Source organism: Microtus oregoni, unplaced genomic scaffold (genome assembly GCF_018167655.1).
Source record: "Microtus oregoni isolate MIOR12 unplaced genomic scaffold, Mior012 000044F_ref0000062, whole genome shotgun sequence".
Taxonomy (NCBI): domain Eukaryota; kingdom Metazoa; phylum Chordata; class Mammalia; order Rodentia; family Cricetidae; genus Microtus; species Microtus oregoni.
In genome coordinates, this window is record NW_024543218.1 from 8,424,988 (window position 1) to 8,485,935 (window position 60,948).

At 40.3% G+C, this 60,948-nt stretch overlaps 1 pseudogene; it reads left to right on the forward strand.

The window, feature by feature from the left end:
- Positions 1 to 39,210: 39,210 nt before the first annotated feature.
- LOC121434700 lies at positions 39,211 to 40,260 on the forward strand (annotated as a pseudogene).
- The last annotated feature ends 20,688 nt before the right edge of the window (positions 40,261 to 60,948 follow it).

Genomic DNA, 60,948 nt, shown 5'->3' on the forward strand with positions numbered 1-60,948 from the left:
GATTTGGGATTGACTGCCCCCTAGTTGGATGATGGCTATGGGATTGGCTATGATGTAAGGAGGCTTTCCATACTTGAGGGGAATTCCAAGCCTCTAGGGGCTCAGTGATTGGTCAGTTTTCTGTGCTCAGGGATTGGTTGGTTTTATGTCAGGGGCAGAGACTGGCTCTAATTCTGGGGCAAAACTATAATTCTTTTTTGGTTCTTTCTATCATTTTTTAAGCCTAATTTTGGGACCAGGGTGAATATCTTTTGGTAGGGGCTTAGTATATTCTTTTAGTCCTGATTTCAGGGTTCAAGGACTTTTCTCCAGCATTAAGTTTGAGGACAACGTGTCTCTTCCCCTGGCTTTGGTTCCATTTTCAGGGTGTATTTCTTTCACTGGGTTGGGGCTTGGAGTCAAATCATTCAGGGTCTGTGTAGCAACTACGGATCAGAGATTTTCTGGGACCTGGGTCTCTCAACAGAACTTAAAGGAATCTGCTAAATTGGAACTTGGTATGTATCCTATCCTCAGTCTTTGGAGCTGCCAATGCAGTCAATTTTTTATATATTTCTTTTATTGAAAAATTTTCCACCTCCTCCTATTTCCCTCCCCCTCCCCTCACTCCTCTTTCCCTCCCCCACTCCTCTCCCCCACCATCCAGGTCTAGGAAGGTGAACATCCAAACAGGCTAGGCTCCCACAAAGCCAGTACATGCAGTAGGATCAAAACCCAGTGCCATTTTCCCTTCGCAGTCCTGACTTCCTTGCTCATGTTCTCCCTCCTTCTGCTCCTCATTTGGATTTTGGGAGCTCAGTCCAGTGCTCCAATGTGGGTCTCTGTCTCTATCTCCATCCGTCGCCAGATGAAGGTTCTATGGGGATATGCAAGATATTCATCAGTATGGCTATAGGATAGGGCCATTTCAGGTTCCCTCTCCTCAGCTGCCCAAGGAACTAACTGGGGACATCTCCCTGGGCACCTGGGAGCCCCTCTAGAGTCCAGTCTCTTGCCAACCCTAAGATGGCTCCCTTAATTAAGATATATACTTCCCTGCTCACATATCCACCCTTCCTTTATCCCAACCATCCCATTCCCCCAAGCTCCCCCCATCCTCCCCTTCTCACTTTTCTTTCCCCATTTCCCCTTACCCCCATCCCACCCCACCTCAAGTTCCCAATTTTTGCCCAGCAATCTTGTCTACTTCCAATATCCAGGAGGATAACTATATGTTTTTCTTTGGGTTCACCTTCTTATTTTCACCTTCTTATTTAGCTTCTCTAGGACCACGGTCAGAAACAATAGAAAACGGAGCCAGGTTATTGCACTGGAGTTAGTCTCTAAGCTAAGAACATGTTTAGACAATAGAATGAGGAAGTGTGTGCCCGCTTATATTTCTGCAATATCCACAGGCAAGTTATTCCCATTATTCCCCCTTTTAAATTTATGTGGGTGGTTTTGTTTGTCAGTTGGTTAGTTTATTTTTGGTATTTTTTTTTGTTTTCTTTTGTTTTGCTTTTCAGTTATCCTGTTAGATTTTCATTGTAGCTGTGTGTGGAATAAAAATAAATGTGTATCCTCTTTATTGCACAGGTTTCTACATCAAGAAGCCACAATCAAGGACCTGGTGTAAGGAATTTCATTCTTATCTATATAATTGATTCAGACAACAGAATTCTGGTTCTCAGGCATGAATCCACATGGATATATGACTTCTCTGGAAGCCCTGTGGATACAATTCTTGCTTGAGTCAACACACAAGTACACATAGGAAAGAGAGAGGGGGAAGGAGGAGAAGGAGGAAAAGGAGGAGGAGAATTTATGTTCATATGGGAAAGATATGAGCTATCTATAAAAGCCAGGGACTAGATTATAGTGGGATGTAAGTCAAAAGGTTCCCAAACTCCCTCTAACTCTTGTATTATATATGCATCATTTCATTGTGACTTTGTTGCAACATGCTTCCAAATATGGGAATTTCCTACCTATGAATCTGGGCAGACCTCAATGACACATTTTTCCCAGATAGTAAGTTTCCCAGCTGATGCAGTAAGCTGAATCAAGCCAACTCCCCAGGCAAGTTCACTGGCCCTGGAGACCATGACCAGAGGAGGCACACCATGAGCCAAGGCAGGGTGGTTTTATAGACCTTAGGCAAGAACTGATGATGTGCCATCCAGCAGCAAGCACTGTGCCCAAGTATGGTCAAAAGCTAAGCCCATGGGCAGGCACTCGGGTGCTATTCCTTTGTACAGAGTTTTCTCACTGTGAGTAAGGATAGGGTTTTCCAACTTGTACAGCAGTGAGCTGGAAGCTCCAACCGAAGACCCAAGACTTAAGAGATCTAAATCAGGGACCACAAGAAGTTTTGCATTTGCGATCTTGGACTATTGACAAAAGACCTCCACAAAGAAACCATTACTGTCCATTGAAGAATAAAGGGCCACATGAGGCAGGGATGACACTTACCAATTCAGACCCTCCAGACACCAGCCAACAGCCAGAATCAACTTTCACACATACCCTCTAGGCCATCCTTCACTAACCAACCCTTTAGGTCTAGAGAGCCTACTGTGTGGGTGAAGTCTGGAGAGGTTGGCAGAACTATCCAGTGGAGTTCAGCACACCTTTTACCCCTGGAATGAGAGAACTATTGTTGCCTGTGGTTCCTTCTTCATTAATAAATAACTGGTAAAGAAGCAAGCACATCCTGATTTTCCAACATAATCAAGTTTTTACATCATCAGTCTGATTAGTGTTAAGAAAATCCGTGAATGCTATTTTTAATTGGAAATACAATCCTACCAGGAAGTAAAGACTAAAATGTGTTCAGTAGTGATGGCTGACCTGAAAGAATACCACCTGCCTTGTAGAATATATAGAGCTGAAATCTTTTAAAGCTTGAACACATCTAGATTTTTTCCTACAAGTACAAATCAAGATTGAGGGAAAATAATAATCAAATTCAACTGCCTTATATCTGCAGAGATATTACAGACACTACTCAGAAACATTTAAGTCTAATAAATTTCTTGAACATTCTTCCCCAGGGGTCACTGCCTCCTGGCCACTCCTGCTGCCACAGCCATCCATGGAAAAACACAGATACACAAAAGATAAAATGAGAAGAGGAGTAAGAAGCTTCAGATGAAAGGGCAAAGATGAATAGCTGTTATAATGACACCCTGAACAATCACATTTCTATAATATATTTTTGCTTGAATTGCTTCCCAGCCAGACCTCTCCTATGGGAGATGCTGTGTAATTTCTCTGGTTATGTGATAGAACCGAGATGAAAGATAACTCACAAGCTCCTGTGGCTTAAAATATAATGGTTGAAAATTGGTGGGTTATTTTTAAGGGTTTTTTTTCCCCTTGTTTGACAAGAAAAAGCAGAACTATGCTTGGCACCCCCACCCCGTCCTTCAGAAAGAACTAAAGGTCAAATTGCTTCTTCTCTGTCTTTAAAGACATGGCTTTAGAAAATGAGGCCAATATTTGATGGATGTTAATACAGTGCCCTAAATAACACTTTCCTCCACTCCTTCCCAACAATGAAAATCAACAGATCAAAACTTCTTAATACTAAGCATATTCAGATAGAGAAGGGAAATGCATCAAAAACCATTCATAGTTAAATATCTATAACGGCCAAGCTGCCACTGTAAAATTATATACTGTATAGAACAGTCAGACAGATGTTGTGATCGCTTATTTTAACTCCCACTACTGTTGAAAGATATAAAATTCACAAATTTGTATATCTAGAACCTCATCTCTGTGGAGAGTTAATCAGAATGAGAATGTATTTAAGTATTGATCATAAACTAAAATTAAGGTATTTCAACCCTTCTGGACTAATTTAGTACTAAATTCCAATATACATAATACTCAAACTAATGTTTGAGAAGTATGTAGATTTTTAATGAAAAGATAAGACCAAAGTATCTTGGCACTTTTTTTTTCTTGTATATAAAAAAACCGAAAGTCCAAGAGCTGGAATTCTATGTCTGTGTAGCAGAGCAACCTAAGGGAATGTGCTGATGTGAGAACTGCCCTTCCTAGACTCTCTGACTTGTGTTCGCTCCACTTCACGTGTCCCAGAACTGGTGCTCACTAGGGATGGGAGGTCCCAATCCCCAAACCCTGATGCAGGAGTTACCATAACGGAGTGGAAAATTTCTACAGCCTTTCAGTCATGAGCCTATCTCCAACTTCCTTATTCAGATTCACGAGAGATGACTGAGGAACTGTGTCCAAAAGCACTCCTAGAAGAGTCTAACACTGCTTGAGATTGGATCTACTGAAATCCGTCTAAGGGACCAGCGCTAGGAATTACTGCCTTGCATCACAGAGTTATGACTCTCTTTGGTCCTATACAGGAACCGAATCCTAAAATCTTGCCCCCTTGAAAAGGGAAAAACGGAAAAGGCTAGACAGAGAACAACTGAAATAGATGGTCTTATGGGTGTGCCATGTCAATGCTACAGACATGAGATTAGCAAAGGGAGAAGTAGAAAGAAAAGTTGACTCCTCTCTTTAACAGTGTACATCTGTGTCAGTTGCTAAACAACCTTGTAATCGTACATGAGCTGTATATGGGTTTGTTCCACTATATCACTAAAACTGCAAATGCTATGGTTATCTGTTCAGAGGTTATTGCGCTACAGGCAACATGGCTGACATTTGTAGACATTGTCCTAGTTTTCTTTCATTACTGAGATAAAATGCTGACCAACAGCAACTTGGCTACATTTCCACATCAGTCAACCATTGAGGAGGCCAAGGCGGGAACTGAAACAGAAGCCAATGGGATAATGCTACCCACTGGCTTGTTCAGCTTGCTTTCATATACAGGATAACCTGTCCAGAGAGATCACCCATAATGGGCTGACCCTTAAACATTAATCATTACTCAGGAAAATACCCCCTTGGCTTGCCTACAAGCCAATTTAATGGAGACATTTTCATAGTTGAGATACCCTCTTCCCACTCAACTCTTAATCATGTCTGACTGACAACTATCAAGCTCAGACGTTATGATGCTGGGGAAAAACATAAGTAAAATTTCATACACCAAATCTAAATCAAGTCAGAATCCCCTGTAGCCACATCACAACAAAAGTGTTTACAATCCACATAAAGTTATTTTTAAGCTCATTTTCTTCTGTTTCACCTGCGTTGGGATGTTCAAGTCTTGCTGTTGTAGAACCACTAGCTTCTGGTGCTGCCATATTGTTCTTATGTTGTTCAATGTATTCTTACACTGCTGTCTACTGAAGCATGATTAAATGAAGCATGATTAATAAAAACTCAAGGTCAGAAATTGGGGTTCAACCTGAAGACCCAAAAAGCAAAACAGCTAGCCACTGGCTCTACCTCAGTCTGAAATGGTGATCCGGCTCCCAGGAATCTCAGAATGAGACTGTGTGAGAGCTGTCTCCCCACCTCTCCCCCTCCCAACCCCATTTTATATTCCCTTCTAGGGCTGGGATTAAAAGCATACACCGCTGGGATTAAAGGCACACACCACCCAATTTCTGTGGAAACTAGGGTGGCTACTGGGATTAAAGGTGTGTGTTACCATAACCTAGTCTCTAAGGCTGACCAGTGGGGCTGTTTGACTCTGAGATCTTCAGGTAGTCTTTATTTGTTAAAATACAATTGAAATCCCACTACAGCCTACCCAGAAGCTAAAAGGTATCAATCGACTCTCAATTCTACCTACTTTTTCAAGGAGTTATAAAATTTAGTCTAGGTTTATTCAAACCTCAGAGATAAGTAAGGAAGATAGCATTTTTCAGTTGGCATAAAGGAGTAAACAAAGATGGGTCAGGTAACTCTCTCAACTTCAGCACCAAGGTTGCAAAACTGATCCTGAACTGAGTCATAGGGAACTTTAGGGAAGTGAGCCATAAGGAACTTTAGGGAACTGAGCCATAGGGAACTTCAGGGAACTGAGCCATAGGGAACTTCAGTGAACTGAGCCATAGGGAACTTTAGGGAACTGAGCCATAGGAAACTTTAGGGAACTGAGCCATAGGGAACTTTAGGGAACTGAGCCATAGGAAACTTTAGGGAACTGAGCCATAGGGAACTTTAGGGAACTGAGCCATCAAAGTTCCCAGGTATAGCAGTGCATGCAGCAGGAAGACAAAGGTGCTCACACTGCCTTCTTGCAAGACCGAAATTTCTTGGGTCAAATGTTAATTTAGATCATATTTTGTGCCAAATGTTAAATGTTTGGCCTATGTGTTCTAACTCTGGGCTACATGTTAAACAAAGAGAAGGACCCTGAAGCCACCAAATTCAGTTCCATGTGAAGAGCTAAAATGCCTCATTCTCCAGAAACAAGGATTAGGCAGGCCTCAGACGGAGCTTGGAAGGAAGAAAACAAAAGCGTATCTGGTTTTATTCTGATGTTTTAGCTTGAGGCGTCTTTTATAGAATTGATCGCTTTGTTTTCCTGCCTTTGCCACCAATTCTTCTCTCCTACATTAAACCCCACACATGGCAAACACGAGTTAATTAAGCATTATATTACATCGTATTAATATAAATGTTTCAGATGCTCCTCCTTAAACCATGATGGCATAATTACTGTTTCCCTGAAGGAGAAATTAATTTACATTGTTAACGGAAGTACTTAGAAACAAACACATTTAAATATTTAACCATCAGTTTGAAAGGAGCCGATTAAAAGAAGTGAGATTTTAATCAAAACATTAACATTTAGATGGTCCAGCAAGGTAATGTGGAGAGGCGAGCATGTGCTTTTGCCATTTTAATCATTCTGAAAGGGCCTTCCAAATAACCTCATTCACTTTCGCTCGAAGAACAGAACCAGGACTGCTGTCAATATCCCACTTCGCCCCCTTGCAGTCTGATCATGAATATCATCAAGAAAGCATTTCTTCCAGCTCATCAATCTCTCTTCCTTCAATAAATTAAAACTTCACAAGCATCAACAAGCAGCTCCGATGTGAAATAATAGCAGGGCTAATGCCACGGGGCTGCGAGGAGCTTTCGGCAATTACACGGTGCCTCTGCACACCCGACCGTGCCCACAAACCATGGTTCTCAGCTTTCACTGCGCATCGAGAAGCTTTAAAATTCTAGTGCCCCAGAAATTCTAAAACTTGCAGAAATTCTAATTTAATTGATCCTCGAGCGACAGCCTGAGCATCAGGGTTTTGCTATAATCTCTTGGGGTGAACTCAATCTGCAACTCAGTGCCAGAACCCATCAGACACGACTACAAAAAAAGCTGCAGTCACGTAAAGCTAGGCTCACTCACCTGATAAAGTGAGGGAGACACCGGGAGAACTTGGAGCTTCTCAGTAAGAAGGAAGATAGTGGATGGTTTGGTGGAAGGAGTAGGGAAACAGAACTGTTTGGAAATGAAGGGCGTCAAGAAATAGTAGAGAACTAGTGATGGGGTACCCGGATTTTCTTCCTCGGAAGACAAAGACCAAGAAGTGCTGACAGAGGTCACTTAGAGGACATTGTTCTCTCCTAAGCATATTTGTGCTCTGGTAAACCACACGCTCTTGTGTCAGAAAGGCCAGCTTTCACTTTCAGAATTGATTTAATACAGGCATTTCTAATATCTTTGCAGGGTTGAGAAACACTGACTTAAGCAAACTGAAAATCCTCCCTGGATATAGGTACTACCCAGCTATGTGCCTGTCACCGACAGGTTGAATCTGACTGACTAGGTAAATGCTGGATTTCTCCAGGAGAGAAAACTTCCCAAATCAGGGCCTTCTCAGATAAAAGTGTGCACCCGTTTTCCCATAATAGATTGTCCTGATTTGATTTCTGTTGATGTGATTAATACCATGGCCAAAAGCAACTTGGGGAGGAAAAGGTTTGTTTTGCTTACAGCATTGAGGGAAACCAGGGCAGGAACTCAACGAAGGACCTGGAAGCAGGAGCTAACGCAGAGGCCACGGAGGAGTGCAGCTGGCTTGCTCTACTTAGCTTGATCAGCTATTTCTGCAGAGCCCAGGCCTACTTACTCAGAGATGCCCTTCCCCACAGTGGCCTGTGCCCTCTTGCATCAATTGACAATCAAGAAAAGACCTCACAGAGAAGGTCCAGGCCTATCTGATTTAGGAAGTTGCTCAGTTGAGATATCCTCTTCCTCGGAATGTCTGCATTTATCAAACAGACAAAAACTATGGCCTACATTATCAAGTTATGACTACACAATTCAAGTATAAGTAAATACATACTACAAAGACTGGCCAAACCTAGAATTTTAAAAGAAAACTGATGTAAAATAGCTCACTTTGCTGCCATTTATTTTAAAACATTCATCACTCTGCCTTAAAACGCATACTCCACTGATTCTTTTCCTGTACTGGACCCACATTTCCCTCCTCATTTTGTCTTTTATGGACCTAGAATTTTCATGGCTGCCTGAGGCAGAAAATTATCATAAGATAGTGACCCAAGGAGAAATAATTTTATTGACTTAAATGTTTCCAAGTCGAATCAGCAATACCTTCAAGAAACCATTGTTAATTTCATGATTACTAGCTCACAGTTGCCATAGCATAACATTGCACATAAGAAGTGTGTGACTTCTCATTAGAGAAATGCTTTTGACAATATGTTGAAGACTTCCATAAAACTTTCACAAGAAATAAGAAAGGATAGCAATGATTTAGACCAAAATGAAGGATAATAGTTGTTTGCAAGGGAAGTTGAATGCTTAACTCTTCTTTGGTAATCAGGAACACCTGCTTGCTTTCTGAAGAAGCCTGCATGGTAATCAGTTGTACTTTATGTCTCCCTAAAAATCAGGCTCCCCTATCACTTTGAAAGTCAGAAAATATATCATCTTTGATGTCTAATGTTAGGGTCCTAGAGAGGTCCCACAAAAGACCACTCTCCATGTAGGCAATCAGCAAAACAGTTTATTATTTCAGCGCGGCCATCTTACAGGAAGGCAAGATGGAGGCAACTCGGAGAGGCATTCACAGTCTCCTGTTAAGCACAGCAAAGGGGAGGTCCTAAGGCAATTAGCTCATCTCAGATATGATTGGCTTAAGCAAGTAGCAATCATGTTGGTACGTTTTAATTGGCTAGCACTAATTAGGGGCTGGTCAGGGCTACAGTTTTCTGTTTGAGGGCTAGTCTGAACAAGTCTCAGGCTTTGTCCTTACTTGGTTAATCACCTTGAGCTTACTGATTGTGGAGGCTGGTTCAGGCTGGCCAGGCCTAGCACTGCCCGTTCCAGGCCTCCTCCTGGCTGTCGGGGTTGAGGGAGATTGATTGTCTTTTGTCTGTGCTTGCTCAGTCTCAGGAAACTGAAATGGAGGCCTGATCTCTGAGAGAAGGTTGAGCAGCCTGTTAAAGTATCTGCTCAGTCCTTTCACTATCAAAGGTACTAGAAACAACCCTACTGGAGCCTTCCCATTTCATCCGTATCCCTACCTCTCTGGTTTGTTCAGACAGAGAATACCAGTTTTCCTAGCCTAGATTTTGTTCATCCACTGTGGTTGATGAGAGCCCAGAATTATCTTGATTCTGAAACCACCTAGGAAAACTAAAGATTTAAGAGAGAAAGATGTTTAAAACCAGAAGACTATGAACTCAAGGTGCATTTAACAGATAAGTGAGAAGAAAGACAAGACTGAATAAATAAATAGTCTAAACAGAACTGACTGACCTGGCCAAAGCTCTGGAATAGAGCAATGTCCATCAATCATTGAAATGGCTGGACCTTTTCGGTCACTCTAGTCCTGTCACCAGATGTAGACTGCTCTGGACAGGGCACAGCGTTGAGCAAAACCATCCTTCTCTTTTCAGCCAAAGCTGGCCCTAAAGGAGCATGCAGCTGAAGACACTCTGCCGGCCACCCTCTTCTCAACTGGACAGCATATCCTTTCCTGACAGACTCTGACGTCATGTCTACTGGAGCAGTTCTGAGAATATGGATAAGGTGGACCGTGCCTATAGACTTTCCAATATGACACCCAACACGAAATTTCCCACCTAGAGAAGGGTAGATCTATGTAACTGCAGATCTCCTACAGAATCATCTCCTGGAATTTTCCAGCATAGAGATGCAGACCCAGAAGATGTAGCTCCCATACACCACTGCATCTTAAGAATAAATCAGAAAGAGATGAAGTACAAATGCCAAACTTGTACTCTCATCTCATCAAGAAGATGGTTCTGTCTGTAAGGAAGTGTGGAATGGAAATAAGCCAGGAATGCCACAGGAGATGATGACTCTCCCTCTGCATGGGGGGCACTCACAGGACTGAGAGGTAAAGGGTGCCCCTACCCTATACCAAATGAACCACAGAACTTAACAGTTAATACAGTGAGCCTTATTATCATTTCTAAGTCTCTAGTCATAATTCAAAATTCTCATAAGTATAATGGCATTTTTCTACATACTTGCTTAAAAATAAATATTCCATTTGAAAGTTCATTTGCTAGAGAGATGGTTGCTTTGGTTGGATGTTAGGAAATTGGAAGTTGAAGTGTACTCTTACTATAGCCTCATAGAAAAGAACAGATTTATTTATGAAGTCAGGAGTAACAGTAACACTTGTTAGATTCTCTGTGCTGTGCTCTCTTATACAAAAGTCACAAAGGAGGTTTTAGTAACTGTAACAAAGTGACCTGTGCCCCAAGTTCTGCAGCCACACTATTCATCCTCATTTCTCTTTCAGTCGGCCATATGCTTCTTGACCCCAATAGTCCTGCCTACACAGCCGCTCCGGATGGGAAGTGCTTTTAAACCCAGGGAGCAGGAAACGGAGTAGCCATGGAGATGCCCACTTCTCAGTGAAGTGTCAAAGAGAAGTCTCAGGGTCACCAAAAAGTACAAAACACAGCTCAAAGGAAGAGCATCAAATATGTCAAGAGCTTGTGAGTCTTATTCTCAGGCAGCCAAACGCACCCTCTTGTGAGTAGCCGGCCAGTCCTTCTGCTGCATTAGTGCAGGATAAGGCAGTTTTCATTTTCAGACTTGATCCACGGATACGTAATTACGACAAGAGAAAGATCACAAACCGTTAACGTGTAGAAACACTGCAACTGAGACTAGACAGTCTTTAGAAATCATTCTAGATTGACGAGCTAAAGACCACCAAAGAGATTTTTCTAGAACATGCTTTCCACAAGCCCTTCCTGAAACAGGTAGGACACCGTGGGAATGTTCTGGGGGGTCTACCACCCAGCTCCCAAATAAATACACAAAAACTTATTCTTATTTTTTGAATGCCCAGCCTAAGCTTGGTTTGTTTCTAGCTATTTCTTAAATTTATAAATTTTCTTAAACTATCCTGTCTACCTTTTGTCTCTTGGCTTTTACCTTTCCCTATTCTATGTCCTTCTTTACTTCTATTCCATGGCTGGAAAACCTATCCCCTAGTGTCTTCCTCTCCTCCTTTTCTCGCTTCTCCCTCTCTCTCTGTATTTTTTCTCCGTCCCTCTCCTGCCTTGCTATTGGCCAGTCAGCTCTTTATTAGACCAATCAGGTGTTTAAGACAGGAAAAGTAACACAGCTTCACAGAGTTAAACAAATGCAACATAAAAGAACGCAACATATTTTTGCATCATTAAACAAATATTCCACTGCATAAACAAATGTAGCACGTCTTCAACTAACATTCCACGACAGTGCATAAATAAGGAAACATGGATCTAAGTTGGATCTGCCTGTGTCTTCCTCAACCTAACATTTTAACAATATTCAACAAAGTGTGGGCTTACAGCCACCTACCATACAAGCTCAAAGAACTTGCTGGAACTGCAGTTGTAAAGATGTGGCCCAAGAGTCTAAATATCCACCAAGTTCCCCGAGATGATCCTGTGCACACTATTCTATGAGAAATCCTATGAGAAGACTAGAAACGCTCAGGCAGAAAACTCCAGAATTCAAGTTCAAAGGGAAGATCCTACAACTCTCACTTGCCATCCATTTGGGAAGATACAAGAGAAAATGAAAATTATCATTCAGTCAAAAAATACTGCACTGTTTGCCCGCCACATCCAGTGCTAAAGAATGGAGTAAAAAGTAAAGAACAAAGGGCATAGTGACATCCTGTCTAGAGTCACCTCATTTTAGGCTGAGCACATCACTATGACTAAAATAGAAATTCAGGGCAAAAAATCAACTTCTGCTGAAAACCAAGTAATAAAAGCACTTAAAATATTCCACCTGTGGAAGTGGATGTATCTCTGACACTTTTGCCTGCTTGAGACTCTTTCCTCCTAGTTGGTTGTCTTGTTTGTCCTCAACATGAGAGCTTTTGCCTTGTCTTAGTATATTTTTGTTTTGTCCTATGTGGCTGTCATCTATGGGAGGACTGCTCTTGTCTGAAGAGGAAACAGAAGGGGAGTGGATCAGGGGGAAAGGGGTGGAATGGGGAGAGCCAGGCAGAGCAGACAGAGAGGAAATAGTGGTTGGGATCTCTTGTGTGAGAGAAGAATCTATTTTTGATTTAAAAAAATTAAAAATGAACATCCAGCTCTTTCTGAGGCAATCCATAGTATCGAGTGTAGAAAGACACACATGCGACCACTTTAAAATAAGAGGTTCTCTTGAAATAAGAGATGAAAGCTCAGCCAGGACTCCATCCCACTGAGTCAGTTCCTTCTACCAGAAACAGAGAGCTGTGGACTTTTGATCTGTCCTCCCTTCCTCTGGAAGCAAAGATCTAAACGCTGTTATCAAATAAGCTCATGAAGAGAAGATAAAAGTATGACACATAAGTCACTGTTGATTTCCCATGCACTCTATAGAAAGACACGGCACACATCCTGTCCACTCCATAGAAGCTATCAGAACCCAGTAGAAACATCCTCCAGCCCTGCTATAATAAGCTAAGCTTCCTTAAGAATAAGTACCTGAGCTGGTTTTGACAGATATTAACACAAATGGGTCTATGTTATAAGGTATAACAGATATAAAACTCCATTTCACTTCTGTAGCCTCAGTTTATACAGAAAATTTTTATGGCAAGAGAGGTCGCCCAAAAGAGAAACACAAGCCCAATGACCTGAGCTTGATGCCACAGTGGAAGAAGAGAACTTGACCCCCAAAAGTTGTCCTCTGACTTCCGTATGCCCTCCATGGAGTACATGTGCACACACACAAATTTCCACTTGCCTCTCATGGAACACATGTGCACATACACATGTGCACACAGAATAAAAGAAAACATTTAAAATATTATGGGAACTATTTGTCTTCATAATGTTATGCTACATATTAATTTTAAAACTTAGTTAGATTTATATGGGGTGTGGTTTGAACATGAAATGTCCCCTGTAGGCCCTTCTGAGGGAACTCTTGGTCCCCAACTCGTTGTGCTGGTTGGGAAGGTGTGAACGTTAAGGAGTTGGAGCTGCTCTGGAGGAAGTGGGTGACTAGGAATGGGCACTGACATTGTATGGCCCTGCCTCACTTCCTGTTCACTCTCTGCTTCCTGTCGCAGGTACTGGTCTCCCACTTCCATGCCTTCCCTGCCGTGATGGGAAGTATCCCGTCAAGCAAGAAAGCCAAAATAACCCTTCCTCCCTTCCTCAAACTGTGTATTACTAGATATTTTGTCACAATAAGTTACTGACACATGGGGCTCTAACAACGTATTACCCAACCCCAAAATAACAAAAGCACACACTGAAAAGTAAATTAAAACTGAAAAATATGTTTAAGTACTGAAGAGGTCAAATAAAGGAGATTTTTTTTCTACATCCGTTAATGTTTAATGATGGCATATAGTACCTTATAACATGCACATGTAGAGCTAGTTTCCTTTTCTAAAGATTGACTTTTAATCATGCATCTCTGTGTCTATGTACACACGAGTGCAGGTGCCCACTAAGGCCAGAGCGGTCACTGGCTCCTCTGGAGCTGGAGTTGCAGGGGGCCGCGAGCCACCCTACATGGGGCTGGGGACTCAACTTGGTGCTGCTCTGGCTGCTTGCTCTCTTGCCAGGCCTTAAAGTTATCTTCTCAGCGAGGGGTTTTATTGTGCGACAAAACAGAATGTTTTAGGTACAAATACACTGCAAAGTGATCGTCCGCGGTGGCCATTGTTCCCCTTTAGCTAATGTGTCCTTCTCTGCAATGTGCTTTATTTTTAGGCTGGCGGCTTTTCTTTTCCCTCTTCTTTCTCACTGTAACCCCATAAATTCTGAGCACAGGTGCCCCCCCATCGCCCATTACTCTCAATAATCCTGACTAACTGACTTTGAAAGCACATTGCTTTAGCGCATTAACTTCCACGAGGGCACCTTTTTTTCCCACACCTGACTCTCCTACTCTGAAATTTTATATCCATTCTAACTAACAGTGTTCTAGGTAATAAATTATATATGACATCTGTCTTGTCCTCATTTTTTAAATCCCTGTACCTCTTAAAAGCCTTGTTAATGCCCTCACTGTAGAAACTAGGCCACCTCTGGAGCTGCCTGCACGCCGGGCTTGTCCTGATACCGTTTTCTGTCTTTCTCTTTCTCCTCCATTCTGAGTCCTTCTTCCACCTTTCCTTCCAGAAAAAAAAAAAGCCTCTTTTTACTTCCTACCTTCTCCTTCAGACCCTACATCACCAGTCCTGAGTTGGTAAAGTGTGAACATTTCGCCCTCCGCCACAATTGTGACCTTTCTGTTTTTAAATATAACTGCTCTACCTGGCGACATAGTCTGCCGTGCATCACACCAGTTCCTCCCACAAGAGCATTTACACTGGGTCCCTTAGAACACTGTCGTAGACTGGGACACTTACAGCATCATACAATCATGCCTTAGTTCTCAAATTTGCTTTTGTGCAAACTGAAAATCAAATGGAAGATGGTAGGGTTCCTTCATATTTATATCATTAATATTTAGTCTTATTGACTACCAAAAGATCTATTAGATAAAAAAGACTTCTCTTTTCTATGTGATACAAATTCAGCAGAAGATACAGGAATCCTGCTCTCTTTATGAAGCCAGACATTAGAGAAGTTTGCTAATATGCACAATGTGACCATTCACTGATATTGTCAACTGGACAGGTTCAAGAATCTCCCAGGAGGCAAGCCTTTAATTATACCTGTAAGAGGTTATCTAACATAGGTTAACCCCTGGGCACACCTGTAAGAGGTTATCTGGTATAGGTTAGCCTCTGGGCACACCTGTAAGAGGTTATGTACAACAAGTTAGCCTCTGGGCACACTTATAACAGGTTATCCACATAGCTTGGTCCCTGGGCCTGATAGTGAAGATTATCGAGCTGAGTCTACTGGAAAGAAGACCGTCCACACCATCCCTCCGGCTGTGGTGCTGAATTGAATGAACAGAGAGCCGAGCACCACCATCTATCCCTCTCAGCTTTCTGACTGGGTATGATGTGAGCAGATGCCCCAAGACATCCGCACCAGAACTGACTCCATCCTATAACTTTGAGCTAATGGGAAACATTCCTGTTTCTACACTTGATTTTGTCGGTAGGAAAAGAAACTAATGCATAGAACAATGTCGTTATTACTTATTAAATAATTATTACAAATAAATGCTAATATCCTTGATAATATAATCACTAAGTATTACTTTACATATATCATTATGCAATAGTTTTACCATAGTTAATTTAAATTCACTATTCTTTTGACAAAAAGACAAACGCTGTTTGTTGTTGTTTTCCTTGGGGTTTTTTTGCTTGTTTGTTTTATTTCGGCTTCGCTTTTTTTAATTAGGCTCAATGAATATAAAATTATTCAGCCAAGATATTACAAATTTTATGTATACTCTCAATTCTGCACTCATAATTTCACTGAATAATGAATTTGTCTTTTATACACAAATCAGCCTCTCAGTGGTGCGATATTGCAGCCCAGGACAGCCTGGGACCTGCCAACACTTACACATGCATGAGCCAGAAATGCAGTCACTCCATACGATGTTGTTTAGCCAAGTGGTGAGACTTTACAGACAAAAATACAGCAGAAAAACATCATAGCATTTTCTACGGGTCACATGGAGTCACCCAGGGTCATAGCTCCTTCCACAGAGCATCCTCCTCCATGAGTTACTGTTGCTCCACCTCTAACCCCACTTTCCTAGGACTACGCTTCTGCCATAAACCACCCAAACTTAACAGTTGCCTTGGCAACTGACTCATAGGCCCTGTACTTTGTGCCCGACTAAGGGAAGGGATAAGCACAGCTCGTACAGACTTTTATTGCTCTGCCTTTAACATAGCTCATTGCTTGTGCTTCTTGCTTTCCTTCTTCCTCTTGAACTGACTTCGCAGTTTCTGTAAAATCATCCAGTTATAGCATAACCTCTCCTCTTCTTTCTCAAGGTCAGACACCACATTTTCTGTGCCCTAACACCGAACACGTTAGTAATCATCAAGGTTTGTCTGATCCTTACTATTAAGCCTTAATTTTCGATGAGGAAGAGAGAAACACAGGTTAATATCCTTTGTTTTCCAAGGACACAGACAATGGCAAAGAAGCTCAACTCCACTGTTTTGCTTCCTTTGCATAATAATAGTAACAGACACATGATCATACACATGAGCCAAGATGATCACTTAGCAAAGTGTAGCAACTCCCCTACCTAGTATGTCAGCATGTTCACCATAAGAAATGACATATATCAGCAAAAGATAAGTTACCTGCAGCATGGTCAATAACTCTCCCTCAGAAAACACATTCTTCTGAGCACAAACGAATAGCACATTAAATCGACAAATAAATAATGGTTAATTAATCTAAATGTGGAATTTTTATAATATACAAGAATTGGACCTTACCTCAAAGAAACCATTAAAATATTTCAGTTATACAAGCACAGACACACACACAAAAAAGTCCATATTCAAGGACAGTACAAAGTTTAAAACAGAGAAAAAGAGAGGGAAGAAGGTGGGAGGAAAAGGAGACAGAGAATTCTTTCAAACAACATGGACTCATTTCACAAAATTAAATATGAACCTACTAAGTAAATTCCCCACGTAAGCTCCATCACTCATGTGTACTCATCAGCAGCAAACACGCCAAGGATCCTGACGTCTTACGAAATGCCACCTAGAAAAAGTACCCAACGCTGCCCTTTTAAATTCTTCTGGCAAACTCTGGATTTGCCCTTGACACTGAAATACATACGCAAACAATACAAGCTTGTGTGCACTCAAACGGAAAGTCACCAGTCAGCGGATGAAAATGCCACCCTAGGGTGAGCCGTCCAGTGTTATGGGCTATTGATAATATAGGCAATGTGGAGACTGCATTCCCAGACAGAAGCTTAGAGAGCCCTGAAACTTGAGAAGGCAGCAAACACACTTCTGCTGGGAGCAGAATCCAGTCATCCGAACTCAAAGTTACTCGAAAGGAAAAGTGATATTACACACCAAATACGGATTTTTAAAGTACTTTAGACGTTAAAAAGTTACAAAGGTTTGATCACATGCTGGTTCAGTCCCAGTCCAGCTGGCTTTGGTGAGCTCCCATTAGATCAGGCACACTGTCTCAGTGGGTGGACCAACCCCTAAGGTCTTGACTTCCTTGAGAAGCCAATGATAATGGCACTGGGATTTGTCTCTACTGCCTGCACTAGCCTTTTGGGATCCTAGTCTATTTGGATGTATACCTTCCTAAGCCTGGATGGAGCAGGGAGGGCCTTGGACTGCCCACAGGGCAGGGTACCCTGCCCTCTTAGGACTGGAGGCGGGGAGGAGGGTAAGTGGGGGAGCGGGAGGGAAATGGGAGGAGGGGAAGAAGTGGAAATTTTGAATGGTATTCTTTACAAAGCAATAAAAACTTTTTTAAAAAGTTGCAAAGGGAGGATGGGGAAATGTCTCTGCAATAAGTGCACAAACACAGTGCATGTCCACACAAGCAAGTGTACGTGCATACACACACACACACATGAAAACAATGAATAAGTAAGCCTTGTATTTAAAGTTGCTAGGAAAAGAATTATGGTTCTTCATAATAGCAGCCAATTACCCAAAGCTATGCATTCCTAGACTATAGCAACCAGTCACTCGTGGATTTGGGAATATAATTGGTGTAACTAAAGGACTCAGTGTTTAACTTCAGCTAAATGTAATAAATTCTAAATCACATTTTATTCTAATTGATTTCAATTATAATTAATTTAATCTTTACTTAATTTGTTTAAAAAATAATGCTTGATATGTTATTGGAAGATGTTTAAATATTTGGAAATATCTGAATTGACCTTTAAACTTTAAATTTCATAAAAATTTAAAACATCTTAGTGTTTTTCAGTGAAAATTTTCATGACAAATTAAGGTGATCCACCCAAATGTCAGCTGCTTGCAAAAAAATTCAAACAAAAATAATATCTATTCTCAAGAACTTAGCAAAGAAATATAAACAATTAAAGAAAAACTGTATTTAAAATATCTCCTGGGAAATAACAGAAGAGAACAGATAATTTTTTTTAAAAAGCCTTGAAATAAACTAGCTGTGAGTTTTGTAGCCTTATTTCCTGAACTTTATGGGAACCCAAACGAATCACAAATGCCTAAGGATTCAATGAGAGAAAATAAGTGACATTTGTATTCCAGTTGTGGGTTACCTCACTAAGGCTGATTATTTCCAGATCTATTTATCTGCAAATTTCATTTTCCCTTACCAGCTGAATAATACTCTGCTCTGTAAATACAGACAATTTTAGTATCTACTCATCAGCTGATGGACACTTACCACTTCCTATACCTGGTTTCTTCAAAAAGAGTAACAATGATCACAGATAAACAGATATCTCTGCGGTAGCATATAGAGTGCATTCGGTATAAACCCTGGAGCAGTATAGCTAGATTATGTGATAGAGCTATGCCTTGCTTTTCTAGGAATCTTCCAAATGATTTCCACAATGGTTGCACCAGCTTATAGTCCCACCAGCATCAGGTAAGTGTTCCTTGTCCCTACATCTACACCAGCCTGTGTTGTTCTTCTTAAATCTTGATTATGGATATGATACCTTAGGTTCCCACCCTAACTTCCCCACAATAATGGACTGTACCCTGAAATTGTGAATAAAATATACACATTCTCCTCAATAAAATACCTCAAATTGTTTTATCACAGCAACAGAAAGGAGACCAGAACACCAAAATTTTGTAAAAGAATCAGGGATGGGTGAAGAAATATCGACTATCTACTTGGTGCAATGAACTCAAGGATACTTGGTGCAATGAACTCAAGGATATGTGTTCCAGCCAAAATGAAATAAAACAAAAGCAGCAAAGTAGAACAGGTTTTCCTTGTTGTTTGTTTTCCTGCCCGTGCTCGGCAGATCCCCTACATTGATCTTCTGTGTAGACTGTTTTATGTTGTTTCTGCACTGAGAGTAAACCCAGACTCCGTACACTGTCCACAAGGTTCTTTTATATAACATTGCAGGTGATCATTTTGTTGTTATTGTTTTCGCTTCTCTACATTTTGACACGTGATAGCTGCTGAAACATGCACTTGGAATGAAGTAATAGAACTCACACACCACCAGAGAGGCATACCCTAAGAACATTCTATACTGATGTGATTTTTCGCCGGTCTCGATCTTTTCCCAATACTTTTACTGGAGTTTTTCTGGACCACGGGCAGACAGTGTTAAACGCACACAGTACTGCTCACTTTAACTGCAAGCTTTCCTGGGACAACACAAGAGTGAAGTTCAAGTCTGCTCATTTTCTCTCACCTTGATCTTTAGTTGTCCATGGGGTATATGAGAATTTAAACGCCTACAAATACCCAATATTTCCCTTATTATGCTGATAGTGACTGAAAAATAAGCACCAATGGGTGACGAATACACCATTTCTGATATGTAATGAGACAAGCAACCTTACGCTGTGAGTTTGAATCCTCCTGTTCTGTTTGCTTCTTATTAACACTTCCCTGACTTGTCTTGATGACGCACATTGTCATGAACAAAGTGGAACTAAGACAGCAGCATGCATCCCTCTGGGTTACGGACATCAAAGAAGCAAATCTGTGTGCAGGCTTCCTATGCACGGAAAACTACGGCTGTCATAAATGCTTCAGCATGAGCTTTCCCCCTCCTAAGTACAATTTAGAATCCTCGTTTCTGCTTAATTGCAAACACCGTGGTGATCTAGATGAATGGAGAAGCTTGATCACCACATGATGGGGTACATTAGTAAGATAAGAATGGTTATGGTTAGCTGGGCGGTGGTGGCGCACGCCTTTAATTCCAGCACTAGGGAGGCAGAGGCAGGCGGATCTCTGTGAGTTCGAGACCAGCCTGGTCTACAAGAGCTAGTTCCAGGACAGGCTCCAAAACCACAGAGAAACCCTGTCTCGAAAAACCAAAAAAAAAAAAAAATGGTTATGGTTATAATGGCACAACTATGGTGCCTGACGTCAGTTTGGTCTCAGTGACAATCTTGCACGTGCGCGCACACACACACATGCCTGTGTGCAATTGTATGTGTCCTTTATAAATGTATGTTTTACAGTACTACATATTATTTACCAAAATGAAAGGCTCTGGGAAGCCTGTTTACTTCTGAGTTGTCTAATTATTCATACTTTGCTCTAAGAACATGAAAACTACATAAATTATGTTGTGTTCTCTGGGGCTTAACTTTTATTTGCACCATCTCCAAAGCTAGTTTTCTAGTCTCACAGTGTTTACATATATTTAATAAATGATAAATATCAGGTCATCACCTACACCGCCTACTCATATCCCAGAAGACAACAGCGTTTATTAAGAAATGCTGTTTGATTTCTGGCCATAGTTTTGACTCTGGTTGTAATTTTGTCCAGATCTTATATTCTTTTTTGTTTGTTTGTTTACAGTATAATGATCATTAGAATAAGAGACTATATTGGTCTCTTGTGGTTAAGTCCAGAACCATGCTAATTATAAAGACTTATCCATATTTATGGAGTCTGCCATGTGATAAAAATCATGGTATAAACCATTAAAAAAATCTAGGCCAGGCAACGGTGGCGTACACCTTTAATCCCAGCACTTGGGATGCAAAGGCAGGCAGATCTTAGTGAGTTCAAGGCCAACCTGGTCTACAGAGAGAGTTCCAGGAGAGGCACAGTAGCTATACTGAAACCCTATCTTGAAAAAATTTATATATATATATATTCTGAGATCAACTTTTCTGTGTTTATCACATAAAGTATCTTATGTGCCTGGAAAATTTGTTCCATTTTAACCTAAAATTTTATCTTCTTATGTGAATTCTGTATCAACACATCTGTTTTTACAGACGAAAAGGAAAACAAAGAAATTTAATACTCTATGAAAACAACACGGTGCAGTCAAACTACAATGTGTGTAAGCACTCAAAACAGGAAGTCTGGGACCTGAGAAAACAATCTTTAAAATAAAAACTGAGAGACTAAGTGGGGTACTATAGATAGCAATGATCACTAAAGCATGCTTTTTCATCCAGTAGGTCAAAAAACGGATTGGCTACTCTGAGAATGGTAATAAAAAATGATAGAAGCAATATAATTCAAGTGTGCAACTAACTCAAATGTGATAGGATTTTTATCAGTCAATAGAATGTCTGACAGGAGAAAGTAAATGTTATCAATCTCGATTATGTGAGACTGAAATTACAACTTCCGGAATCAAGGAATAGCATGCTAGTCACTCTTCTGTTGCTGCGACAAAACCCCATGGCCAAAAGCAACTTAAGGAAGAGAGAATTTGTTTTGGCTTCTGGTTCCAGAGGCATAAAAATCCATCACAGCAGTGTAACGGCATGGCAGCAAGCTACAGGAAAGATAAAGAGGAGAAGAATTCAAATCTTTAACTGCAAGCATGAGGCAGAAAGACAGAAATGGAAGGAGGGAGAGCCTACGAACTCTCAAAGCCTGCCCACAGTGACGTAATTCCTCCAGCAACACCAAGCCACCTCAACCTCCTCGGACAGCGCCACCAACTGGTGACTGGTGTTCAAACGCCTGAGTTTATAGGGCATCTCTTGCATCACCGCACCCAGGTACAGAGAAAGACCACACACACCTGGATCGTCACCTTTCAAATGGCGAACTAGGAGGCACTTTGGAGCTGATGGAAACAGACTCGAGCAAATTATTTAGATTTGCTCATGCAGCAGTGTTTAAAAGATCAAACTGTACTGTGAGGGGGTGGGAAGGAATGGAAAGTTGGGTAAACCATGGGAAAAGCTGTGTGTATGTTGCATAGCAATAAATAATAAGGAACTGATTAAGAAGACTGTGGCAAAATATTTAACAACACAGACCATGGCAATAACCACTTTATTAATAGGAATTAATAAGTAATTAAATGTAATTAAACATTTGCATTGTAAAAGAAACTGAGGTTGAATAGGCCGATAGAATATTGTTTTTTCTTATAACCCTTTGGTACCTTTTAACTTAAAATATGACTACCAACAGTGTGTCTAGGCTGCACCAATCGTCCTCCTGGAGGTCTCACAGCTTTTCACAGTTAAAATCTCCACATTGGGCCGGAGATTATAGTTCAGTGTTAATGTGCTTGGCTAGCATTCACCAGGTCATGGGGTCAATGCCAGAACACATACACACATACACACACACACACACACACACACACACATACTCCATGTTGATGAAAGCAAAAGACAGTATTCTTACAGTAAAGAAGAGAATAAGAAAAATATTGTATCTCCATCCATCACCAGATGAAGGTTCTATGATGATATGCAAGATATTCGTCAGTATTGCTATAGGATAGGGTCATTTCAGGTTCCCTATCCTCAGCTCTCCAAGGAACTAACTGGGGACCTCGGCTTGGGCATCTGGGAGCCACTCTAGGTTCAAGTCTCTCGCCAACTCTAAGGTGGCTCCCTTAACTAAGAATTGTGCTTCCGTGCTCCCCTATCTAACCTTCCTTTATCCCAATCCTCCTTTTTCCCCAAGTTCCCCCCATTCTCCCCTTCTCCCTTTTCTCTCCCCATCTCCCCTTACCCCCATCCCACCCCACCCCCAAGATCTCAATTTTCTCCCCGGCAATTTTGTCTACTTCCCATAGCCAAGAGGACAACTATATGTTTTTCCTTTGGTTCACCTTCTTACTTAGCTTCTTTGGGATCACCAATTGGATGGAGATAGAGACAGAGACCCACACTGGAGCACTGAACTGAGCTCCCAAGGTCCCAATGAGGAGCAGAAGGAGGGAGAACATGAGCAAAGAAGTCAGGACCACAAGGGGTGCACCCACCCACTGAGACAGTGGAGCTGATCTATTGGGAGCTCACCAAGGCCAGCTGGACTGTGACTGAAAAAGCATGGGATAAAACTGGACTCTCTGAGCATGGCGAACAATGAGGGCTGATGAGAAGCCAAGGACAATGGCACGGGGTTTTGAACCTATGTAATGTGCTGGCTTTGTGGGAGCCTAGCCAGTTTGGATGTTCACCTTCCTAGGAATGGACGGAGAGGGGAGGACCTAGGACTTACCACAGGGCAGGGAACCCTGATTGCTCTTTGGACTGGAGAGGGAGGGGAAGAGGAGTGGGGGGAGGGGGAGAAGGGTGGGAGGAGGGGGAGGGAAATGGGAGGCTGGGAGGAGGTGGAAACTTGTTTTTTTTTCTCCTTTTCTCAATAAAAAAAATGGAAAAAAAAGAAAAATACTGTATTATATAAAATGCCATAAAGAAACATTCTTCCTAGATTAATTTAAAGAATTAAAAATTCATCATCATTCCCCCAATAAGCATTGCCTACTACTACAATCCTTTCACTATTCAAGAACTCATTCATTTATTCATTTCTTCAAAATTTGGATGTACATTTTGAACTATGGTTTCACAAGCCGAGAGACAAGGATGAACAAGACAGACATGATTCATATGTTCATGAGATCTAGTAAAAAAAGCTATACACACAAAAATGAATGCCCACATGAGAGCACACAGAGACAGAAAGAGAGAGAATAAATCAGAAAGTTTTGAAAGAAATACAGTAAGGACTGAAAAATATGAAAATAAGAATTGGTGCTCTTTCCTTGGGATGCTCTAGTTAGATATCAGAGGGCATATTTAAGCCATGACCGAAACAGTAAGAAAAAGCCAGTCACTTTAGTGGTCATTTGTTTCATTTATACTTACTATCTTTTGAATGCATTTTGCATATCTGGAAATTTTCCCACTTCATAAGTAAAAAAGTAAACATTAAGCCCTACTGGAGAACAATATAACACTGGACAAGAGCCTATCACAATTAAGAAAAAAAGCCAATTAGAAGAGATTATGTATTCATTATCTTGTTTATATGAAATATCGAAAATACACATATCTGTCAAGAAATAAAGTACATTCTGAAGGGGCTCTAGCAGACCCCAGCATGATAAACATGGCTCTGACAGGCCTTGCTCTTTCCCCCCATTCCCTCTGCCTTCCTGAACTGTTAGGTTGCATTCCTAGAGCTGGCCACCAAGGTCTATTTCCTTATTTGTTTACTTCCTTTCCCTGGGGCTCAACTATCAAAGTATTGAAGTCCAGCAATCAAAAGTCCCGTTTTGGCTGCCCTAATTAATAAGCTCAATCAAAATAAACACATCATCCTAACCGGGGCATATCTGTTTTTTTTTTCCTTTATAAACTATCATTTGCTTGTGGGTCACTTCTTTCTCGTCTCTATCCAGAGATAGTCCTTTGTCCCTCCAGGGCAAATATCCCTCCTCCCACCTCCTTTGTTCCTTTCCCCTTCTCCTTTGTCCTCTATCCCCTGTCTTTGTCTCTAATTCCCTATCCTTTGTCCCTCTGTTGCAGATAAATCTCCTTTATGATGAGAATTTGGTCCCAGGGTGTCTTGTGCCAACTTCAAGGTCCCTTCCACAATCTCACTCGTCAAGGGCACTGGAAGGATTTGCAGAATAAAAAAAAAAAATGAAGGATGATTACTAATCACAGCCTCCAGCTCCCAGCAGTTGGACTTTGGCTTGTCTCCATCATTTTATCAAATCCCCCTTACCTAACTGAGCTAGGTGAAGGCTTGCAATATAACCTTAACCAAAAAAAATGAATAGCCCACCCTCAGCATCTACAGAAAATTGTTTTAAGGTCCTCCACGAATAGTAAAATATATGGGTTCTCAAATCTCTTGTATGAAATAACAGTTTTCATATAGACCATGTGCACTCCCATATATTTTAAGCCATTACCTGCAATATCCTACGCAATGTAAGAGCTGCATTAGTAGTTATGATACAATAGTATTCAAAAAGTGATAACAAAAGAACATCTGTATAAATTTAATACAGTTTCAAGTTTTTCCTGAATATTTTTTATCCATGACTGGTATGAATCCATGTTGCACAACCTACAGGTACAGAATTCCTGTTTTATGCATAAGTAGATCTGTCTGTCTGTCTGTGTGTTTCAAAGCAATGTAGCTCTGGCTGTCCTGGAACTCACTACGTTGACCAGGCTGGCCTTGAATTCACAGAGATCTGCCTAAAGTCTCTGCCTTCCCTCCTGAGTGCTAGGATTAAAGGCGTGTGCCACCCCAACCAGGCTCATAATGGAGTCTCTTGTGAAAGAACTTTCTCTGTGTCTTTTTCATTCACAAAGGGAGACAGAAAACAGGGCTGCTGAGAGATTATTCTTACCTCAATAAGGTTGATGACTTCCCTTGTCTTCTCAGGTCCTAACCCTATGTATCTACTATGGTTCATTTAGTGCTTACCTATGTGAATCCTTCTACTGAATGCTGTGTTTCTGAAACACATAGATGAGATAATTGGTATTAATTACCATCAGCTTGTAGCACAGGGCCTGTGTTGGGTAGTGCGCCTAAGACTTACAATTAAAGCCTGGTGTAGTGAAACCTTTTATCCCAGCACATGGAAGGCAGAAGCAGGCAGATCTACATAGTGGGTTCCAGGACAGCCAGAGCTACATAGACCCTGTATCAAAAGAAAAAAAAAAAATACAATTAAGTGCTGTGTTGGTATCTGATGAAGCTGAGAAGGCTTCAAATGGCCTGATTCCAAGTTTCTTTTCTCACACAACACCTCCAAGCCAAGCAACACTCTCTATCAAATGATAGGGGTAGTGTCTGCTATCCCTGGAGCAGCCAGTTTCCAACCTATAATTTATTCGCCCAAGTCCATTTGATCCCCCTCCGCAGCCAGGAAGCACCACACCCACTCCTGTCACTACAAAGCGTGCGGCACGCAGCCCCTGGCCACTCACTCTGCTCCTAAGAGCAGCCGCTAGGAGCACGGGGGCCACACGTAATGCGTCTATAGATTCGGACCTGCCTGTCTGATGCTGGCACTGGCTTTCATCTGCCCCCATTCTTTGTCCTTTTATCTTCAGAGAGACTGCTCCAGACTTCCTCTTGATACTGCACCGATTCCAAGAGCTTCTGCTACCATCTGCTCCGTGAAGGGTGTTAGTGTTCAGCCACCCCCATAATCCTACAAGCAGATCCTCCCCACATCATCAGGGCGAATAGAGCTGAGTAAAGCAGATGAGTGCCGTGCAGACGCCAGGATGCATTGTGGGTGACGGATAAAGGAGCCATTGTTCTCACTTGAATTCAAATTAATTGGATTTAACTTTTGTCATTTCATTCTCAAACCAACGGCCAAGGGTTCAGTGTGTTGCTACCATTGCTGTTTCAGTTCTTGAGAGGAAAAGAACTTTAAAGTTTGAAAGATCATTTTTTAAATGTTTCTTCATAAAGGCCAAAATATACGAGAATATAACTACAATAATGAACAATTAAAAAACATTGTATGAAACTCTCAAAGAAATAATAAATGTAATTCTTGAGTGATGAAAACAAAAAAGAAACCAAAGTAGCTTTTCCGGTGGTGAGGGTAGGTGGGTCTGCATCCAGGGAGTCAGGCTTCCAGGCAAGAGGGTTAAAAGCTGTGCACAGGTGCCTGAGAGATGACTCTGTGGTTAAGAGAACTTGCTGTGCCAGGGCCCACAGATGTGAGTGCTGCTCCGCCTTGACTAGAAGTCAGAGAGCGTGAGCTTGGTTTTGCTCTCACAGAGTAGTTGACAACAGGTGGGGATACAAACAAGAGATGCTGGCCTAGAGTGCGGTTAGTTGGTATTTTGAGTATAGAGGTGAATCCATTCCACCTTGATCAAAAGGCAGAGAACTCAAGTGTTTTTCTGCTTCTTTATGTTGGCAGGAGGTTTCAGGGAGTGGCTGCCTGCAGGACACTTGGTCAATTCCTTTCATGTTAGTGAAGCCTGTTGCCTCCCTCATCCCCTTTTGGAGTGGAGTATATAAGCATGTGGAAGATAAACACAGGCGGATTCAGTATTCACTGAATATCCCTCCCAGTGCTGTTCTGTGTTTCTGCCTTTTATTTCTCTTTTATCTCTATTCCTTTTACTTAATAATTCTAATCCTCATGCTCCTACCCAGGAACGTGAATCTCATCAAGGCTGGACCCCGATATTGCTGCTCTTCCAAAGCACGCCAGTTCAGTTCCCAGCCCCTCTGTCAGGAAACTGGCAATGCATCACTCCAGCTACAGGGGATTTGACACCCTCTTCTGGGCTGGACAGACACTCGTGTGCCTGTGACACACACAGACATACATACATACAAATAAAAACAAAATAGACTGAAAACACATAATGCTCTACTGGATGCTTCTGTCATGATTCAATTTGTCAATCCAAAGTCCTTTAATGATGCACACCCCTACCAAGCTCTCAGAAAAGAACAAGCTGCCTTGAAGGTAGGGTAGATGGTGCAGCAGCCATTGTTGTGATCTATGTGTTTTTCCTTTAGATCTTCAAGCAAACATTGCATCCTCTTTGACAATGGTTCCACATCATCTATGGTTATGTAACAGTCAAAAGACAACCTCCACTTGACTTGTTAATGAGCCCATGAGCAAAAACTCTGTGCTGGGCAGAACTTCGGTCTCCAAGTGGTCTTATCCTCAAGGAAACTGGTCCAGGTTCTCCAAAATGCAGTGCCAACTACAACAACAGACAGTGTAAAGACTTGCAGCTCAGAAAAAGCCATTTCTTCATCAACCTGTTGTTCACAGTTATCCCTGAAGACAGACAGAACCAGGGGAAAGAGAAATGCATTTCACCTCCTGGTGGGAGGAACAAATACATCCCTGGACTAGTGCCTTGTCCAAAGGCTGAAAGGGCACAGGTGGTATTCTCTGTGTGTAATCGACCATGCTATCCTCCAGAGCTCCTGGCAAAATATGTTCAGTTTCTCCCTGTCCCTCCTACACTTAGCTACAGGTTCCTTACAATGTATGGAAACCAGGAAAGGAAAAACACCTGAAGAAATTCACACCATGGTTATACGAGAGTTTTTATCAGGAACACCAGATGAGTAAGGTAAGTGAATATCATTTGGGAGCGTGAATGAAATGTAAAAGAACATGAAGCCTATGAGCAGCATCGGGTGGGACCGCTAAGATCTATAAAGTTTTGATTTTGTCTTCCTTTCCCTGTGTTTGCAGTATTGGTTTTTAAATAGGCACAAAGGGAAATGTGTAATTTTTTTTTACCTTGTGATGCAGAGAGGGCAAGCATAGCTGGGTCAATATATTGATGATGAATGGCCCCCCAAGAAGCACACCATCTCCACCGTTTAAAGATTTTCTATTAGCGCACGCTCTCATGATTCGCACGATTTCCCCCAAGCTTGAGATTACCCTGCCCTACAGCGGGCCTCTCTCACTTGAGCCTTTGAACATATTTCAGACCAATCCCTGGCTTTGTGAAGCCCAACTCTCTAGTATCTAATTAACTTTCTAGCATCTCCCTTAAACCAAATGGCCATTCAGAGAATGCGCACATTTTTCCAGCTGACGCATTGGTGAGGCTCATTCAGACACTAAACCTCCCTCAGCCTGTGCTTGGTTAATGAGGTGTAACCCCTTGTACCACTCTGGATCTTAATCCAGTTTCATTCTGGACAGAACCGCTATGCATTTCCACCGAGACAATGCAATATCAATATGGTTCCATATCAGAACTGAAATTTAACTACACAGAAGACCTTCTGAACTGTGGAGATGAAGGGCCCTGTGTACTACTTTTGGACTGGGAACAGAGCTTGGCCACAGTACCTTGGACGCCTTGAGGTGTCAGATCACCCAGAGGGTGTTTAGAGGACTTCTTGCTAAGTTGTTGGTTGTTCTGAGTAAATCACACATTTGCACATTTGCCTTTGTTTGGAAAAATTCAACTCTTTTACAAACCTGATAATTTTTTTTCCCTTTTCTCCATCCCTGTATTTAATAGTGCTACCTGCAGATTAAGGAGCCTTAAAGATTAGAGCATTTAACAACCAAAAGGAGTAGGGGGAAGGAGGGGATGCTGGGTCCCTGGATGCTGTCATCACTGCTCTTTTATCAGAATGAAGAGCTAAGTACTCAAGCCGATGGGACAGAGTTAAAAATGGTCATGGAATTAAACTAAACACTCACAGTTTGGAGAAGATCTCCAAAAAAAAAAAAAAAAAGAAAGAAAGAAAGAAAGAAAGTGCCAGAAAGTGCTTAGAAAAGTATTTCCAACCTTAAATTGTTATAATTTCCAGCTTAGGAGTCTGCTTTTAAGTTATTTTCTCATTTTGCAGTTTGGAATATTATTAGGTTCTGCGCTTTCCTGTGTTTTCTTCTTTCCGACTGGCTTTCATCTGTTTAGTGTACGTGAAAATATATGATTAGCAAGAGATGCAGCCGATGGCGGCAGTTGTGAGCGCTGTGCTCCTCGGGAGAGATGGCAGCCGGGCAGCACAATGGTACCTCCACCTGCACAGCTCTGGGCTTGTGTCTTCTCTTCCGTCCTAACATTTTGTCAGGTGATAGCTACAGCTGACGCACTCAACATGAACTGAGTGCCCTGCACTGTACTCCGTGACTTGCGTGCCTCTATTGCAGTAACCTTCCTGGCAGTCCCATGAAGATATAGCATCTTTGGCAAGGTGGAAAGGGGAGGAATATTTTTTCCTGTTTCAATGACATTTATTAATTCATGTACCAGCAATATTGACCATAAATGCACCAACTATATTTAGGTCTTCAATTCAAAACCAAAGTAACTTGGATATAAAAATATAAGTACCAAGGATGGTGGACAAGTTACAAAAGAAAGCTTGCCAGACCTTTCTGAAACATTGGATATACTTTCATCAGAAAGCCCAGAATTCTCATCCTCAATATTTATCCAAGAGAAACCAGAATGCAACATACGGACCTGAAAACAAATGTTGATAATCACTTTATTCTTTTCTTCTGAAGATGTATTTATTTTACTGCGTGTGTGTGAGCGTGCACACACGCACACAAGCACGTGCTTGTGGAAATGCTGGCAGAGGCCAGAAGAAAGTGTCAGAGACCCTGGAGTTGTAGAACATTACTGACCTCTCAGCAGTTGGTCTTCCTGGATTCAATGTATAGTTTATATGACGATATTTTCTGAAAGTGAGAAGGTAGATAGCAAATCTGGGAGATGCCAACTTTTTAGCCTCGTTCTGAGGTGTGTCTTTGTGAGTGGCTATGGGCATAAGAGCATTATCTGCTGCCGTTTCAAACTATGGTGTCGCTAATGTTGCTGGATTTTATTTCCTGGCTAAATAACAACACCACCATGCAGTGCCCATGCCAATCGTGTGACACAAGCATTCCCACATGTCACAAGATAGTGACTTTGTAAGTCTATAGGTCTGCTGCCATCGTAATTCTAATATTCAAGTCAGCCTAAATTTAGATCAATAGCTTAGTTTCATGAGAAAAATAATAAAATATGTACTTAAAATTTTCAACTTTTTTATTACGTTTGTTTACTTCCTTGCTTGTTTATTCGTTTATTTAGTGTGTGAGTGTGTGTGTGCACATGCATACATACATGTGATGTGCACGTGGAAGTCAGATGATACCCTGTGGGTCCAGTATTGAACTCCAGCCATTAGGCTTCATAACAAGCACCCTTACCCACTAAGTCATCTCACTGGCTTGTATTATATATTTTTCAACCTAAATTAAAGACAGCCAAACAAATTTCCCCACTGAATGTTTTTTGGTCATGCCTTTTCTGAATAGGGCAATAATAGTAAACTAAGTAATAATGGTTTTTTGACGTAAAAATGCAATCGCTTACACTGAATTCAGTTTCATGTTTAATCTGAAGGTCAGTGTGAAAATGCAGCTCTATTTTGATGCTCTGTTAGCCACCACATCCCTGTGGAGCAGTCCACTAGAATTTGGGTTTTTTTATTTTTCTTAATTCCTTCATCCTTGTCAATGGACTCAACTTCCAGAACCAGTCCTTGTTCTGGAATGTTTGTGAAGTCGGTGTCAAATTTTCTCTCCCTCGCTGTTGATTCTGCTGGTCAGCCCTTGTAAGCCTCGCATCCTTGTGTGACACTGGTTAGTCCTCTGTTTGAGCTAGTTTAAACAACAGTGCTTTGAGATTCCAACTAGAGGAGCTGAGAGAACACCGTTGTATGATAGGCTTCGTCCGCCTGCTCTCTTTACTACCTATAAATTCCAGAGAGACTACCAGCACAGTTTTGAACAGCAGCTTTAGGGAACCGCACTAGGTTTACACATATGTAATCTACCCAGTGCTGCCCAGTGTTTCAGAGATATCGGCAACAAACGAAAGCACAGTCACCACTGCCTCGCGCAAGGCTTGCAGGGTGATGGCGGAAGTCGGGGTTGGGCAGGTGCATGGCTCGCCTCAGCTTCTTGGCTCCAGCTTTGACATGCAGGCAGAGTGCCTCCAGGAGGAATGGGAGAACCATCCACTATTCCTTCACCCGTCTGTATTATGAGTTTTGGCTTGCCGTGTGGTTTTGAGACATTATCAGGTTCTAACTGTATGTGGAACTTAGCTCTCCTCTTGAACGTTATTTAAACATCTCGGACATTAATGAGTCCTCAGTTACACATCCTTGTCCTTTGCATTTCCAGAGAAGGACCTTCCTATCCTTTAACAGAAAGAGAAGAAAATCTCATTCACCTGGAAATCCGTTGGCCTGTGCAATGTTTGTTTCCACTTGGGCATGGATTGGGTGAAATGAATCTCAGCGGGCTTTCTATGGCTTTGTTGACAAGAGTCTCACAATTGTCTAACTTCTAGTAGAAAACACTGTCATCTTCATGACAAAGATAAACAGGTTAAAGAGCATATTTTCAAGATTAGAAGGTAGTAATAGAGTTTCAAAATAGTACACCAGTAAAACATTTTCAAAACTTTACATAAATTTATTGCTCATACAAAAAATAAGGCTCTTAAATTAAGCATATGCGATGGGAGGCACTCGGCAAAGGTTCTGGACTTAGCAGCTTGGGAATATTACCTTAATTGTTTCTTGGATTGAACCAAAGCAAATACAAATATTACATCACAATTTTGTACCTCAATTCAAAAACAGGCGATTACTGGGGACCCAGGAATAGCCCTGCTTATCCCGATTGCCATCTGGAAGGTGCTTATCCGCAGAGGCCAAGAGCAAAGAGCTTTGCTGAAGCTTGCCGTGGATGCCACGTTAGGAGAGGCTGTTTATTCTGACAATCATGTCCTAGGAGATCGGCCTGAAGTAAGCGTTCAGTTGAAATCCCCTGTTCAATTTATATAGCTCTTACTGCCACCTTGTGGTTAAAATGTTTCTATATTTTATCCTCTGCAATGTATCCGCGTGTGGACGACATGTCCAGTCCTGAAACCATAAATTTTCACTCCGTAATGGCTTTTAAAACAATTGATCACATCTACACAATACTGTTTTGCACTGACATAAACTAGAAACAGAAGAAAATATAACACCTTGCTGATTCTGTGATGGACTGGGAGGTGCTCTATGTTGCTAGGTGAGTATTGGAGCTGTCAGATGATAACGTCGGTTACATCGTTGCTCATCAGAGACCGCCAGAAGTGGTCTCATCAGAGTTTCCAAAGAAATTCTTTCGGACTTGGTGCCTTAATATTTGATGTACTGAAACAGGTTCTTAGGATCTAAAACACAAGCTATTAAGTCATTTTACTTAAAAAGCATGGTAGGTTATCAAATTCTCCCAACCGCATTTTTCACCAGAGCCATTATAACTTATAACCTGGGATAGCAAACCTCACAACAGAAAACGCGCTGTGGAAAGCGCTCCTGTCCACAGAGCCTCTTACTTCTGCTGACATAAAAGACTGATCGTGAGAGGGAGGGAAAGGATAAGAGAAGTTCGGGTTTTCTCTGAGAGAAAACCTCAAACTTATTTCCTGTGACTCCGGCAGGTAAATGCTGACCACTCTGCAGAGTTATTATCTCTCCTCTCTATTCTTTCCCTACTGGCAAAGTCTTCATTGCAGGAAAAATGGCGCTGCGTTCCTCGCGCACGCTCGCGCCTCTCAAAGGCACAGACTGCAATGTGCCGAGGGAGCTTTGCGCACTGAGACTTGCACATTATTTCTGCTGAGTTTTGGTTTAGCGCTCACACACCTTTCAGCTTCCCCATCTGCTTTGGCCTTTTCTTTGGCAATGAAACCATCAGATGTATATAGCTCATAAACTTTTTCAATTTTGATCTTTATCATGAAATACATTTTGTCCAGTGTGGTTCCTCTAGAATGCAATTTAAAATCTTCAGTCCTAAATGCCGTAAATGCAGCTGCGCATCCTAACTTAAACAAATAAATTGAATTTAAAAGAAACAATTTAGTGTTATACCTAAAATGGGATTAAAGTTTTCCTCTTGGTTCTTTTAACAAACAACAAAATAATAAAGCTGGTCAGATAAGGTGGGTGTGGAGACAGGTCCAAAAATAATTTAGATCCAATTTTTTTTTTTTAACTAAAGAACAAAATTCTTTTGGTCTATCTGAATTCATTTAATTGCCTATCTATATGGATCAAATTCTTAAAATGTGTTGATTTTTGTTCTAATTGGTCTATGCAGACTCAATTAAGGCAGCTTTGCTATAACTCACGCCCTTCCTGCTCAACCCTTGGATCTCCAGTGGGACAATTACAGGATTTTATATTTCTGCTGAATCGCTCGTCCTGTAACTGGAGACATTTCTCGGCACCACCTCATTAATCCTAACATTATCATTTCCTTTGAAAATGGGAAACCAGCACTAGGTGCATTCGTGGGCCTGTGCTGAAGCACAGGAAAGTTAATTAACTTGGGGAAGTCATATGACTGGTCAGCTGGAACCACGTCGGTGTAATGCCTCCCATCTGCATTTCTGCTCCCCTGTTCTCCTCAGCTACCTGGAGAATAGACCTTCCCACATTTCAGAAGCCTGAGGAATTTTGTTGCTCTCCTTCTTTTTTCTTTTATCCTGTGCTTTTTTTTTTATATCTGTGTCGATTGATGTTTGAATTGGATGCAAGTGTTTTTAACTTTGAATTGGGAGGAGATTTTTTTTTAATCCCCCAAAACAGTTTCGCAATAGTGTTTTCTCACACCATCGAGGAATCAAGAGGTATCGTATTCATATTTTCTTCTCTGTTTAGCCCACATCAATGCAAAGCAGTATGGAATCCAGTCATGGATTCAGAATATGTCTTATATCTCTATTGTTTTTCGTAGCTATTTCTTAAAGCTACTAACTTCCTGGAACCATTGTAGGTATTGTCTTTCAGAATATGGTGATGGAATCAATTATTTTAGGCTCTTCTGTTAAGGAAAGGAGTTGAAGAAAGCTATCTAGGAGATATTGGGAGACAGACTTAAATAATGCGGAAATGAGATGTGAACGTGTTTCAGATGAATCAAAGCAGTTTCCTCTTGATTACAACGACAGGAAAAGAATTAAAATTATCACCATGATAACTGAGTAAGAACAGAAATTAGCTCTACTACTCCATATCACTACTTAGAGAAAAAAATGGAAGTTTAGACAAACAAGTCATGTATCATTTAGTCCAACAAAGAAATATAACACATGGACACTACGAGATAGACTGATAACTGCTAATCACCCAGTTTCTAGGAGTTTACACAGAATTTAACCTGCCCATAGTTGGGGAAGAATGGAAAGAAGCTTAGTTCTCCATCCGTCAGCTGCTGGGGGCTGACATAGTGAAACATCTGAGAGGAACAACCAAGTGGGAAGAGGCCATGATCAGTGGTGGTACTGAAATCTCAGCTTCTTCGGCTCTCTCTGATGCCCTGTTCTACTTTCAGTCCATAAAATGAACAACTTCGCTTCCAACCACTGTTTTCTTTCACCGCAAACTCAAAAGCCATGAAGCCAACCAACCATGAAGCCTCCGAAAGCATAACAGAAAATGAACCTTTCTATATCAAATAAGTTCTCATCATCCCAGAGACTACGGAGAAAGCCAGGTCTTTCAAGCTACATAGGGATTTTTAGGCCAAGATTCTCTACTCTGAGCCTCAACTTCATCCCCAGTTAAATGCAAATGACAGCTGCTAACTTGTGGAAATATCCAGCGTGGTGCCTAAGCACATAGCAAATGGCACCTATCACTATAAGAAAGAATAAAGGAGGAAACTTAGAAAAGGCTAAGCAAAAGCACCAAAGAAAAGCATAAGATGAAACAAGTTAAAAATGAAGAAGCATCCTCCAAGAATGATTGTCTAGGGGAATTGGGAGAAATTAAATAAAATCTTGATTTCTAAAAGAAGTAAAAGTTGCAAACGATGAAAAACGAAATCCAAGGATGAAACAAAGTGAAGTTAAAGCTGCTGGATGAAATGTGAATTTCAGAGTTCCTTTCAAGAAATATCCTTAAAATAAAATATTATTTTTAATATAATAAAAATTGAACACCTCTTCCTAAGAAAAATGAAACAAGTGATATAAATAAAGATAAAATGACCAACAGTACACAGAGGACAAGTCAAAAACAATGAAAATAATCAAATTGAGGGCTGAAAAAAAAATAGAAACGAAAAGAACAATAGAATGGATCAACAAAACAAAAAATATGATTCTTCGAGAAAAATCAACAAGATAGACAAACCCTTATTCAAATTAACCAAAAGGCAGAGAAAGGATATCTAAATTAACAGAAGTGAAAAGAGGACATGACAACAGAATCTGAGAAAAATCTAGAGCATCATCAGGTCATAGCAAACCTGCACTCCACAAAATTGGTTATATATATACAGAAAGTAAACGGAAATATCTAAGCTAAAGTTCTTGATTGCTCTTTGGGGAAAAAAAAAGAACAGCGTTTATTATTGCTGGGTCCTAACGTCTTCCCCAGGGAAGTGGGTGAAAAGGCGCAGTGTTAACAGACAGACGCCGGGAGTCAAACAGAAGGTTTGCATCTGACTCATGCATTTAACAACCAGGAAAGCTAATATACCCTCTCAGCACCCAGGTTCAGAGCCCTTGACAGTTGACATTTTATGCTCGTCTCTCATTGGCTAGGCTCGATCAGGACCCCCTGACAGCGCCTGTTGCTAGGCGGTCAGGAAACACTGCATGGTCGCTCCTTATTGGCTATGCACAGATAGAACCTTTGACAGCTCCAGGCAGACTCCAGGTTGGCTTCTCTTGGCCTGGTAGGCCTTATCTTCCTATAGTTTATGTTTCTCCTTTAGTAGTGTGCAGAGTACCTTCCTGTACAGAAGACTCTAATACATATGGGTGAAGACTCTATATAGGCATAGCTCAATTTCTCCAAGTTCAATGAGTTTGGTAGATACTGTTTTCAGTAATGGGGTCTTGCTGTCTGTTTGTGGAGAGTAACCTATAGTCTTGGCAACAGCCTGGCTTGTTTGAGGATTCCTATGGGACACTTTTGACTAGAGGAAGAGTGATGAAGAGGACAGTGGAGCTGGCTCGGTAGATGGAGACACTTGCCATTCAAACCTGAGGACGCAAGTTCAAGTCCTGAAACCTGTGATAGGAAGAACAAAGCAACTCCCAAAAGTTGTACTCTGACCTACACACACACACACTCACACACACACACACACACACACACACACACACACACACCAATAATAAAGAAATTAATGTGCCTTTTTACCAGTAAGTGACAATAAGTGAAGGAGTGAGCTATAAAATTTATATATAATACAAACATAAACACAAAAAATGACACGTGAGAGTTGAGTCTTAAGATTTATGTAGAATACAGAACTCCAGTACTCAAGTGCTGGAGAAGGAGCAAATCAGATAAGCTGGGTGGCGGGGGATAAGGAGAATGCTGGGGAGTGGAGCCTGTGATGGCGGCCAAGGAAACGCCTACCTCACAGGCTGTGAGACTTGGCTAGGTGTAGGCGACATACATATCCGAATCTGTGAGCAAGGAGAGCAGACCACACATGCACAGCCCTTCCTCCAGGCTTTGGAATGTGTTATTGCCAGAATCCACTGGCTACAAATTTACCCAGACCCTGGGCATATTAATATCTCACATTTCAACAGTGGCAACATGGTTCTTAACTTCTCTCAAAGAAAGGCAATTGCAACATGTGAGGGGTTATTACTGTAAAAATAAATACACAAATAAATAAATAAAATAGATTGGCCATTGCTACAGGAAATCACCTATATAGTCAGCATTTTATAATTTTAATTATTATTTTAACCAGAAAAGGACAGAGTTGTAATTTAATTTACTTTATGGGTTACTGAGTGACAGTTTGTCCTTTGAGACCTTAAATTGTGCCTGAAAAAAATAACTAGAAAATATTGAATTAACTCTCTGTCCCAACAAAGATTTGATCCAAGGTAATATTAATCTTATTGTTCTATTGTTATACAGACATTTTAAGATACATTTTCTTACTGCTCGAACAAAAAAGGGAAGTAGTTAGTATATAAGAAGTAATTAGATTTCCTAAAATGACCTATAAGAAGTCTATAAGAAGCTAATTCCTTTTTCAAAGCATTAGAGTAAACTTACAATAAGCTCGTTGCATCAGCAACATTTCAATAAATAAACCACTTTATAGCACACACAATTAAAATCTTTAACTTCATACAGAACCATCTCTTCCCACTTACAATGCATCATATTTTTTTCATCATCAAATACAAACACTTATCATCAGAAACAAGTTTCATTTATCCAAAGCAGAAAGTGGCCTAATTATTTTTTTGGTGCATTTTACAATAAAGTGAATGCTTTTCATTGGCATATAGAGACAAAATGAAAACATTCAAGTTAGAACACTTTACCTGTTATATCCTAATGGAAGATTGCACACACCAAAAAGCTTTTCGAATGAAAATCACACCTAATTATAAAATACTGCTGCCAAGGAGAATCACTCACTTGTTTAAAAAAAAAACTACATTTTATTGCTTTGTTTAAAAAAATAAATTTCGAGTGGTTAAATATTTTCCCAAACAGCTTACATCTGCCTGTTCCCACCTATGCACTGGGTTTATCTTTCACAGCAGATGGGATGGCTGTGATCAGGAGTAGTCATGAAACACCACCTGGCTTGGAGTCCAGGGCCCAGATGTTCCAATACACTCCCATACGTGGATTCTCCATCAAATCCAAACAGTCATTGTGCCCCAGGAATCGTCCGTGCAACACCGTCTGGAAAGCCACAGAGAAGAAAGAACACTCTAGAAAATAATTAGAGGTTAGGGTTAGGGATTTAGCTCAGTGGTGGGGCACTCGCCTAGCAAGCACAAGGCCCTGGTTCAGTCCTTAGCTCTGTAAAATTAACAATAATGATAATAATAACAGGAAATCACTTCTCACATCTGTTAATAGAATACAACATTTTCAACATCCCGAGGAGACAATAGAATTATCAAATTTGTTAAAGTAAAGAACCTAACCTAAGCCCATCTATAAAATCAGAGATTCGAAAAAGGAACAGCCTATATTTATGTTTAAAAAATGTTTTGTGTTTGTTGTGATATGAAGTCAAGTCTGGGAACCCCTATACAACATCAACTAACATTTATTATAGATTTTAACTTTGTTATTTCATAGCTACTGTACATTTTGTGTGAAAACTTTCCTATCCCCTTGACATTAGTACAAATGCTAAATTCAATGTGCTTTGTACCATTTTAACTCAATAGGTTATCATTAAGTTTGCATAAGATTTCCAAAATTTAAATATTAAAATTGAATATTTGTATTTCCTTTGAGAGGGCTTTTAAGTGATGCCTGTGATCATCCAGTTTGAATCCAGGGACATAGCGTTGGGATTTTCCTCTTCTGTTGGAAACCCGGGAACGGTAACAAAGAAAACAAGACCCGGAGAGTCTCTCTTTAGCTAAATTTAAAGCGCTGATATAGATGAGCCCACGTTGTGGTGTCTGAGGGGGAAAGTGTGGCATTATGGTCTCTGTGTTGTCCTACGAAAGCCTGGCACACACTGTGCGGAGCCGTGGGAAGTGTGACTGTTATAGCCGTGTTCTTTCCCTTGGATACTGCTAGACTTTGACTTCAGGTTGATCAGAAAAGAAAGCCAAAAACTACGCATGCAGTGCTCCTGGAAATTATTAAAGAAGAAGGCCTCCTGGCACCATACCGAGAGTGGTTTCCAGTTATTTCCAGTCTCTGCTGCTCCAATTTTGTCTGTCTCTACACTTTTAATAGCCTCAAAGCAGTATGGGACAAAGGTCAACGTTCTTCTGCAGGAAAAGGTCTGGTAGTTGGATTTGTTGCAGGAGTGGCGAACGTGCTGCTGAGGACTCCCCTCTGGGTGGTAAACACCAGGCTGAAGCTGCAAGGGGCAAAATTTCGGAATGAAGGCATTATACCAGCTAACTACGAAGGCATTATGGAGGCATTCCACCAGATTATTCGAGATGAAGGAATCTTGGCTCTGTGCAACGGCACCTTCCTCTCCTTGGTGTTGGTCTTCAACCCTGCCGTCCAGTCATGTTCTATGAAGGCTTAAAATGGCAGCTTTTAAAGAAGAGGAAGAAGCTCTCTTCTCCGGATGTGTTCATCATCGGTGCAATAGCCACAGCGGTCGCACCGCAGTTACTTATCCCATGCAGACGGTACAGGCGGTTCTGAGGTTTGGTCATCATAGACTAACCCCAGAAAACAGAACCCTGGGGAGTCCTGGGAATGTTCTCTATCTTCTTCACCAGCGAGTCAAGCGCTTTGGAATAATGGGACTCTACAAAGGCCTTGACGCCAAGCTGCTCCAGACAGCGCCCACGGCTGTTCCTGGTCTATGAGAAACTGGCGGCTGCTACCTTCACTGCAATGGGCCTGAAGGGCACACACAAGCACTGGGGTCCTCCACGGAGCAGTGTGGAGATGCGAGTGCTGCCCAGAGAGAAGAGCGGGGTTCTCCTCTTGCTCTGGTTCCATCCACACCACCGTCATTCCTGTCATGGGCTCGAAAGGCTCCAAAGACTAAACCGGGAGTAGAGTTGGCTAGGCCTATTGCCAACTTAATTTTTACGGTGTTTGTTTGGATTTGGGGTTGGAGGTTAGACTGATATGGAAATATTGAAAACCTGAAAATGTAAGTTTGTGGGTGTTTATTAATTTTCGCAAGGGTATGGACTTTCCATCTGAAGTTTTTCTCTACTTTGCCACTTGTTCTCCTCAGATACTTTAATGTGTCTTAATCTTGGTAAAGGTTTTCCTCGCTGAAAATAACATGGTGACTGTGCCGTGGGCCTGAGTTTATTTCTGTCTGACCCTTTCCTCTGTTTAATGAGAGTTAAGTGAGCTATTTATTTTGTGGGGGAAATGAAAATGATTAATCCTGAGTGATTTTCTTAAAATTTGTAAATGTTCATTATTCCTTGGTGTTTGGCATAGTTTTTAATAACATTTATTTTGAATTGTCTTTTATTACAAAAAAGTCCTGATATTGTATGTCCACTCATGCAAGTTCCAATCAGACAAACCTCAATAAACCATGAGCACAAGCACAAAAAAAAAAAAAACCACTGATATAAAGAACTCATGTGAATGCACCAAATATCATGGTGAAATATCACAATTGTTAAGACATGTAGTATAAAAATTACAAGAGCGTATCTGTCAGATGACAGGTCATTCCCCTGGAAAAGATAAATCCAAAACAACCAACTTCAAAATGAATTCTTTTGTAAATCTGTAAAAAAAATCAAATCCAATTAAGAAATAAACTGAGACTAGGGAGAGGCGGAAAAGAGATCAAGTCATCTATACGCTGGGGAAAATTGGTATGGGCTCTAACATTTCTGTTGTAACATTGAACGTTTAAGGAGGTAGGGGAGAACTCACAGAATCTGTGGTTTAAGAATGTAAGCACAACCAGTGTCTGAATGCACAGGGGACAGCCAACCACCTTCGAACCTAGGCAGAATCCATTCGCTTCTTCACCCTCTTGATCTGAGGCAAAAGCTTGGCAATTTTCTCCCACCAGCAGGTGCCCCTCCCCTGTCCCTTTTCCAGGTAACTAGGTCAGGCAGGTCATGTAATCTCAAAGCCAGACCTGGACATGTTTACCCAAAGGCATAAACCTACCAGCTTCTCTTTGTCTAAGCTGATAGACCAATTCCCCACACAAAACCCACAGCTCACCTGTGGAAAACGGACTTGAGCGTGCTCTGCTCTGCAGGGAGCTGTTCTCTCTGCATGCCTTCCTGTGGGCCTTGATTTTTAATAAATGTTGGCACCTGTTGCAGCTGCCTACTGTGTTTGAGATGTTCCCTGCCCTACCTGCTGTGCTCAGACTGCTCCTGTTTTTGAATTCCTTAATTGTCAGGGGAAATTGACATAATCAGGACCTCCAGACATTAGCACAGGAACTAAGCTAATTAACACTCTCCAGCCTTGCTGGCTCTTCCACCCCTCCTAGAAAGGGCCTTAGTTTAGAAACCTTGAGTACTGTGGAAGAATATACTTGCTGTCTGAAGTTCATGACTTCATAATTCTATGCATTATCTGTGTAGTTCTTCCTGTCCAGGAAAGCCTTTTGTAAGCCCTGCCAAGCCTCTCTGTGCCTCTCTCTCTCTCTCTCTCTCTCTCCCTCCCTCTCTCTGTCTCTGTCTTTCTCTGTCTCACACACACATACACACACAAACACATGTTTACATACAGGACAACCCCATGCATCCATGGACAGTTGAGCTTTCTCTTGTCTGAGGGTCTACAAGTTTGTCATGGTCTCTAAAGTCCCAAGAAGTGAGGAAAGAAACCGTGTCTCTTGGTCCAATGTCATATCACCGAGGGAGATTTTTCGAAGGAAAGAGCCTGTGCTGATTGTATGACCTTACACAACACCAAATTGGATTTACCTGGTGGAGGATATTATTACCTGTGTGTTACAGGGAGCATGGGCCCTTTGTTCTGTCCTGCCCGGCTGACTTACACCCGAAATAATCACACAGAAACTGTATTCATTTAAACACTGCCTAGCCCATTAGCTCTAACTTCTTATTGGCTAATTCTTACATCTTAATTTAACCCATTTCCAATAATCTGTGTATTGCCACATTACTGTGGTTTACCAGCAAGATTCTAACCAGCATCCGTCCCTGGCAGGAGATCCATGGCATTTTGCCACTCTGCCCTTCTTCCCAGCATTCAGTTCTGTCTACTCCACCTACCTAAATTCTGACCTATCAGCTAGGCCAAGGCAGTTTCTTTATTCATCCAGTGGAAGCAACACACAAACAGAAAGACCTCCCAAACTACCTGTGCTTACCCTAACTAGAGTGGAGAACAATTCCATTCTTCCTTGTATTCAGATCAACTTTGTAGTCGCCTTTATCTAGTACTGCTGTGTGGTGACCAACCTCCAGCAGCACGGGGCTTTGAAAGGAACCCATCAGAGTCACCATAAAATAGATTATTCTGTCTGAGGGGATTATAGGAAAATAAACACTCACACACTCTCTTGATGGCTTCCTTCTTTATTCTTCTGTTCTCTCGTATTCTTTCTCTGTTCTTTCTCTATTCTTTTTTAATGGATACTTTTTATCTACAACTTATATAACCCAACAAAGTTTTCAGGCAATATAGAAATCACCATGTGGTTACATTGTTTTTCAGGTGAATGATTACAATGCATATAAAACAAACAGCATGTTTTCTACATCCCTTACATAATTAAACATTTTACGTACTACAGGTGAAAAACAAATTATCCCAAACACCCACATACATTCATACCCAAGCAACTTGTTAGAGATTAACCATGTGGGCAAGCAAGGTATTCTTGTCAGCTTGGTCTTTTACTGGCAGGCTGCATTTTGCATTTACAAAGAAAAGGCCAATTACTTTATTCCTTATCTTGAAAGGTAATCTTACAAGGAAACTTAAAGGAATCAAAGCCTAAACTTTTATACAGAATCAATCAGCTCTACTTTAAATCTTTAGGGTACATACCCACTCATCAATAGTTTTTTACATCAGGATATTGACAGCAGAAATGGGTATAAGAAATAAATCATCACCTTTGATCATCAACCAGACCTAGCAAGGAGAGCTAGCAACAATCAAGCCGTTTTGTACTTTCGACCCTAGCCTAATGAAAAGACAGCTCAACTATGTGTCCTTGTGAACTTGAGCTTGTTTTCTGGAGTAATTTATCTTAAAACTATCATCAAGGCATCTGGTCTACCCTGAAGTTATTGTGAAGCTTTGTTTTAACTAATGTTACATGACTGACTCTTTTCAGCATTAAGAGAATTAGAGCCAGCCTGGCTCCTGGACTCAGGTGCTTTCCTTTTAATTATTAACATGAGCATTTCCCAACATGGAACTCATAGGCCTTAGCTATAAAAAATATCCTTGTGTTTATTTTTACTTTATCTTATTCATCAAAGCTCTCATTATTAGGCAGTACAGCTTAGGAGGGGTCATCGTCCTGACAACCCACAGATAAAAATGCCCAGAAGAATGAGATGTTTCCAAGAGATAAACACACTATATTACAGGCAGTGGAGCTCTCCCCACATCCACTCACACCATGCAAGATACCAGAGAAAGAGAGCTGCAGCAAACATGTAAAGGAACAGCAGAAAGAAAAGACACTCTGGGGTCTGCAATCCCATGACCTTACAAACAAAGTTGACTGATGTGGGCAGCTAATCTCAGTCCTCTAAAATGCCTATATACAATAACTTTCTGTTGCATACTTTAAGTAATAAAAATTAATTCACTTGATAAGAATTTATCAAGAGGGGCCAGAGAGTTGTGTCTGTGGTTAAGAGCACTTGTTCTTGCAGAGGACCCATGTTTATTCCCAACACTCACATGGTAGCTCATAACCATCAATAACTCAGCCCCAAGGGATCCAACCCCCTCTTCTGGACTCCATGGGCACCAGACATGAACATGGCACACAGACATAATTTAGGCAAAATACGCATGCATATAAAATATAAAATGAACAAAATTTGAAAACAAATATTTTTAATTGTATTTTTTAATTTTTTAACTGTTTGAGGCCCTAATGAACAATGCTGACATAACTGTCTCAGAGTTCTCTAAAAACATAGAACCCACAGACCGTATGGCTCTTGTGAGCCCACGTTCAAAGGCTGGAAATACAAAGCCTGTCTCCCGGGGCGGCAGCAGCAGCAGGGGCAGAAGCCTGCCCACTCTGAAAGAGCAGAGTACAGCCACATGATTTCACTCTTCGCACTCTGCGGACTGGAGCCTCCACCTCTCTGGAGGATCTTCTGCCCCAGCTAGCTGGGCCGCAGGCCTGATGCTCAGAGACACATCCACGAGCCGGTGTCACACTTTTCCAGGCCTCTCTCAACCCACTCAAGCTGACACCCAACATTAACTATTACACTTTTTCATTATGTAATTGAAAAAAAGAGGGGGAGGAGTGAGGAGGATTGTCCTGCAACAGACTGTCATTTTGTTCACAGCGACAAAAATTTGAAGCAACTGAATAGTTTGGCCTTGGTGCTTGAAGGATTCTTTTCCTTTTCTTGAATCTGTCTAGAAGGCAGAAATTCTTACAAGAATGAATTCCTTCCATCTGTGTTGACCTGCACAATTGAATAATTGTTAGCATCACCCAGGAGAGTATTGTAAATTGTGAAAGAGCTGCTTCCTTGCACCTTCTTTCATATTTATTTTAATACGTTCCATTTTGCTTAGATTAAATAGAAAACCGAGTTTGTTTCTAGGCAGCCGTCTCACCTGACAATTCTGTCTTCATAATCAGAGAAAAAAAAAATCAAATAAAACTTGCCGGATCTCTCTTACAATTGAACCTAACTTTCATATTGCTCAGCAAAAGAATTATAAAAGTTTCTTTTCTTATCTAATAAAAAGCAGAGACTGTGCTGACCAACCTGGCCTTTCTATGGGCCTCAACTCTACTGACCTCCACAGAGAATTCCTCTGACCCTGGGGCTCTGACTTTTTTCTTTACATAAAAAAAAAAAAAAAAAAAAAAAAAAAAAAAAGCTTGTAAATCTCTTCTCTGCCTCTTTGTGATGCAGACATAAATGTTTTAAAAGTCTCTTGGAGTTTGAGGAAAATAGAGCGTGAGCACGCGCGCGCGCACACACACACATGCGCACACACACACACACACACACTTCAAGGAAAATGAGCACCATGCCACAATTCCACAACACAGAAATATCCTTTATAACAAATATCCTTTACAGCAAATGAAAAAACTTTTCTTGGGGTTTTTCTGAGACCATATTGTGTTGTTTAACCTAGGCTTCCCTTGACATCACTCTACTCCTCCCTCAGCCTCCTGCTTGTGGGGTTATAGGCATATACCACCATACCCTGCTAGTGTGATCAATATTTTTAAAAGTCTTCCACCCCTTTTACAACCTAAGACTGTCTTTTAAAATTACCTAGGAGCCATACGCCTAAAATGGGATTATCAAAGAAGACAGATCGCTAAGTCCCTTCTCTGTGGGAGGATAGGAACTCAACTTCATTAGGATCACTTTCATCGAATTGTGAAACATCCTCCTGTCTTGAATATGCAAAAAAGTTTAAGATATGAGAACATTTATTTTTTGTTTAGAGAAGGCCAATAGCAAACCCAGGTATCCTCTTCTCATCAACTCACCTGCCCCCACAATTCCCCCATCTAAAAGTTCTTCCCCTTCTACCTCAGCTCAGCTAAATTGGTGGTGTAGTTCTGGCCTCTGTATACTGCTATAATAACCTGTAATAAAGTCGTATTTCCTGTCTAACTTTCTCAATATTTGCTTGTCACTGTGTGTTTTCTATTCCTCATTAGATCCAACATAGAAAGAGCTATATAAAAAGCAAGATCAAATCAAGAGATCAGCAGTCTTCCATTATAAGTGAACTACAATGCTGTTACTGGAAATTTGGGGTGTTTCATCAGAGTTGCTATATGATACCAGGAAATCAGGGTGCCTTCCAGGGGTTCTTTTTTCATTAATAAAATAATTTAACAATGGACTAAAACATATGCTTGAAGAAATTTTTAATAGAGTTTTTAAAGAAAAAAAAAACCAGAGCAAGCAAGTTGTTGTTAATCACAGCAGTACCAGAGGAGAATACAGAACAGAAGAGGGGGGGGAAACAAAACATATGCTTATGTTAAGCAAGCAAGGAGGTCAGCCACATGGCAGACAAAGAGAAGCAACAGGAAAGGGAGAGGGGAAGTAATGTCTTCAATGGTACTGACTCAGTTCAGAGAGCCCGGCAGACTCCACAGAACCTCATGGCAACTTGGAACTGTCCCGGGAGCAAACATTCTGGAAAACAAATTTTCATTATCTCAAAAATGAGATCATTAGTCCCCCTATCTCTTTAGTGTAGCTTAAATGAACCCCTTCCTGATGTTGGTCCCTTGTCCAGGTGATTGACCCACCCCAACTGGATTGCCCCTTTAACATAGAACAATGTCTTGTCTCTACCTACACATGGTGTATTTTGTCTTGTGAGTATTATTGGCCCAGGAAAAAGATCAAAATGGAAGCATTTAAAGAATAGCATCTCCTCAGTCTCCAGCATCTCTTTTGTAAGATCATAAAGTCAAAGTCCTAAGTGAAAACACACTAAATCTGCAGCTGTCTATATTAACAAGCCCACCTTTTATAAAAAGAAACATGCTAATTGCTCCAAACCAAAAAATTGTTAGGACTGGCTGCTTTCCTATTCAGTTTCCATTAGTAGCACTGATAGCCAATCTACTAATTGTTGTAGATGTTGGTCTTCTACTCTATTGAATGGCAATATTTGAGGGCACTGCATGTCTTTAGTTGTAGTACATTCCATATATATATATGTAATATATATATATATATATATATTACAAGCTAGAATTCACTCAAATAATTTCCTTTTCTGTATATAATTCATTAATAGGTATAACACAAATTCTAATTGGTCTTAATAATTAAAAACACAGAGTCAGATATTAGGGAATGAAAACAGAGATCCGAGAAGCAGTACATCCAGCCATTATAGAAACCTTTTACCTCCTAAATCCTCACACTGAAGGGGCAATCCTGTGTCTATGAATCCTCAGACCAGTGGCTCAGACTGCATCTTCAAACTGCATCTGAGTTCCTGTCTCCTCCCACCTTATTTATATTCCCCTCTTCACCCAGCCATATCATTCTTGTTTCCACCTCCCTAGTGCCGAGATTGAAGGTATGTGATCCCAAGTGCTGACATCACCTTTGTATGAGCTCTGTTTCTCTTTTCCAGATTCAATCTGGAATAGCCCAGGGTGGCCTTGAACTCACAGAGATCCATCTGCCTCTATCTCTCAAGTCCTGGGATTAAAGGCATGTACCACCACCCCCTAGCCTCTGTGGCTAACCAGTGGCTACAAACAAAATATCACTGCATTTCTCCTTTTTCATCTAAAATAAAAAGGCAATCATTAATATAAGAAAAATTATATACAATAAGTATAATAACTATATAAAATTATACAGGCAATAAATATATCAACAATGTCTAGTCCATTTGTATTTGACAATTTGAAATACTCCATTATTTATCCTATCTTGGTGAGTTCAAAGTCTTGTATTACTATCCAAACTATCTTTGGGTGTCTCACAACCTTACACACTTTATACCTCTTTAGTGAGTTCCTTTTATGAGTCTGGTAAACAAGAAAAACTATAACTAAAGCTATCTGGTCTCCAACTCCTTCAGAGACCTGAGAAGGAAATGGTATTAACTAAATAAGCAGGAAGTGCAAGCAAGTGACTTCCAAAAAAATGTAAGAAATGACAAAAATACCTGACTGCCTGAACAGTCACCAAAGGTCACACACACACACACACACACACACACACACACACACACACATCCTCAGCCTACAAGCCTAGAATATTCAAAAGGTTATTCTATGAAGCAGAATTTTTGAAGGACTGTCCTACCTTGTCTTGGCAAGATTTGATAGTCACTCTTTTGTGTCCTGCCTGTCCAATTAAGAGAGCATACTGTCAGCAATTGAGACAAGAACACTTTCTTGCCCAGTGGCTTACTTTTAGAACAAAGAAAGTAAACTCCATGTGGTGTTTCTTTGATGCACATTATCTTCTCCAGAGTAAATTGGTATTATATATATATTTAAAAGATCATATTTTAAATGCCATATTCTGTAGATCTCTGAAGTGTTTGAAGATGATATGTCTATCTAAAGTATATCTGTTTGACCTTGAAAACATATCTGAGTACAAGTTTGACTGTAATAGGTGACTAATTATTAACCTACATTTCCTTACTATCCAAAGTAGTTAGTAATAATAACTTTCAAGGACTAGAAATTTGCATCACATTGTTGAGTTATTTAGGTATAATACCTTGAACAGAGTAGATCAGTATGATCTAGCAAAAATAATCTCAACTTTGTATCAATATACAAAGATCCATATCAATGCAAAATACTTAAAACTAGTAGATTCAATAATCTAGCTTTTTGCCTTATATCTATATCCTCCCTTTTTTCTTTTCAGAGTAGATTCAATAATCTGTCCTTCTATCCTATCATATCTGTATCCCCTTTTTTTCTTTTCAAAACAAGAACCTTGAATCCCTTGTTTAGCTTTGTTCCTGGCCATTATCATGAACAAATTGTAACCAATTCCTATAAACAATGACAAATATCCATAACCCAATGAATGACCAAAACTCACCAACCCCCACCTCTTGGGAATGTGGGTGTCATGTTCTTAAATATCCTTCCTGCTGTCAGAGAGCAGTGGCATCTTTAGGGGATCCTGAAGAGAAAAATTGGGGTTAATTTTCAAGTCCTGGGACAGTCTCCATGTAATGAGAAAGTGCAGGACTTGTCTCATATCCTCGCTAGAGTAGTCTTTGAGGCTGGACCATCTCAGCTAGCCACCTTGAAATTATTCTTAAGCAGTATGTAGTACAAAGCTGATCCTTAGATGGTGTTTTTCAGCTTAGTGGTGTTACCATAGTCCCAGTGGCCCATCCTCCTTTTAGAGACTTCATAGGTCACTGTTAGGTGTAACCATGGTTTACTGCAGGAAACTGATAAAGCCTCAAACCCAAAATCATGTACAGGTAGGTAGATGAAGTGTTTTTCTACAGTTACCTATATGACCATTAATATCATGACAAAAAGTTAAATATATATATATTATAAATTTTAAGATAATATTTATATCTTAATAAAAGCCCTAAAGAATCAAAATAAAACCAAAGGATTATGAGCTCAGTGGCAATAAAATAGTCCCTTAATTTTAATTTTTCTTCTGTCCTATATCAAGTGGCTCTTCTTACATGAGACAGAGATTTGGATTTTACTTTAACAAGCTTGCTTGGTTTTAAAAAGTAGAGAGCCACATTTCAATTCCAAAGCCAGCTTTAATTTTTAATTGGACGGGGACTACAAAAGGACCATTTGCATTATGTCTGTAGAGAACAGCTGAAACAAATATCGGGGATTATTTGTGAAATTTTATCCTGTTGGAAATCCAGTAGACCAATTTACTCTTTCTCTTGAGTCATATTTTTCCGGATGATTCATCCATCCAATGAGCTTCAGATTCCTTATCTGGATACTTTTATTCTCCTGAAAAGACAAAGGCAAAACCCTTCCCCAATGCTAATTTTAGGGATGTTCTCTTTTTGGAGGTTATATCTGATCACATGAAAAGCATTTGTTAGTTTTATATGTTAATTTAGATTAAATGATCATGTTGCTTCTAATTAAGGGTCTCTCTTGTTCAAATTGAATCTATCAATTTTGATGGTGTCAGTAGCTTTTCTTCTCCTGTGGAAACAAAAGCAAAACCCCTTCCTCAACGTAACACATGTCCTGGTTTCCATTCTGGGGTTAACACATCTTCAAAGTATACCAGCTGATTTAATTCCATAGTTTTTTTTCTATTATCCAATGTCTCTCTGCAGCTGTTGTTCTATCCTCACTAGCATTTAGAAAATTCAAAATTAATAAAGCACTATACAGTCTGTTTCAGGGGGTCTTTATTAACCCATTCTCTTTTTAAACATAGCCTTTAGAGTTCAATTTGATCTCTCAATAATTGCTTGCCCTGTAGGATTGTGTGGCACACCTGTAGTATGCTTTATATAGTAAAAAGCAAAAAACTGTTTCATTTTATGAGAGACATATGCTGGAGCATTGTCTGTCTTAATTTGCACAGATATACACATGATGGTCATAACTTCTAGCAAATGTGTGATTACAAAATCAACCTTTTCCGATCTCAAAGCAGTTGCCCATTGAAATCCTGAATAGGGATTAATGGTATGGTGTTCCTATTTTAATTTCCAAATTCTCTAAAATGGAACACATCCAACTACAAGATTTCATCCCTTTGAGTACCTTTTGAGTTACTTCCTTCAGGTAGTGATGTCTGGTTATAGAAAGAACAAGTGGGACATTTCCTTATAACTGCCTTGTCTTGCTGTCACGTGATGGAAAAGTCATTTTTTTCAAACCTTTGCTATTGTCATGATGTTCTTAATGAAACTCTGAGGCCACTATCACATTTTCAATCAATAACTCAACAATTCCTTCATTAACTTATGCTAGAGTGTGGCAGATCCATATGTGATCAGATGTGATAGATATAAATACAGATATAGATATAGATATGGATATAGATATATGATGATTCCTATTCTTGCTTATTTCTTGTAACTGAATAAATAGTAGTCAATTTTGTATCATCTGGTATAAATTCAGCAGTTTTGATATACAAAACAACCCTTTCTGCATATTGTGAACAAGTAACTACATTGAGAGCTTCCATAAAATCCATTAATATAATGAGAATAGCATATAATTCTCACTTTTGGAAAGAATCATAAGGGCTTAGATCCACTTTACTTAAATGTTCTGATTTGTAACCTGATTTGTAACCTGCCTTCCTTGATTTATTTGTATCAGTATAGAATGTAGAGGCTTCAGATATTGGTGTTTCACATACAATGTGAGAAAGCATCCAGCTAGTTCTCTTTATAAGTTTAAATCTCTTGCTTTTGGTATATTTGTGTTGATCTATGCAAAAAAATTACTGCAAGCTCTCTTCCAAGGTTCACTTTCTGTCCATAACTTGTCAATTTCTTCATTATAGTAAAGGTACTACAGTTTCTACTGGGTCTATTCCTGTTCATTAGTGAAGTCTCAATTTTCCTCTTAGAATCAACTCAGAAACCCTTTTCCACATAAGATTTTCATTTTTTACTCTGTTAATGTGGTTAAATGATCCATTCTGAGATAATATCTTCCCTCTGCATTAAAATTCCTGCAAGGGAATGCTTGGAGGACGATATGGCCAGACTGCAGTTAAGCTTTGGATCCACACAATCCACGTGTGCATTCTGTAATTTCTCTTGCACCGAAGCCAATTCTCTCTCAGCTTCAGCTGATAATTTCCTGGAATTTTTTAAGCCCTTGTTACTTTCTAAGGTTTTGAACAAATTACTCATTCATCAGGTATTTCCCCAATAATTGGCTCTAAGATAGAAAATGTCTCCTAGCAACTTTTGAAAGTCATTAAGAGTCTGCAATTGGTCCCTCCTAATTTGCACCTTTTCAAGTCTAAAGTTTTGCAAACCTATTTTATAGCCTACATAATTAATACAATCTCCTCTTTTTATTTTTTTCAAGAGCAATTTGTAATCCCCAACAGGGAAATTTTTCTTTACTTCTTCAATCATTCTTTCTAAAGGATTTACCTTTGAATCAGCTAATAAGATGTCATCCATGTAATGGTAAACTATAGATTGAGAAAATCTCTTACCTATCATTTCCAATGGCTGACATACAAAATATTACCACAGGGTGGATTGTTTAACATTCCATGTGGTAGAATCTTTCCTTAATATCTCTTAAAGTGTTAAAAAATATTATAAGTAGGCACTGTGGAAGCAAATTTTTTCTGTCTTTTTCTTGCACAGGTATAGTGAAGTAACCGTCATTTGAATCAATAACTATAAGAGGCCATCATTTTGGTAATAGAGAGAGCAAAGGAATTCCAGACTATAGATATCTCATTGGCTGAACCACCTTAGTAACAGCTCTTAGATCTATTACTATTCTCTGTCGTCCAGATTTCTTTTTAATAACAAGAATAAAAGAATTTCAAGGGGTGGATGATTCTTCAATTGCTCCTATACTAGCTGTTTTAAGGCCTGCACGTTCTCTGTTGTTAAAGGCCATTACACAACCCATACAGGTTTGTCTGTCAACCATTTTAAAGGTAGGGCTGTTTGTAACTTTGAAAGATCAGCAACTGTTTACCCTACACTTGTAGGTCAGTAACTGTTCTTTATACCTTCTAATATTTTTCCCCAGAAACATATGGTAATTTATGGTTGTTTCTAAGACTGGAGGAATATTAATCTGAGTATTCCATTGCTATAGCAAATCACATCCTCACAAATTCATTGCTGTGTTAGCCACATATGGCTTTAATTTTCTTCTCTGTCCTTCAGGCCCTATACATTCAATCCATCTCAAGATCTGTTTTATTTGAGATAAAGGTCTAATCCCTAAAAAGTTTAACATTTACCTTCTGACGAGGTCAATCTGGATGTCAAAATTCTGATGAAATTAATGTTACATGCTTACCTGTGTCTACTAGACCTTCAATGACAACATCATTTATTTGTATTTTTAATTTTGGTCTTTGTTCATTTATAGAAACTTGCCAGAATACTCACTTCATGGTTTTTCCTGATTTTTTTGTTCTCTCTTCTATAGCTGTTCTAACATTCAGAGCAGTATGATTTCTTACTATAGGCATTAGGTTCTTTCATTACTCTGGGAAGGAGCTTCCTCCACAATGACAGGAAATAACTGAATCAAATATGGCACAAGGGCCTGCGAAAGGCCCTGCAAGGAGTTTCTTGATGACAATCAAGGTTACCTTGATTGTCTTTTGCTGATCTACATCATTAGTCCCATGTCTGCCTTTACCACACTTCTGTATAATCCAGAAGGGAGAGACATTCTGTTTGGATTATGCTTAGAAAAACATTGTTTCTAGGAATGATCTGTTTACAATCCCTTTTAAGGTGGCCTTGTTTGCCAAAATTGAAACATTTGACATTTGACTTTTGTCATTGCTATAACCAAATATCAGACAGGACGTAACTTAAAGGAGGGCAATTTACTTGGTCTTATAACTTAAGAAAGTATAGTCAAGCCCAGCAGAAGAGGAGGTAATGGGAATGTGAAGCTGTTTGTTCACATCGCAGTGCATCAAGAAACAGAGAGCATTGCTGCTGGTGCTCAGCTGGAGTTTTCTTTTTCCCATTTCATTTAATCCAGATCTGAGCTCACAGGATATGCTGCCCATATTTAAGAAAGATCTTTGTCTACAAGAGCTAGTACCAGGACAGTTCCAAAGCTACAGAGAAACCCTGTCTCAAAAAAACAAAAAAAAAAAGAAAGATCTTTTTCCTCAGTTAATCCTCTTTGCCAATGCCCTCATTGACACACTTCAAGATGTGTCTCATTAATTTCCTAGTCATTTATTAGTCCTATAAAATTAAAAATAAAACCTAATCACCACATTGAAACTGTCTATAGACAAAGCCTTCTAATTATCATTTAATTAACCAGTTTATCATTGTATTATGGTTACATGATATAGCAAAATATTATAAAATACTGTTAGCATCAGTTGTGACAAAGGATCAAAGGAAATCATATACAGATTTGAGAAGAGGCTTGGTAAACACATTCAAATATTCTAGCTAAATAATCACCTGCAAAGTTAAAGTTTCTGAAATGGGTAAGCCAACAAAATAAAAATTTTTTTAGTTGCTTCTTCATTAAGGATTTAGTGACAAGGTCAATTTGACCCAACTTTTTTTCTGAAGGCAGTTGAGTGTCACATGATACAAGCAAAGGGGGTCCCTCAATCTACTTCACCTCTAATATGTGATTCAATTTGGAACTTTAAGTCGAAGATGACTCAATTTGACTCTGGTTCCACTTACCAACTGTGTGGCATGAGTTTGAGCAATGACTTGTGGACTCTAAGCCCCAGTTGGGTGAAATAAGTAGAAAAAACTCTACTGCATTAGGTTGTGACAAGAAATAAACACAATAACAGACTAAACATCTAACATGTGCCTTCCACAAAGAGATGGTCATCAGCTATAGTCAGCCATTTAAGAACAAGGATACATTCTAGAAAGTTTATCAGTGGCCAGTTTCTTTGTAAGTATCACAAACTCACATGTGAAGGTTGCTGCTGGCAGAATCCAGCATACTGTTTTACAGCAAACTTTCTCTTTTTTCTTCTTGATCTATATTTTTTTTTGTTTTTTTGGTAAATTATACTATTCATGTAGCCTAGACTAGCCTTGGCTTTACTGTATAGTGCAGGCTGTACTCATAGTTACAGCTCTCTTTCTACATCAACCTCCCAAGTGCTGGGATGACAAAAATGTGCCAATATACCCAAATACCCAGCTGTACTGCTGCTTTTTCTTCTTCTTCTTTTTCTTCTTCTTCATCTTCTTCTTTTTCTTCTTCTTCATCTTCTTCTTCTTTTTCTTCTTCTTCTTCATCTTCCTCCTTCTCCTTTTTCTCCTCCTCTTCCTCTTCCTCCTCCTCTTTCTCTTTTTCTTATTCTTATTCTTCATCTTCTCCTCCTCCTCCTCTTCCTCTTCCTCCTCCTCCTCCTCCTCTTCCTCCTCCTCCTCCTCCTCTTCTTCTTCTTCTTCTTCTTCTTCTTCTTCTTCTTTTTCTTTTCTTCTCCCTTCAGATTTATTTATCTTTTATATATACAGTATGCTACCTACATGTATGCCTGTATGCCAGAAGAGGGACAAGATATCATTAAAGATGATTGTGAGCCAGTATGTGGTTATTGGGAATTGAACTCAGGACCTCTGGAAGAGCAACTAGTGCTCTTAACTTCTGAGCCACCTCTCCAGCTCCCTATACCCAGCTTCTAAAGTAAACTTTTTGTGTATATACAAAGAGTAGACCATAAAATAGCAATTAAAAATAGTAAATATGTAAGCCAGTAGCATTATCATTTCTTATTATCAAGGTGTGTACCATACATAATCTTTTTCTTAATTATATGTATATGGAAGGGAATAATTTAGACATGAGTACAGGCATCTGGGGCATCCTAGATGGGGTGGGAATTGCAGATGGTTGCAAGCGTCTAGACATAGGTGCTACGAATCAGTCCTCTGTGAGAGCAATAAGCGTTCTTAGCCACTGAACCATCTCTTCAGTCTTGTGTACTATATGTAATCTTATGTGGTACACTTTTATATGATTGTCCATGCAGTGAACTGTTTATATCTGCATGACTGACAAAATGTGTGTGGATAATGCCTTAAACTGTGATGAGCAACATCTAGACAACACAAACTATACTTTTATGGAATCAAGATTGTGATAAGAATGCATAGCAATGAAGAGTGCTTGCTGCCCTTCCAGGGAACCTGAGTTCAGTTCTCAGCTCCCACATCAGTTGGCTCATAGCTGTCCCCAATGCTTAGTGTGGGCCTCCATAGGTACTACATTCATGTGCACATGATAAAAAATCAAAATAAAGTATTTTGAATAAAATAATCTTGTAGGATCACTCACTGTCATATTGGTGGTTTCCCAGCATCTATCCAGTATATGTTTATATTATCATTCTCTCATCTCATGAAAGGAACTGTTTTGATAATGATTCAAGGAAAATTTACAATATTTTAAATAATCTATTACCAAGATAAGGTATACCTACTAAGTTTTCCCATGAAATAATTAAATTGCTAAAATCTTAAGGCTCTATACAACTGAGTATATGTGTATGTGTGGCATGTGTGTGTGTGTGTGTGAGAGAGAGAGAGAGAGAGAGAGAGAGAGAGAGAGAGAGAGAGAGAGATGGGTTTTTGGGAGGTAGTAAAGAGCCAAAGACTCTTTGCAAAGGTTTTCCAAGAATTAACCATTTTCCACTCTGGCTCTGTATGTGATTTTCCTAATCTCTTTCCTGCAAACAGCAACTCCCCTGCTTATGAGGGGCACTGTGCCATGGGGCAGCAGAAATGTTACTCCCCTGCCTGTAAGAGAACCCTGTGCTGTGATGCAGCAGAGATGAAACTCCCCTGCCTGTGGGAGGCACTGTGCCATGGGGCAGCAGAGAGGATAAAACTTGTTGCTACAGAATCATAATGGTTCTATGTCACACTAGAATGAGCAGGCTAGGCTGTTCCCCGCTATAGATAACAGGCCTCTCCAAGGCCCACCACATACACCAATGGGTAGAGGCAAATCAAGTCCATGTCTTAACTTATTTGAAACTCATTTGAGGCATATAGGTGAGTCTGCGCCCACTTGCCGGAATTCTCAAGTGCTTCTCAAAGGACTTTTTGGAAAATGCAAGTTGTCTAGTTCATTTCAACAGAATTAGAAATAATTCTGGGGCTGGAGTTTCTGATGTACTAAAACTTCCTAAAAGCAGTCCTAATACTTACTTACGTTTGAGAACTACTGCCCGACATAGATCTCTGCTGTTTTTACGTCACAAAGACTTTTTTGTTTTATTTAATGCATGTTTTAATTGCACCATTGTAGTGGTGAGAACTAAGTGATTCTGAAGTAGGATCAACTCTTAGAAGACCCCCCTCCCCAGGGAAAGGCAAGTTTTATCACTCCTGCTGCCCACAGCACAGTGTCCCCTCACAGGCAGGGAAGAAGTCAAGAAAATCAAGTACAGAGTCAGGGTGGAAACGTTTAAGTCTTGGAAAGTCTTTGCAGAAAGCCTTAGGCCCTTTACTGCCTGCTGAAACCCATTTTCTTAAATATCTGTGAAACTTAATCTATTGTTAAAGTCACTCTTGCCTAGAAGACAAATGACGTTTCCTGCTTGAGTTTTAAGAATGGAACCCTTGCCCTTTCTACTGCATTATGCTATGAAAATTGAAGTTAAGCATCCTAATGGAGAACCAGGGGGTTCGTTTCATATTTAATAATTAGACTTATGAAGATTATCAACTGAAACTCTCCAGTATATTAGATAGTAAAAGTGCAAAAGAATTGGTCTTCAGACTAAAGCACCATCTTCATTTGAAAGTAAGCATTTTTATGAAGGGCTTTTACAATTCAAATACCATCTCTCTTATCTCCTTACGGCTGCAAAAATGAGACTTGTCCTTTTGTTGCCAATAATTTCCAAGCGAAAGAGCCACAGTAGGGGTGAGGAGAGCAGGCTCCTAAAGATCCTAGAGAGAGGACTGATCCGTCTTTTGACATTTTGGTTTCTTATGTAGTTATTAAAAATTATATCATTTAGTGGAATGGGTTTCAACAAATGTCAACCTCAAGCATTTTCACATTTTTAAAAAATCAATTCCACACATCAGCCTGTTCCTTATTCACGCCTTCAGTCTGAGAATAGCCTGAGGAGTGTGCACTGAACAGTCACGAGTCCCCTTCGAGCTTGTGATTAAGACTGTTTGCTTCCCAGTGCTCCCTCTAAAGATGGCTCCTCAGTATTATATTATGTTATAATTACTGGGTTCTTTTCCCTTCACAAATGAAAGTTATACATTTTTAGTTTTATTATTGCTGTTTTATATTTCATTAAATTCCTAAAATGTTCAATTCTGAAAAAAAAAAATTGCATTCTATACATTTCAAGGCCACCAGTCTTTAGCCACAATTACTGCATACTTTCCTTTCCTAAGCCTTTTCTAACAAGAATGCCAGTGTGAAGATTTCCTTATCTGAAGAGAGCTTCCAAGATGTTTTTGTTTCTATTGCTCATATACTAAGTGATGTTGTGGAGGAGAAACAGGGACTAGGGACTGAAAGATTAAATTTGATATATGAAAAGAGCCAGTTGGCAGAGAAAGACTGGAAGCCATTTTTCACCATGCTTTATACAATACAAGGAGCTTGTGGTATTAGATACTTTTCTATTGTTGGGATAAAATATGACCAAAATTAATTTAAGGAAAAAAGTTTATTTTGACTTATGGTTCCAAAGAAGTAGAGTCCATAAAGGAGAGGAATGTACGATATGATGGTTTGAATGAGAATGCCCTGGTGTGGGAGATCCTTCTGTATATGTGTTGCTTTTATTGGTTAATGAATAAAGAAGCAGTCTTGGCCTGTGATAGGGTAGGGTAGAGCTAGGCAGGGAAAACTAAACTGAATGCTGGGAGAAAGAAGGCGGAGTAGTGAGACACCATGTAGCCCTGCAGATGCCAAATGGAAAATTGCTGGTAAGCCACAGCCACACTGTGATACACAGATTAATAGAAATGGGTTAATTTAAGATATGAGCTAGCTAAAATGACATTTAAGCTATTGGCCAAACAATATTGCAAATAATATAGTTTCTGAGTGATTATTTCAAGTCTAAGCAGCCGGGAGCACATGAGCAGCCTCCTACAACAATGCCCTCATGGCCTCTTATGTCTAAATGTTTGGTCTCTAATTGGTGGAACTGTTTTGGAGGAGTGTCACTGACTTGGACTTTGAGGTTTAAATAGCCCACACCATTCCTAGTTAGTTCTCCCTGCCTCCTGCTTGGATGTGGATATAAGCTCTCAACTACTGCTCCAAAGTCATGTCTGCCTGATGCCAAGACCTTTGCCATAATGGTCATGGACTCACCCGCTGAAACTGTGAGACCTGAACAAACAATGCTTTGGTTGTGTTGTCTTCACACCAATAGAAAAATACCTAAGCCACATGGCATAGCGGCAGAGCAGGGCTCTCCACATTTTTATTCACATGTCAGGAAGTAGAAGCAAGGCTAGAAACCCTAAAAAATACACTCTCTATCCAGGAGTATGCTTCGTCCAGAAATAGAGTACTTCCTAAACGCCCCATGACCAATATAAACAGCACCACCAACTGGGAATGTAGCATGATTAATAAAAACTCAGAGACAGAAACTGGGGTTCAACCTGAAGATCAGAAAAGCAAAATAGCCAGCCACTAGCTCTTACCTCGACCTCAGTCCAAAATGGCGATTCTGCCCCCAGGAATCTCAGAATGAGACTGTGTTTGAGAGTTGTCTCCTTTCTAGACTTGGGATTAAAGGCATGCACTGCCCATTTTCCAGGGCAGCTAGTATGGCTACTGGGATTAAAGGTGTTATGTTATACACTGCCTGGCTGTAAGACTGACCAGTGGGGCTGTTTTACTTTCCTGATCCTCAGGCAAGTTTTATTTATTAGAATACAATTAAAATGCCACTACATTTCCCCTTTTTGTCTAAAGTAAAAAAAGAAGGCTATAGCTAATATAAGAAAAGCTATATACAATAAGTACAATAACTATGTACAATATATACAGGCAATAAATACATCAAAGATGTCTTGTCCATTTGTATTTGACAAATTCAGAGAAATATTCCATATTTATCCTATCTTAGTGAGTCCAAATATACTTTCTATCATAATTCGCTTTCTGTGTCAGTTAAACAAGAAAAACTGTAACTCTCCTTCCATTTCCTGTTCAGAAAAGTGCAGGTCTCAAAAACACGACAGAAAACAGAGCAAAACAAGATAGAATAAGGCAAGGCAAAAGCCCTTATATTGGAGCTTGACAAGGCAACCTAATAAGAGGAAAAGAGTCCCAAGTGCAGGCAGCAGAATAAGAGATTCACCAGCTTTCACTGCTGAAGTCCCACAAAAACACCAAGCTAAAAACCATAGCCTATACGCAGAGGACCTGGTGTAGACCCATGTAGACCCCATACCTGCTACTTCCGTCTCATGAACCCTGCTTGGTTGATTTAGTGAACCATGATCTCTCCGTGTCCTCCATCCACTCCGTCCCTTTTGATCTTTCCTCCCCCTCTTCTACGAGGTTCCCAGAACTTACAGGGAAGATAAGTTTCTTCTCTGTAAGGTGATAGCCATTCTTACAAAGAAATTGTATATCAAAACGCTGGATCATAGCCGGACATATATTTCTTGAGTTGTGTAAGTTACACAAAAAATGCCAATGTATTAGTCGGAGTTCTCTAGCATAACAGAACTTATAGCTGACCTCTGAGGCATGAAAGTAGGAGAACTGGTCCTGCCCCTCACTAGCTGCAGCACTCAGGAAAGGGTTCCTTGTACCTCACCTGGACAACACGGCAGAGCTGGCACTGATAGTATAGGTACAAATGAGCTGGCCCAAGGGCATGAAAGCAGGATAACCACCCCTACCCCCTTGCTGCTTGCTACATAGGATGAGATAGTCTGGGAGGTGCTAAGAGCTGGACCTGATGATGAAAATAAAGGGGTGATGTGGGAATACCCTCCCCTCTGTGTGCTGTGATTACCATTAGTGAATAAAGAAACTGCCTTAGCCTGTTGATAGGGCAGAACTTAGGTAGGCAGGGAGGACTGGATTGAATGCAGGGAGGAAGAAGGGCAGAGTCAGAGATAGATGCCATGGAACCGCAGGAGACAGACATGCCAAAACTTTAGCCAGTAAGCCACTATCACATGGCGATATACAGAATACAAGAAATGGGTTAAATTAAGATTTAAGAGTTAGCCAATAAGAAGTGAGAGCTAATGGGCCAAGCAGTGTTTTAAATAATACAATTTCTGTATGGTTATTTTGGTTCTGGGCAGCCAGGACCTCTCCTCCTACAAAGGGAGACTGGAAAACTGATCAACCCAGCTACTACCCAGTCCCAGAAGCAGAGCTCTGAGTTGGCC